The 72,089-nt window shown below is 35.0% G+C and overlaps 3 protein-coding genes across 35 annotated transcripts in view; 1 reads left to right on the top strand and 2 right to left on the bottom strand.

Annotated features, from left to right (window-relative positions):
* Positions 1–823, bottom strand: part of Cyt-b5-r_2 (cytochrome b5-related protein) — an 8,699-nt gene extending 7,876 nt beyond the window's left edge. Inside the window, exons 1-2 of one of the 2 annotated variants that reach the window (XM_029044335.2) lie at positions 673–823; positions 312–492 (exon numbers count right to left, since the gene is read on the bottom strand). In XM_029044335.2, the coding sequence (XP_028900168.1) occupies positions 312–418 (107 nt within the window). In that variant the 5' untranslated portion in view covers positions 419–492; positions 673–823. Of the gene's footprint in view, positions 1–311; positions 495–623 lie in introns of both variants that reach the window. The other variant, XM_011194198.3, reaches the window with a different exon arrangement.
* A 22,480-nt stretch (positions 824–23,303) lies between these two features.
* Cyt-b5-r_3 (cytochrome b5-related protein) lies at positions 23,304–27,109 on the top strand. The gene is made up of 5 exons (XM_011194196.3): positions 23,304–23,519; positions 25,545–25,671; positions 25,728–25,931; positions 26,003–26,385; positions 26,452–27,109. Exons 1-5 carry the CDS (start codon positions 23,437–23,439, stop codon positions 26,957–26,959), a joined length of 1,305 nt encoding a protein of 434 aa, XP_011192498.2. The 5' UTR covers positions 23,304–23,436; the 3' UTR covers positions 26,960–27,109.
* Positions 27,110–40,066: 12,957 nt separating this feature from the next.
* On the bottom strand, positions 40,067–71,804 carry LOC105218529 (myosin heavy chain, muscle). 32 transcript variants are annotated; one of them, XR_008470610.1, is made up of 19 exons: positions 69,303–69,500; positions 67,317–67,687; positions 66,318–66,461; positions 63,889–64,269; positions 63,723–63,786; positions 63,548–63,646; positions 62,864–62,967; positions 57,779–58,186; positions 55,950–56,120; positions 54,369–54,958; positions 51,519–51,636; positions 49,175–49,438; positions 46,211–46,420; positions 44,714–45,600; positions 44,003–44,081; positions 42,363–43,538; positions 41,381–42,286; positions 40,864–41,265; positions 40,067–40,427 (listed from the first exon to the last, which is right to left on the bottom strand). XR_008470610.1 is itself a non-coding variant. In XM_054228021.1 (18 exons), exons 2-18 carry the CDS (start codon positions 67,518–67,520, stop codon positions 40,344–40,346), a joined length of 5,889 nt encoding a protein of 1,962 aa, XP_054083996.1. In that variant the 5' UTR covers positions 67,521–67,687; positions 71,680–71,804; the 3' UTR covers positions 40,067–40,343. The 32 variants fall into 32 exon arrangements, 31 of the variants coding, with proteins under 31 accessions (XP_054083996.1, XP_011192491.1, XP_011192492.1 ...); XM_054228021.1 differs by lacking the exons at positions 40,864–41,265; positions 69,303–69,500 and adding an exon at positions 71,680–71,804; XM_011194189.3 differs by lacking the exons at positions 40,864–41,265; positions 44,003–44,081; positions 55,950–56,120; positions 66,318–66,461 and adding exons at positions 44,451–44,529; positions 57,209–57,379; positions 66,719–66,862 and having other exon boundaries at positions 69,303–69,501.
* Positions 71,805–72,089: the final 285 nt, after the last annotated feature.

Genomic DNA, 72,089 nt, shown 5'->3' with positions numbered 1-72,089 from the left:
AGTTGTTAGAAATTTTTGAATTTTATCGATCAAGTTACACAATAGCAAATTAAAATATAATCGACTTAATCGACTTGAGTCCATTATACCGCCTGTCGACAACGTTTTGAACCGATTGAAAAACATTCACAGTCGATGGTTGAGCGACTGATCGATACTTACAATACCACATGTAGTCGATAATCGCTTAATAGTCGATTATTTACTGCCAGTCGACACCCATAACAGGGGCGACAATATAATAAACATTAAAGATTAATCAATAGTCGGCATCTTTACAGCACCATCACTTTGATTCTCAATATACTTACCCCTCGCAAGTCTTGATTAGTTTTTCGCGATAAACTGGGTATTTTCGCAATATTCTTGATACTCTCCAATCTTCCTGCTTTATGTCAGTCATTCCGTTTTTATTCATCTTTTTATATCCGTTTATCAATCTAGTGCACTAATTCTTAACGTGTGACATTAACCAGTGAAACAGCAAATAACCTCTAGTAAAAGAAATGCAACTGTAAACTTTGTTTGATTGATCAAATAAGCTCAACTACAATGAAGCTCAACTAATACATTCGTAAATATGTAAATGGCTAAGGTCAACGGTCTAGACTCTAGAGTATTACCGATTAGCAACTCTATAATGTTATCAAAACAAAACAAACTATAATTTACTTGAGTCACGTTTGTGAGAATTAAAAACAGCGAAGCTTTAAATGCAATATCACTCCGCAAGCGTTGAGCAGGTTCTCGGTGTGGCGCACTGCGTTCTTCTTTATTGACTAAGCACCCGCAGCTGCACTCAGCGCGCTTTTATTTGTCTCAGCGCACCAATGAGGGTATACACTGTTAATACATATGTAAATTTTATATTCTCTCTTCAGTTAAATGAAATGAATACATATGTATGTATGGGCGACAATAGTATCAGCTAAGCAAATCTAAGAAGCATCAGCCAGTTACTATTGTAACTGTCATAAATTCATAAGTGTGCACATGTACATATTATATGTAACTGTTTTAATTGCGTCTTTAAATGACCACCAAATAACCTTATAATCGATGTTATTACGAATAACATGGTTAATGCACGTATATATTGAGTGGGTTAAGCTAAAAGATTTATAACAAAATGAAAACAAGTTATTATTACACACATAGGTACAAACATGTGGATATCAAAGGTCTCATCTAGTTAACAAACAACAAATTATTTTGCTAGTGTTTACGAACATAACTGTAACAGCATATTGGCGAAGTCACAATCATATATAAGTCGGATCTGTAAAGCCTAAAACTTTTTGAAGAAACTCCAATATCTAACTTTTGTTTTTGCTTAGATTATTATTCCATTAAGAAAGCTGGGCACATTTCTCTTTAGTATACAATTACACACCATGATCATGGAATCGCCCGCCTATGGGTCAAAATTATCATAGCTTATGAACTATTGGACCAATTGCAACGGAATCGGTTCACTACCACGCCTACGAAATCGCACAATTAATTTTCAAGACCCCTGGTATCCGAGAGAAATTCAAACGAGATATGTTTGCCTGTAACATTTAAGCCACAAATAAAAAGAATGTTCGCAATTTTCCTCATTTAAGTGCCTTTTAATATTTTTTGCATTGAATGCGACTGGGCATTGTCAACAGGAAAACATAAACATACATATTTATTTAATTTTTATACTCTCGCAACAAAGTTACTATTACAGTTTTGTTCACATAACGGTTGTTTGTAAGTCCTAAAACGACTAAACGAGTGAGATATAGATTTAGATATATTGATGAAACTTGTGAAGACGTATTTCTTGGCACCATAATAAGGGTAAGTTCGAAGATGGGCGTAATCGGTCCACTGCCACGCCCACAAAATGGCAATGACCGAAAACATATAAAGAGCTATAACTAAGCCATAAATTGAGCTATTGAAGTAAAATTTGGTATGAAGGATCGCACTATGAAGGGGCATATGTTTCTGTAATTTTTTGAGGAAGTGAGCGTGGTCCCGCCCCCTAGTAAATTTTTTGTACATATCTCGCAAACTACTAAAGCTATATAACAAACTCTCTACAGTCGTTTCTTTTAGGTACTACCTTATACAGTCCAAAAATGGAGGAAATCGGATTATAACCACGCCCACCTCCCATACAAAGGTTATGTTGAAAACAACTAAAAAAAATTAAAAAAAAAGTTTTTGGCTTTTATATGTACATATTTTTTTACAAAGTTTGGTTAGTTTTGTTTGCAAAGTGGAAGTGTCTTAGGAGCAAAAGGTTCAAATATTAAACAAACTGGTAAAGGTGTTCAATTCAATCAACTGGCTAGGGGTTTTAATGTTACGAAGTCTGCAATCAGCTACATAAACTCCAAGAAAGACTTGATTTTGGATGCTGTCTCCAAGACTTATGAAGAAGCGAAAGCAAAAACTATACACTCTGCTGAATATCCGGAGATGGAGAATCGACTGTATGCATGGTTCTTGGCTCAGTGCCAGCGATGGATGGTTTACGAAATTTAAACCTCGTCATTGCATTCGATACTTAAAATAAATAATGTCCATGAAAGCGGACTATTTTTCCGTTGTCTACCGGAAAAAACATATGTGGGCGCTTGTGAAAAAACTACTCCTGGGTATAAAATACAAAAAGAACGCATTACAATTTTACTAGGTGCAAACGTAGATGGATCACACAAATTAAAGACATTAGTTATAGGAAAGCCCAAACGCACAAGATGCTTTAATGAAATTTGTAATCCACTTAATTACGATTTTTCGAAGAATGCTTGGATGACGTCACGGATCTTCCACCAGTGTTTTCATCAGATATTTATTAAAGAGGTAAGGTGTACAAAATGCATATGTAATGTGTTTCAATGTTGCTAAAGCTGGACTTTCTCAGGTCATGCCTTTTTCTCAAGAAAACTCTTTGCCACCGAAACGTTTTTGCTAATTGACAACTGTTCTGCTCACGCACCAATTGAAAAGCCTCGAAATGAAATATAGTTGCGATGCTTTTTCCCCCGAATGTGACAGCAGCTTTGCCAATGGACCTAAATCCCATAAAGTTGTGTGCAGCTATTAGCTGAAGGAGGAGATTTAAGCTGTCTTTTAAAACGGCATTCAGTCCGGGATGCCATATTTTTATTGAAACAAGCATGGGATGAGTTGCCGCAAAATGTAATTCAAAAGGCTTGGTCAAAAGTACTGAACTGCTAAACACATACTTCAGACTAAAATAAACTCTCCACAAATCACAACAATTGAACAGCTAGAGTTACAAGTTGACACATTTACAAAAGAAATCCAACAAGCAGCGTGGAATAGTACTCCGGAGATGAAGCGAAAAATTATACGTTCAAATTACCCTAAAGAAATTATAATCCTCTTAAATAAGAAAAGAAAATTGTGACGGTAATGGCAACAAACACGCTCTCTACTCGACAAAACCAACCTAAATAAGGCAACAGATGAATTAAAACGAGAAATCGCTCATATTAAGAATTAGTCAATTTATAATTATTTATCTCAACTATCCGCTGAAAAAAAAGATGATTACTCACTCTGAAAATGCACCAAGTATCCTAAACGCCCAACAAGCCACGTTGCACCATTAAAAATTGCATCAAATACATGGGCTAGAAGTGATTGTGATAAAGCTAATGCGTTTGCAAAACACCTAGCTGAAACCTTTCGTCCAAATGAGAGTAGTGAAATCGCGTTCCTCGATAGTATTCAACCATATCATACAACAATACTAGCAATCACCATTTGTGAACTTAAAAGTGAGATTAAAGAGCTTAAGGATAAGAAAGCAGCTGGATTTGACCTAATTACAGCTGAAGTGTTAAAGAAATTACCATACAGAAGTTTACTGAAGCTCGCATATCTTTTCAATACTTCAATCCGTCTGACACATTTTCAAAGTCTTTGGAGAATTGCCGATTCATATAGTCTCGTCATATAGACCCATTTCACTACATTCACAAATCGCAAAACTTTTTGAAAAATTAGTTTATAAAAAATTAAAATCCATAATCGATGAAAAGCATTAATCCCATCCTCCAATTCCAACTCGGCTTTAGAAACAAGCATTCAACAATAGAATAAATTCATAGACGTTGCGCAGGCGTTCGACAAGGTATGGCACGAGTATTGTGCTCTTCTGGAATCATATATCACCTTGAGATTTTTCCGTGTAAAACAAGAGAATGAATTCTCAAAACTAAAAGAAATGAAAGCAGGAGTTCCTCAGGGAAGTATTTTAGGTCCACTTTTGTACATTCTGAATACAAGAGACTTACCATTAGCACTAAACAGCATGACTGCCACTTTTGCTGATGACACCGCAATACTATGCGTCGAAAAAACAGCTGAAAAAGCTGCGATAAACTTGCAACATGCAATCAACTCTGTAGTAACTTGGACTCAAAAATGGAGAATTAAACTAAACGGTGGCAAGTCCGTTCATGTAAATTTTACAAACAAAAGAATCACTTATCACCCTAAAAGTATTCTAGATGTCTGCATACCATATGCAAATACAGCCAAATATCTTGGCATGCCTCTCGATGCTAGACTACGCTGGAAAGAGCATGTCAAAATAAAATGGATTGAACTTAATCTCAAGTTATCAAAAATGAAGTGGCTAATTGAACGAAGGTCAAACCTGTCCATACACAACAAAGTGCTTCTCTATAAACAAATAATCAAGCCGGTATGGTCATATGGTGCGCAACTATGGGGATGTGCCATTATATATAGTATTAATAGTATTAATATTATACAACGTTCTCAAAACAAGGTGCTAAGAGGCATTGTAAATGCTCATTGGTACTGCAGAAATGCTGATATTCATCGAGACCTAAGGGTTAATACAGCCGCCGAAGAAATAACGATTCAAGCAGAAGCCCACTACAAAAGGTTTAATGAACATGTGAACGAGGAGGCGAGAAATCTCCTCTTAGATGCAAGCCTCGCTACTCGATTATGTCGAAAAAAACCACATAATTTAGTTGGAAGTTAAAATAAAAAGGAATTAATTACATACAAATAAAACTAGTTTAAAACAAGTATGGAAGGGCTAAGTTCGGGTGTAATCGAACATTTTATACTCTCGCAATTTATTTATTTAACTTTATTTATATTATATAATACACAATTTGACCCACATATTCGTCATATATATTGTATAAAGTCCATTGAAAGTTGGAAACCATAATATTAGGTTAGAAGCACCGAGGTCCTCGTGTTCGATATATGGGGCCTTAAAAACCTATGGTCCGGTTGCGGCGATTTTTAGAATGGGGCTGCCACACTACTAACATAGTATTTGTGCAAAGTTCTGCACCGATATCTTCACTAGTACTTTCTTTATATATTGTAATGTAAACGATTCAGATTGTCTTCAAAGTTCTAGTATATAGGAAGTAGGCGTGGTTGTGAAGCGATTTGGCCTATTTTCACAACATATCATTGGGATGTAAGGAAACTATTACAAACCAAGTTTCATGGAAATCGGTCGAGTAGTTCCTGAGATATGGTTTTTGACCCATAAGTGGGCGACGCCACGCCCATTTTCCATTTTGTAAAAAAATCTGAGTGCAGCTTTCATCTGCCATTTCTTATGTGAAATTTAGTGTTTCTGACGTTTTTCGTTAGTGAGATAATCCACTTTTAGTAATTTTCAACCTAACTTTTGTATGGGAGGTGAGCGTGGTTATGATCCGATTTCTTTCATTTTTGGACTATATTTGGAAGTGGCTAAAAAAAATGACTGCAGAATGTTTGGTTTATATAGCTTTATTGGTTCGCGAGATATGTATAAAAAACTTTGTAGGGGGCGGGGCCACGCCCACTTCCCCAAAAAAATTACATCCAAATATGCCCCTTCATAATGTGATCCTTCATACCAAGAAATAAGTGTGCCAAGTTTCATCAAGATATCTTAATTTTTACTCAAGTTACAGCTTGCACAGACGGACGGACGGACGGACGGACAGACAGACATTCGGATTTGAACTCCACTCTTCACCCTGATCACTTTGGTATATATAACCCTATATCTAACTCGTTTAGTTTTGGGTGTTACAAACAACCGTTATGTGAACAAAACTATAATACTCTCTTTAGCAACATTTGTTGCGAGAGTATAACTAGTTGTAGTGATTGTTATAGTTTTGAAATGTTTGTAATAAAAAAAAAAATGAAGTTCTTCAACAAGCTCAAGCTCTATTAAAAGAACTTGATCCAAACAGTTGCATGTCTGTAGAAGACATTGAAGAATGGAATGGAGACTCCAACGAGGCAGAACTTGATGAAAACGAATTTCCTCCTGATGACGAAGACATTGACCAAGAGGAAATATTCGCAATCCAGAGTGCAAACAATTTAATAACGTGATGCAAAAGGAGTGGTTCATCTAAGCACATACCTAATCCTTTAGCGATTCGTAATGATATCGTAGTTCCTTCACTTGAGAAACAAAAAAAAATCCTGCATAACTGATTACATGGAAAAACAATAAAAAGTACTGTAAATTATATTTGTGTTGCTTTATTACTGCTTATAAAAAATGCTTGTTATTAATAAGAGATAAATGCTTGTTATTAATAAGATAAAATAATTCTAAAAGAAAAAAATAGTAGATCGAGGTGTTTGAGAAAAAGTTGGTAAGTACCTCAATGCATTTAAGCGCCTTCCCTGCGTGCCTCGAAAGTGTTAGCTTTTGAGTTTATTCATTACAAACATACATACAAATCTTTCCTCTTTATAATAGTAGTATAGATTTTAAATTTTTCTCCGAACAATTTTGTAAACGCAGGTTGATTATTTTGCAAATATTTCTCTTTCATATTTTGAAAACACAAAAACAGTAGATTATTCGGAGCAGCTCATTCCAGAGTAGCAGGAATTTAACTAAATTTATATTTGCATATGTACCGCCCTCTGTGGTGAAAAACTATTTTAAATTATTATTGTTAATTGTTATCTGGTCACTCTAATCTAATCATATTACGTTTTGTCTTTAATTCGTTAATACATACGAACATAAAGGTATAATTGGGCTCTAGATTAGGCAAAACACGTTATTGCAAAGAGATCGCTTCTAACTTTCATTACCTACAGACGTGCCTAGTCCCAGCAACATACATATATTTCCAATCACAACTAAATCACTAGCCACGTAAATTCTACTTCGTTCTATTACATATATTTAATAAATAATAATTAAGTATTTTCTTCGTTTCGTTTCGTTGATTTTCGCTATTTATAGCTATCAAAATAATGCTTGGCAGCAACAGTAGATATTCTTTTAACAATCAAAAAAGACGAATAGACATCAATATCCTACGAAACGGCTGGGACACATAAATAGCACAAAGTTACAAAAATATGAAAAATGTAAACAAATGGAATGAAATTGTTGACTTGGTCAGTATTTTGGACTATATCCACTATATTTATACTCTCACAACAAAGTTGTTAAAGAGAGTATTCGTTGTGTTCACATAACGGTTGGCTGTAAGTCCTAAAACTAAACTAGTTAGATATATGGTTATATATATCAAAATGATCAGGGTGACGAGAAAAGTTCAATTCCGGATGTCTGTCTGTCCGTCCGTCTGTCCGTCCGTCTGTCCGCCCGTCCGTACAAGCTGTAACTTGAGTAAAATGGAGATATCTTGATAAAACTTGCTACACGTATTTTTTGGCATAAGAAGGTTTAGTTCGAAGATGGGCGTAATTGGACCACTGCCACGCCCACAAAATGGCAATAACCGAAAACTTATATGTAAAGAGCTATAACTAAGCCATAAATTAAGCTATGGGAGTGAAATTTGGTATGAAGGATCGCACTATGAAGGGGCATATGTGTATGTAATTTTTTTGGGGGCTGGGCGTGGACCCGCCCTTTCTAAGTTTTTTGTACATATATCGTAGAGTCGAGTCGTTTCTTTTAGGTAGTATCTTATACAAAAATGGAGGAAATCGGATTACAATCACGCCCACATCCCATACAAAAGTTATGTTGAAAACTACCAAAAATGCTTTAATTCAGTAAGGAAAACCACCAGAAACCTTAAATTTCATTATAAAGATGGTACAGAAGAGCTGCAATCAAAATGGTATACAAAACTTTAAATAGGCATGGTTCCGCGCACATATGGATCAAAAACCGTATCTCCGAAATAACTCGACCAATTTCAATGAAATTCGGTTCATAATATCTTCCTGGCTTCCCAATGATATGTTGGAAAATAGTCCAAATCGGTTCACAACTACGCCTACTTCCCATATAACAGAACTTTTATCTGAATCGTTTACTTTACAATATATAAAGTAAGCACTAGTGAAGATATCGAAACAGGGCGAAACATCGCCCTTCTAAAAATCGAAATTGGTCTATAAGTTTTTAAGACCCTATATAACGAATATAGACCTAAGTGCTTCTAATAAATTTTTTACAGAAAATATAGGTAAGTCTCTCAGATATTTTGAACAAACTCAAATTCATATGTTTCTTCCAATAATATGGCTACGTGCCAAAAATGAGTTAAATTGGGTCATAACTTCCCCTAGCTCCCAAATACCTAATATTAGGAGTTTCAAACTTTCAATGGACTATGCCATATATGTACATATATGCCCAATATGTGAGTCAAATTGTTTGTTATATTAATAAAATTAAATAAATAAATTGCGAGAGTATAAAATGTTCTGTGACACCCGAACTTAACCTTTCCTTGCCTGTTAGTTATTTGTTCACATCTTTGCTGCATACTTTCCTAATTTTTAAAGATCGCTCCTTTGTGATTGTATACCAAACGGCATCAACTCCAGCCCATAAATCATCCAAATTTTGTATGTATTTTTTTCTGCTGTTTGCATTTTGATATCATTCGATATTGCAATCAATCTATTGGATTGAGGTCTAGTTTTTACGCAGACCAATCTAATATTCTATATTCATATCCTCGCAACAAAATTGCTAAAGAGAGTATTATAGTTTTGTTCACATAACGGTTGTATGTAACACTTAAAACTAAACGAGTTACATATAGGGTTATATATACCAAAGCGATCAGGATGACGAGTAGATTTGAAATCCGGATATCTGTCCGTCCGTCCGTCTGTGCAAGCGATAAATTGAGATATTTTAATGAAACTTGGTACACATATTCCTTGGCACCATGAAACGGTTGGTATTGAAAATTGGCGAAATCGAACCACTGACACGCTCTCAAAATGGCGAAAACGAAAAACATATAAAGTGCCATAACTAAGCCATAAATAAAGCTGTTAAAGTAAACTTTGGCACTAGGGATCGCACTAGGAAGGGGCATATTTGGATGTAATGTTATTGGAGATGTGTCTCTTACGTACCCCATCACATACCATGGAAATAGTTGAAATCGCATAGTACAAGGGTTAGGTTGAAAATTACTAAAAGTGGATTATCTCACTAACGAAAAACGTCAGAAACACTAAATTTTACAGAAGAAATTGCAGAAGGAAGCTGCACTCAGATATTTTAACAAAATTGAAAATAGGCGTGGCATCGCCCACTTAAGGGTCAAAAACTATATCTCAGGAACTACTCGACCGATTTCAATGAAATTCGGTATATTATATTTTCTTGACACCTTGATGACTCGAGTCGAAAATGGATAAACTCGGTTCACAACCGCGACAACTTCCCATGTAATTCAATTTTGAACTCTATCTTATTCCTTTATTTTATAATATATTCATAAGGAACCAATGAAGATAGCGAAATAAAACTTTACAGAAATACTGTATATGACCTGTGGCGTCACTTGTGAAAATCTGAATTTGTCGAAATCGGACTATAACTTTTGAAGGCCTCGAATGTCGAATATGAATTCAGTGTCCCATGGTAATTTTTCACCGAAAATTTCGGTAATTCTCTCAGATATTTTAATTTAATTCAGAGGAAATATTTTTCTTCTAATAGTGTGTCTCTGTACCGGGTCATAACTTCCCCTAGCTCTCATATACCTAATTATAGGATTTTCAAATTGGGTCAAATTGTGTGTTATCTTAATAAAAATATATCAATAAATTGCGAGAGTACAAAATGTTCGATTGCATCCGAACTTGGCCTTTCCTTATTTTTGTTAAAATCGGGTCATAACTAGATCCCATATTCCTAATTATAGGTTTTTCTTCTTCTTTATAAATCGTTTAATATGCGATATATCTTAGCAAAATTAAGTGAGTATAGTCTTCGATATATTTTATCTTGTTGGTGAAAATGAGAAATTATAAAAACAATTAATAAAAAAAGACAAAACGCTATTATAAATAGAAATAGCCGTACCAGGGATAAAGGGATGTCCAACTTATTCCAGCGTGAGAGCGCCTCAAAATAAGCGTTTTTTATAACAATTTGCATTATTGCCAGACCAGACAAAATACAAATTTTTGGGCATTTAAATTAAAATACCCAACATTTATTACGGTTAAAAAAAATTTTATACTGAATTTTTAATATAAAAATTACATATTTAAATTTCTTTTAGCGATATTAAGGTACGTTAAAATTGCTTGTTTTCGAACTTTCAGTAATAAATAAGGAAAATTATCACTTGTCAACTGACAATTGATAATTTTTTTACAATTTTCCATGAAAAATTAATTTCCCTATGCTGCATATCATAAAAAATTTCTTTACCCTCTTTTAAATTTCGCGTTTATATTTATATTTATTGTTTTAAGCTCTTATAAGTAATCTTGCACGGCGTTCAAAAATGTCTCTGTCGTATAATTTTTTTAGCAACATTTCAATATGGCCGTTCCAGTTTCCCAATTGCGAAACGTCAAAACCTACTGATTCCAGTCAACTGTCAAAGATTGGTAGGTTTTGACGTTTGTCCGTGCGCTCTCACTTCCAATGAAAATAGAGTTGGACATCTCTTTATCTCTGGCCGTACTAAACAAGTGCGTAAGCAAATAATTATATGTACAATCAGCTGTTTTCTTCTTAAAATTACCAGCTGTGATCAAAGCTGACATACAGGTTTAATAAATACAGAATAAAAAGTTTGATTCAAAACTGCATTACCAACCATACGACAGGTTGCTAACATCCAGTAGGGAAATCGCTAAAAAAAAATGGCTGAACCTCAACATGAGATGACGCCAAGAAAGAGTCTAAGCTCGTTTAGAATAAGAATTGAATTGCAAAATGAACTGAGTGGATACTCAAAAAGAAGCGCTCTTCAAAAAAAAAAAAAAAAAACGTAAAGGTGATAGTTTCCCTACAATTAATAGCCATATGAAAAATAATAATAAAGAAAATGCGGTCATTAATGATACCAAAATTCATCGACACCACCAATTTGAAAGATTTTTACCGCTCTAATAAAAAACAAATTTTTAATAAAGCTTTTGAGTAACGGTGCCTACAAACTAAATACATTTCATACTACTGACTATCGAACAACAACAAAATTCTTGTCAAACGAAAATATACTTTGGCTTAGCTATCATAACAGGCCAATAAAAGTAACGATAAAAAAATGTATATCACTCATGTGATGCTCACCAATCCCCCCTCCCCCTAAATCGTGACCCTAGGTAACCATATTTTGTGGCATCGTTGTTTTTTTCGAAATTTACATATAAAATTCCCCGTTTAAGAGCGTCCGCTTAAGTGCCTTTCCCGCTTAAATGCCTGTAATATTTAATCCACAAATGCAAAATTGTTTGCAATTTTCCTCTTTTAAGTGCCTTTTCATATTTTTGACATTTAATGCGCTGAGAATTGTAAAAAGGAAAACTTTTACATAGTTTAGTTAAGTTTTTTTTTCATATTTATTGTTTTTACTAAGTATTTTTGATATTAATAAGAAATAAATGTGACTTTCATTCTAAAAGAAAAAATATTAGATCGAAGTATTTGAGAAAAAGCTTGGTACTTACCTCGAGGCACTTAAGCGGGATTCATTTAAGTGCCTTTCCCGCTTAAGTGTCTCAAAATCATTGCATATTAAGAAGGGGTACTTAAGCGGGGATTACTGTATTCGATGCTACCGAGGACATCAGGAAAGACCCCTCCCATTAACTTCAAAACTTACATTTGCGCAAATGGCTAAGCAAGGTCAAATACAGTTCAAAAAAGTAGTCCGTTATCCCAAATTCTGGATAAACTAAACGAACAAAAACAAGTAATGAAATACTAAGTTCGAGTGCAACCGAATATTTTATACTTTCGCAATTTATTGCTATATTTTTTTTTAAGATAACACACAATCTGACTCATATATTCGTCATAAAGTTCAATAGAAAAACGAAAATCATCATATATAGTATATATAGGCTGAGGTAATTCCTGAACCGATTTCACTCATTTTCATTATCAACATACATACATTATATCTAAGATTATACGCTCATTTAATTTGGCTAAGATATTTCGCATATTAAACGATTTATAAACTATTAAGCTCATCGTATTTTTTGAAAATCCTATAATTTGGTATATGAGAGCTAGGTGAAGTTATGACCCGATTTTAACCATTTCTGGTACAGAGACACACTATTAGAAGAAAAAGATTTCCCCTGAATTAAATTAAAATATCTGAGAGATTTACCGAAATTTTCGGTGAAAAATTACCATTAGGCACGGAGTTCTTCACGTTGGATATCAGAGGCCTTGAAAAGTTAAAGTCCGATTTCGAAAATTTTTTTCACAACTGATGCCACAGATCAACTGATATGAAATTCGTTTTGCGGATACTTATGAATGCATCCACAATTGAAAACATTATGCGATTTCAGAGGTATATTTGTAAAACAAATATTCAAACGGACCCACATATTTATGTAATATATCTATCTGCCCTTAACTAAGCTTTTTAACCCATCTCTTAAACAAGGTATTTTTCCGTCAATGTGGAAAAACTCTTTTATATTACCTTTGCATAAAAGTGGAGTTAGATCATCTGTTGAGAACTATAGGGGGATAGCTAAAATGTCAGCTATACCCAAACTTTTTGCAGCTATTGTCACTGACCAAATAACTTTCTTAATCTCTCCTTTAATTTCATTCTCTCAGCATGGATTTTGTAAAGGGAAATCTACAGTAACAAACTTGCTTGAATTTGTAAACCATGTGTCAATGGGTTTTAGGGATAACAAGAATACTGATGTTATATATACAGACTTTAGTAAAGCATTCGATAGAGTAAACCACTCAATTCTTTTGCAAAAACTGAATCTTCTTGGTTTTCAACCAAGACTTCTTGAATGGGTATCCTCATATCTTACTAACAGAAAACAACAAGTTTTATTTAATAATACATTATCCGATTCAATTAGTGTCACTTCAGGGGTTCCACAGGGTAGTCATCTCGGCCCGATTCTGTTCTTGTTGTTCATCAATGATATACCTTCAGTAATTAAGTTTTCAGAAATTTTATTATTTGCGGATGATGTAAAACTTTTTAAATCATATACTTCTCATAACGAAAGGACTGAGTTGCAACCGGATTTAAATAATTTAGTTACTTGGTGTCACAAAAATAATATGCCACTGAATCTTAAAAAATGTAAAACGATGTGCTTTTCCCGTAGAACTGTTGATCTTTCCCCCTATGTAATAAATAACTTCAGTTTAGAGCAAGTTTTTAGCTTTGTTGATTTAGGAGTTAATATGGACCCTAAACTAAATTTTAATTCTCATGTAAATTCAATTGTCTTAAAAGCTAAAGGTGCTCTTAGCTTTGTTAAACGTTGGTCTAAAGAATTTAGTGATCCGTATATTACTAAAATTCTTTTTACAACATTGGTAAGGCCTATATTGGAGTATGGTTCTGTGGTATGGAATCCTAGCTATCAATCCCATTCTGATAAGCTTGAGTCCGTTCAAAAACAATTTTTACTTTTTGCTTTAGGCCACTTACATTGGGATTCAAGATTGAATCTTCCCCCGTATACTAGTCGTTTAAAACTTATAAATCTTCCCACACTCACTAGTCGCAGAGAAATGCTAGGTATAATTTTCCTAGTAAAACTTTTGAATGGTTTAGTTTGTAGTTCATTCCTTTTGTCTGATATTAAGTTTAATGTCCCATTGCGTTCATCCAGGCAGTTTAGACCATTATTTCTAAAATCTTCTAGAACAAATTTTGAGTTAAATGAACCATTCTGCCGAATATGTCATGATTTTAATTCGCATTCCAGCACATTTGATCCATCTGACTCAATATTTATCATCAAAAAAACTATTTTGTCTTCTCTTAATAAGTAATATTCAGAAATTTTTAACTTTTTGTTTTTATAAATTTTTAATTCTCAGCTGTTGAAATGTTTGTTTCTGTAGCTGAGCAGTTTGAGAACCGGACGCTTAAAAATCTCTTGCCTTTCTAGACTCGGCAAATTCCGCTCGTATGCGGACTGCGCCCCACGCGTCGGTTGGGCGGGAGGAGGGTAATCGTTTGGGTTAATAATAATAATAATAAAAAAAAAGTCATATGCGCATTGTATATAGGCAAATATGTAAGCGTACATTTCCTAACATAGAAATTAACACACTTTTTCTCATTTAACACTGCAAACGCTCAATTCTGCTATTTTCTAGCCCTCTGATGTTAAACAGTGGTGAAACTTCCTTATAGAATTCTGTGGTGAAACTCGCTTATAGAAACGAGTACCCCTTCGAAAAGCAAACCAGTGTGGCCATTAGCCCGCCGTGAACCTTCTCTATATTATACGTTCTCTGCTGCAAGGCAATCAAAAGTGTGAGCAACTCAGCAAAAAGATGCGCTTAAAAGTATGCAAAATATGTCTATAGATACATATCCTAAATGAAAGTATACTTTTATAGAAAAGCTGTGCATACTTATATAGCGGGGAATTTAAAATGCAAGGACGCACTTAACAAAAATGTGTGATAACATAAATGTAAAATAAAAGCAGACCAACAGAAATAATATGAAATTAATTGCAAAGCTAGGCTTATAATAGGAAGAACTTTTGGTGATCATTAAAACAAGGCCTACATTAAACATTTCCGAAAAGAAACTGCAATAGAAAACTCGTTTTAATATGCTTTTCCACCTGTATATTTAGTGGTACCAAAAATATTTGAGCGACACGGTTAAAAAGCGTGGGTGCTTTGTATTATAAATATGTTTCGTTAATTATTTTTGTCAGCATATATTAAAAATTATTTTTAATTTTTTAGTTTGATGTGGTTTAAAAGCGTGTATTTTAGTTTTTTTTAAACTATATTTATGTATATTTTATAAAGTAAAGGTATAAGATGGAATTCAAAATTGAGTTATATGGGAAGTGGTCGTGGTTGTTAACCGATTTCATCCATTTTCCACACGTGTCAGGGTGTCAAGAAAATATTATATACCGAATTTCATTGAAATCGGTCGAGTAGTTCCTGAGATATGGTTATGACACTTTATGTGTTTTCGGTTTTCGCCTTTTTTTGGGAGAGGCAGTGATTCGATTTTGATAATTTTCGAAAGCAACCCTCTCTCGGCCCTAACATGTATATCAAGTATCGTCAAGATATCTAATTTTTTTTTGACTCGTCTCGTCACCCTGATCATTTTGATATATATAACCGTAATGTGAACAAAACTATAATACTCTCATAGCAGCTTTTGTTGCGAGAGTATAAAAATTATTTAAGCCCATAAATCAGCGGCTCAGCGCTCTTGAATACCATATACGATTTATTGAAGAATACTAACGCTTTGAAAATAATGCTCTGGAACGCCAATGGTCTTTCCAAAAGTAAAAATAAATTGGAAGATATTCTAAACGACAGAAATATTGATGTATGTTTGTTGTCCGAAACACATTTTTACTCCGCACCCAGCAAACTTAGCACGAGGAGGAAGCGCGGTTTTAATCAAAAGTATTATTAAACATTCCGAAGAAGCTCAGATTAAGACTGAAGAAATTCAAGTTACAGCAATTTCAGTAAAAAATGCAGTCAGTCATTATACTTAATTGCTCTATATAGTCCGCACAGGCATAATATCAAAACTGATACTTATACGAGTTTATTAAAAAAATATGACGGAAGGTACATCATGAGTGGTGACTTTAATGCAAAACACACTAATTGGGGATCTTGTTTAACTACAATCAAAGGTCGAGAACTTCTGGAAGCTATACAAGTTATTGGATGCAATGTTATTTCGACAGGGAGACCCACTCATTGGCCTGCAGATAGTACATAGTAGAAGATCTGGTATTCTTTTTGACTTTTTTGTTATCAACAAAGTATCGGAAATCAATTTATGTATTGAAGATAGCTTAGATTTATACTCTGATCACTCACCAGTGTTACTAACTCTATGTGAAAAACCAGTAATTTCGTCCGGCATGTCTTCTTTTCCTAATAAACATACAGATTGGTATAAATTTAAGACTGTACTGAATAAAGTCGAGTTTAAGCTAAAACATATAGTGACAGATGTTGACTTACAGCCGGTTTCACGAAAAATTTCATTGAAAATTAAGTTCTATTTAATTTTAATTTTAAATTTTATTTGACTTTATACTTAAGTTTTCTGGTTTTCACCATTTTTCAAAATTGACATACAAAAAATTAAAAGGCATGAATGTTAGAAAGATTAAAAGCATATTTATATAAACAAACTATTTTATTTATTTGTCACAATGGAAAAAATATTGGAAATCAATTGATAGAAAAACGTAACCATAGTTACATATGACAATATTTAAATAATATTTAAATGGCAAAGCGAGATCGTTTAAACAAAAATTAAGCCAAATGGTGCAACTGAAATAGATAATTTTTCCCTTAAATTTATTTCGTAAAACCGGCTGTTAGATTGTGAAGTTGAATCTTTCACAAAAGTAATTCAAAATGCTGCGTGGAACAGTACACGGAATATTATCCTAAAATACATCTTAGATGGTATCCTTAAAAACGCAAGCTTCGACCAAGATAGCAGCCGACCTAGTTTTATGACTCAAAACTGAGCTTAATAGATGTACTGCGGAACTAAGAACAAAAATTAACAGTTTAACAACTATTCCTTCAAAACGTATTTGTCCAAACTCACTGTTGATAAATCTACCGGTTATTCACTCTGGAAAGTTGGAAGGAATATTAATAAACAAATATCGCACCGATAAAATTAAACGAAACTGAATGGGCCAAAACGAATGCACAAAAAGCTGCAGTATTTGCAAATCATTTGAGAAACACATTTACACCTAACGATGGGCATGAGCTGAACTGTGAAAATAGCTGGTGGATCCACTCGTCAGCATTTCTCCAGTTACTAGTAAAGAAATTAAAAGTCTAATCAAGAACGCAAGGCTCAAAAAAACTCTTGGGTTTGATTTAATAACCGGAGAAATATTACGCAATCTACCAAAGAATTGTATAAAAAAATTGTAAACAGTGCATTATACTTAAGATACGTTCCATCGCTTTGGAAAGTATCTGAAGTTATTATGAAACCTAAGCCGGGTAAACAACTACATGATGTCAAATCTTATAGGCCAATATCGCTGCTGCCAGCTCTATCGAAAGTCGTTCTCATAAAGAGGCTCAAATCAATAATAGATCGAAAACACCTTATACCAGTACATCAGTTCGGCTTTCGTGATCACCATTCAACAATTGATCAAGTGCATCGAATCGTTAATTTCGATGTATCTCAGGCTTTTGGTAGAGTTTGGCATTCGGGTCTACTGCTGAAATTGAAATCCATGTTACCCAAACAATATTGCGAAATAATTGCTTCCTACCCAAAATATAGATACTTTCGGATAAAAGAAGAGGATGCATAATTAAACTTGCAACCGATGGAAGGAGGTGTTCCCAAAGAAAGCGTGTTGGGGCCAATGCTTTACTTGATTTTTACAAGTGATATCCCCACTGACTCAAGTTATGTGACAGCGACATTTGCGGATAACACAGCCCTGTTAGCAGCAGGAGAGTCAACCTCAGTATGTACCCTTCGAGTGCAAACAGCAGTCAATGCAATTACTAAATGGGCTTCCAAGTGGCACAGTAAATTAAACGATTACAAATCAATGCACGTAGACTTTACTTAAAATAACATCATACCATCCCATTTATATAAATGGTACTCCTATACTACATCACGATAATTCTAAGAGACGATAAGACTTAGCAAGGCAACTGTAGCAGCAAATGAATTCTTCTACTATTTAGCTTTTAATTATTATTTTTAACTTATTAGAGTTGAATTGTTGGTAGTATTTAATCATTGTATAGGTACAATTGTAATACAGTAGTTTTCCGAAATAACGAATATTCGTTTTAACGAAAACCGCTTATAACGAACAAGCAAATTTGTTACATTGAGTACCTTAAATAACGAACATCGGGGATTTGTAAGTACTCGGTTAAACGAACAACATGAAGACGACATATGAAGAAAGAGAAAAAAATCAAAAAACATCGAACCAGGATTAAAAATAAAATTTGAAAAAATTCAAAAGAATTGTGCAAATTGAAAAAATTTTAAATTTTATAAAAAAGCTTAACATTATTGATCAGCACCAAATAGAAGTATAAGTGTAATAATTTTTGGAAGAATTTATTAGATTAGAATTTTTTCGTTATGGTTTTTGGTTTTTTGATAAATAATTTATAAAATAATTTATTAAACTGCAATTTACGGATATTTAACTATTTTTTTATTGAAAAACATACCTCTAAGTGAGTACTCGAAAAATTCGATATAACGAACAGGCCTGACAATTAATGTGTTCGTTATTTCGGAAAACTACTGTAACAACAAGTGAGGAAGTTCTAAGTTCGGTTGTGACCGAACATTTTATATACTCGCAATTTATTTTATTAATATTATATAATACACAATTTGACCCCCACATATTCGTCATATTTATGGTATAAAGTCCATTGAAAGTTGGAAACCCTAATATTAGGTTAGAAGCACCGAGGTCCTCATGTTCGATATATGAGGCCTTGAAAACCAATGGTCCGATTTCGGCGAATTTAGAAAGGGCCTTCCACACTATAAATGCAGTATTTATGAAAAGTTCTGTTCTGATATCATCACTAGTGCTTACTTTATACATTGTAAAGTAAACGATGCAGAATTGAAGCATTTTTAGTAGTTTTCAACATAACTTTTGTATGGGAGGTGGGCGTGGTTATAATCCGATATCCTCCATTTTTTGGACTGTATAAGGTAGTACCTAAAAGAAACGACTCTAGAAAGTTTGGTTGATATAGCTCAAATAGTTGACGACATGTGTACAAAAAACTTAGTAGGGGGCGGGACCACGCCCACTTCTCCAAAAAAAATTACATCCAAATATGCCTCTTCATAGTCCCATCCTTTGTACCAAATTTTATTTTCATAGCTTTAGTTATGCACTTTATGTGTTTTCGGTTTTCGCCATTTTTTGGGTGTGGCAGTGGTCCGATTTTGCTCATTTCGTAAAGTAACCTTCCTATGATGCCAAGAAACAAGTGTGCCACTCTTCACCCTGATCACTTTGGTATGTACATATAACCCTATATCTAACTCGTTTAGTTTTGGGTGTTAAAAACAACCGTTATGTGAACAAAACTATAATACTCTTGTGCAACATGTTGCGAGAGTATAAAAATTCTGGCATCGCGGATAATAGAGGTAATCATGGTTAATCGAAGCAAACAATTTGAAAACATTGCAAACAAAAACAATAGACATTAGCCATCGCGGTTAATCGGGGTTACCGGGTCACGGATAATTGAGGCCGAAATGTACATGCAAATACTGATACCGATCCATTTTATCATTTATGTGAACAATTTGCTCAATGCCATACCAAGAAAACGCCACTTAAGCCCTCATGCTTCCACCATGGTAGTCTTCCTAGGGTTAAAGGCTTTTGTGGTTCAATTAGGGTCAAGAGCTTTAACTTGTGAACGACATACAATTTTTTTCCATTTCAACTCATTTTATCTATCTTTTTTTCGTCGCTACAAAGCACGTTCTGACAAAATCTGTTCGTTTGTTTCTGTGGGCCTTTGCAAATACCAATCAATTTTTGATGTGGTGTTTTTACAGGAGTGGTGTTTTCCTGCTTATTCATCAATACAGTTTCATTGAGTCGCTTTCCTAAAAGCTTTCTACACACATTCACATACGATTCTTCATTAATTTCGATCGTAATTTATCTTGCTGACCCAAAAGGTATCAGCTTTGATCTTCCTTACTATGATTATGTCAACACTAATATTGATTTTCTCACGGCCTAGGCCTTTATGGAATCTTATTTTTTTTCACAACATGGTCTTTTTGTCTCATTAAGAGCATTACATAAAATTTTTCGATGAAAAAAATTACTTCAAACATTTCGGGAGGAAGTTTTCCTATTTTGCAAATGTATTCCCCGCCGAATTTTTGCAAAATATCGGAGAAATGATTATTGAGAAAGGGCACATTCCTCTTGGTCTTTCCAATGGAGTGGCGGTCGTCCTCTTCCGCGGCTTCCACCAGCGGGTACTGCATCGAACACTTTCAGAGCTGGAATGTTTTCGTCCATTCGAACAACATGACCTAGCCAGCTTAGCTGCTTTCGTTGAACTATGTCAATATTGTCACATACATTCACACAAGTTGTCATCATCCACGCTTCTGCGCCTTACATCAGGACGGAAATAATGAGCGGCTCGTAGAGTTTGGTTTTGGTTCGTCGAGAGAGGACTTTGCTTTTCAATTGCCTACTCAGTCCATAGTAGCAATACTGATTCTGTGTTGGATTTGGATTTTAGTAGTTGTTTAATACGTATGAAATGAAAGTCTGATCGATGGGTTCAAAAGCTTAGCTGTACCTTACTGGAAAAAAAATTATTTTACTATTTAGTTGTGAATCTATTTGCTATTATTTACATATACATATGTATGTACATATATAATTCAGTCTTATAATAATATTTGCAATTTAATATTAAAAACTGAAAGTAATGTTGATACAAGGTTATAAATAATGTACTACCCTGACAATGACTATCTTCAATAAATATGAATAGATTTATTAAAAGCGACTTGGCATGAATTTCAATTTTATTTCAATGGAATTACGTTTGTCCCTGCAACTAACTGTTGCAAGCCTAACGTAACTGCATATACACTGCGCGTTATCAGATTAGCGCCCTAAATGAAATGTCAATTATCTCGCTTAATTTTGAAACTACAATCACAATGCTTAATTGATTAGTGTTTTTCAAACTATTGCACAATTTGTAAGAAGAATTTTTTTATCTGTGGAGGAAAAATACAAAATCGAAGCTGTTCATGAATATGGAGTGTTTTTGCATACAATTTTTTTCGAACACATTTCACATTCTGAGTGGCATTATCATATATTTACGAAAGCGTAGATGAATAAAGTTTATATTTCCATGATTGGCGCCAGGTGTGGCCTCATTAGGATCGCGTACACATTCGGGCAAAGGAGTATCTGTGTAGGGAGCCATATCATATTATGGTACCTGCGAATAGCAGTTGTTAAAGCCAAATTGGAATGCAAATAAACATAAAACATTGGCTATCTAATTTTACAACACGACAATGCCTAAATCCAGCTTGTTCGAACTGTAAAAACATGGATACAAAGCCAAACTGTCGATGTTCTGGATTGGCCGCCATCCTCCCCAGACCTAAATATTATAGATACCGTCGAGGAATGGTTGATTAGAAAGTTGTATGAGAGTGGTAAGCAATATACCACCAAAACGGAACTAATTGATGACATCAGACACATTTGGTCAAACATTACACTAGATTTTATTAAAAATGTTATTTTGACTTTTATGAAATAAACGGAAAAAATTAAGTTAGCATAGGGGGCGCTATCCTGATGACCCAATTTTCGTTTGAAAATTTTTGTAATGGTTTTTAATTTATTAAAATATAATGAATCGTATTGTGTGCTTTCCTAGCTTATTTTGAGGCAAATTCTTATTATTATTATAATTATGTTAGAAAAAAATCCTGTAGCTCTAATTCAAATACTATGGATAATATTTGGTATCAACCAAGCATGTTTGGGGGAGGCGCTATCCTGATGACGCGCAGTGTAATATACACACATTATATTAGATTTACAATTACATTTTATAAACATGTTATTTACTGAATCTGATTGCTGATTTTGCTGTTTTGTGTGTTACTTATAAATATGTAAGTAAATGTACATATTTGTACATTAACTCTACACTCTTTTCGGTAATGCATTAATTTGAAGTTTTTTTTTTCAAACTTAAAAAAAAATGACGAAAATGAAAATTAAAGTGTACTGGAATAAATTAAAAAGTCAGCTGATTTTTCCCTAAAACTTTTGTTCAGCATCTTTAAATTGAAAATATGAAACTTTTATTTATAAACAGTGTTTTCTTTCACTAATCAGCTTCCGAGCAATCGAGCAATCTTGCAAGAGTAAGAGAATCTCCCTAATATGAACTTATCTGTACACACAGGACTTTCTACAAAGAAAAATATAAAATCTATTATAGTTTGTTAAAAAAATGTAACTTAAGACCTTCTTCTTGCCTTCTATATTATGTTCTGTTATACATATATGTAAATATATGTAACTTAAAAGAAAAATAGAAAAAATAGATAGAGAAATAGTTTCTCATCATGCCATCTGTGGCTGTAGGGCGTTCCTCACTAGGTTAGACTAGTAGTATTACTACTATACGTGCGATGTGATATCAGTTAATGGTTAAATCTGCATTTCATAAAAAGGTTGACGAACACACATTTCATTTCGATAATAACTAGCATTATTTAGATTAGGTTAAAAAACTCAACAATACCAAGCAGCCGAAACTGCACGATTTAAGAATATCTGAAGCAGCTACGATCAAAATTATGCAGAAAAAGCTATTGGCATTCTTCCAAAATCATTAAAATGAATTTAATATAAATTTATACTTAGTTCTATTTATTTATTGATAAGACCGAATTTGTAAAAAAAATCGCAATTGTTTATGTACATACATTGTTGTTTGTATCTTACATATACATAAGTACAAATGTATGTATCTACGTTTGTGTAGGAAAAAAATTGTACTGATAACGGTGGCCACACGTCTCTATTAAGCTTCGCTTTTGAGAAAATAAATAAATCTACGTTTTCGTAAATAGTGTGTACATTGTATATACATACATACATGTATATTTGTGTATTTTTATTATTCAAAATATTGATAAGAAATCGCTTGTCATTTTCCCCTGGGTTTTGAGACGAAAAATAAACAATTTAAAATGCTGGACTTAAACTGAATCTTCACTCAGTTCTAATCGGACCGGTATTGCTGATCGATCGCTGTGTGCTTTTACACTATCTTTAATTAAGTACAGATCCTTGCACGTTTAGCGTTTATTAGAAAAAAGTGTATTCATACAAACAATGGTTATAGAAACGTGGAAACAGTCAGGCATTGCAACCAAATTTCCTACGTATCGAAATTCGAAACTTATCACAACTAAAGGGTGAGTAGAGTGAATATCCTTTAAAATATTTCAAAAAGCTTAAAATAGAGGCGACAATATAGAGCAGTAAAAAAATAAATAAATTCAATATGTCGCTTGATTATGTAGGAATTTTTCAAAAAATTCAATTATTCCTTCATTTAAACAGAATATTCTTTCTTATCAGTTCCGAAACTATCTATTAAATATTAATAAATTAAATAACGTAATTGGCAACATTATATACATATCAGCGATTTGAACAATGGTTGTGAGACTAATTGAAACAGTCGCAGTGTGTTCCACAACAATTCGCGATAAGTTTCTATTTTCTTATCACGCTCGTGAAATTTCATGCAATGACAAATCACTTCTAATGTAGAAAAAATCCTTATACATATGAATGTATGTAAATAGCTAAGTGTATGACGATAATCTTCAACATTTGTTTGACGAAATACGGTGAGTTTCGGTTATTTATTAAGATCATAAGCTAAATTCTTACGTAGGTCTATCCAAAGTTCAATGTGATTAATAAAATCCAGCACAGTTTTAAGCATATAATTAAAGAAAAAGATGCTAATAGGGCTTAGTATTTAATTCAGAAATGTATACAATTATAATGATTACTTTATATTAAAATAAATATATAAAGAGAACACTCATCCGCAATGGCTAACGCTGAAATCATCCATAATAAGTACACTATTCAAAAAACCTTAAAACAAACACCAATGCAGAGCAATATATCCAACTATTTAACGACGCAGTAGAAACGTACAAACCGGAATGGAAAACCATCTACACCGACGACTATAGGTAGTTGTCGGTGTTTTACCAACGTACTGTTTTATATTAGATTGGCAAATATCTCCCTTCCGTTTTTTTGCTCTTTATTCAATGCTTTATAAAAAATATTACAGTGATCAGATTTAGTTCAAATATGAGCCATTTCGTTCGATAATCTGTTTTCATCTAGACGGCAAGTTCATAATGCTCCTAGAAGTCCTCCTCCTCCGCCAATCCCGGCTTGGCTACTATTTGGTACGATTCACTGACCTTCGACTACGATCGGTTTCACTTGATATTGTCGTATGTGATCCATTTTTCGTCGCCAGTCACCATCCGCTCAAAAATGGGTCGAGTTCGTTCCGTTTCATTAATCTCTCGGAACGTTTCAATAGCGGATTTGCCATTAACGAAGGACAACTTTAAAATAACGAGAATTTCGGCGTTAGTGAACTCCATGTTTAACGTCTATAACTGTTGAACGCAATATCCAAACTAATCATGCATGGCGTCGTTTTGTAGGTTATGTCAAGAACTTTCAAAGATCTATAGTATTTCCAGAAACGAGCTCTGTAGCGCTTTATACATAGCCGAGAAGTTCAAAAGACAAAAAGGCGGAGATATTTGCCAACCTAATACTTACAGCTGAAGCGGCTGCGATATATGAAGCGGTTCTATTTGTTGCACAAACAGGAAAAAATATATCATATGTGCTGACAGAAAGTCGACAATTAACGTTATTTTGAATGCATCAAATAACACAGTGCTGATCAACAATATAAAAGAAATTTTATATCTACAAAAAAGCAAAATTAAGATCATGTAGGGGCAGACCCACTACTCTCATTCGCACCCTATACTTCTAAAGACGTTCGCAATGTGATAAAGAAAGTACTCCACGAGTCGGTTTCGAGGGATTGGTCAAATTTGCATCACCATTACAAGGAACATAATCGCTCGGGGGACAAACCACACTACCCAACTGTCTGCTCTTGCGATAACATAAATAACTTTCTTCGCCTTAGAATTGGCCACACTTTAAAAACTCATGTAACTTGATTTAATTGTAAGTTAGTATAACAACGTAATATAAGAGCCGAAGGCCTCTGTAGCCAGCGCTTTAAATTTAGTGGATTAATTATTTGTCTTATAAATATATAAATAAAAATATTAACAGTATATTTGAATATGCTATATAAAAAAAATAACTTTTTACAAAAAGTTTTATAAATGCAATTTATTTCCTCTTCTCCTCAGTTGGCTCGTAGGTAAACAAAAGGACGATGAAGCCGAAGGCTTATGGCGAATCTATGATGGCATCTATGATTTCACCGAATTTATTAATAAGCACCCGGGTGGCGAATTTTGGTTAGTTGAATCGAAGGTAAGAAAATATGACATAATTTGCTTATGTACTAACGGCATACATGGCTTTATAAGGGTACCGACATTACCGAAGCATTTGAGGCTCATCATATATCAAAAGCGCCTCATAAGTTACTTGAAAAGTATAAAGTACGTGAGGCCAAAAACCCGCGCATTTATACACTCACTTTACACGAAGATGGATTCTATAAAATATTGCGAGAACGTGTACGTGAGACACTGAAAACAATTGATACCACGCCAAAGAGGAAGAGTGATGTGAGTGATTTTGAGAAATTATGCATTTCGTAGAAGGGAAACTAATCCATAATTTCAATTTGAATTTTCAGCTGATACACTTGTCATTATTTGTGTCCATATTTATTTTCGCTGTATTAAGCGCGCGCCTAAATAGTTTACTCTTCTTAGCGCTGGCCGGCACAGCGCTATGTTGGACCACCATTGTATCGCATAATTATTTCCACAGGCGCGACAACTGGCGTATGTACACCTTCAATTTGAGCATGATGAACTTCTGTTCGTGGCGTATTTCTCATGCACTCTCCCACCACATCTACCCTAATTCATACTTCGATTTGGAATTGTCAATGTTTGAGCCGCTTGTTTGCTGGATTCCCAATCCATATATAAAGAGCAAGATGATGCGCTATCTCTCAATAGTTACAGAGCCATTGACTTATTGCATTGCTTTTCCATTACAAAAGACAACAAGGTAATATTATGATTCCAATATTGAGCATTACAAATTTCATTTGAGTTTTTCATTGATTTCATTTAGAATCGTCTACTCGCTGTTTAATAACAACATTATGTACTGGCATGATATTCTGCCACTCAGCATACCACTAGCCATCTTTCTTTTCTCTGATCTCTCACTGTTTCTATCGCTGCGTCAGTGGATATTCATCACAATGATTGCCAGTTTTGCTTTCTGTGTAATCGGTTTAAATGCTGCTCATCACGACCCAGAGATCTATCATGAGGGCGATGCAGCTCGTTTGGATCGTGATTGGGGCCTCTTCCAGGTGGATACAATTATTGATCGAGGTGATTTAAAGGGATCACAATTCTTGGTTTTAACGCATTTCGGCGATCATATTTTGCATCATTTGTTTCCAACTTTGGATCACGGCATTTTGCCTCAACTCTATCCGGTTCTATATGAAACTCTCGACCAGTTTAAGGGGAAATTACGTGAGTGCAATCATTTGGAGCACATGCTAGGGCAGCATATGCAATTGCTACGTACCAAGCCGAATACAAAGCCTCCGGGATCTCACAACTAAGATGTGATTAAAGGGAAATTTCAAATAATAGTTACAATTAAAGAGATTTAGCTGAATATAATTGTTATCAAAGGCCAGCTTTTATATGGTTAGTTTTAAGTTAATTGTCTAAGCTGAATTCAAATAAACTAATATTATTTTGTAATACGACTAAGGGAGCAAACGCTTTTCCTCATTATTTGCTAGTTTTCGATTTTTTCCCTATCACAAACTACATACATATGTATATTAGGATAGCCGAAATATTTTTGATTATGAATCATATTTCCTTTCTATGATGGTACATTAGTATAACTGTTAAATAAATATCCTTGTTGTAGTGATGTGGTTTATAATTTCCTTAATGCACACATTATGTATGCATGTATATTTTGATAACGAAAAAATTATTTGGTTTTATGTATAAAACAATAATGACAAATTGACCTCAATATATTGGTCTAACCGTCCATCATGGTAAGCAACAACTGGCGATCTAAGCACATTAATGTGAAGAACGCTATAGGCATAAGGCAGAATCCTATGATTAGCGTGCCTTACTTACCTTACCTTACTAATTTGAGTCGGTGTAGTTTTTAAACATTCTCGCAATGATTTTCTGGTACTGTCTTAAAATCGGTAATATCTACCACAAGTTACCCAAGACGACCTATATCAATTAAGAATCAGTTTCGCTCATTAAAAATAAACAAGTAAGGAAGAGCTAAGTTCGGATTTAATTGAACATTAACAGTTTACAAATATTTGTTTAATTTTATTAAGACAGTCCACTGGAATAACGAAAATCTGTATATATAGTATACTAGCAGACCCGGCCACACATTTTGTGGCTAAGGTATACATTAAATTAAGGTGGTCCAATCTTGGCTTCGGCGACGATATTGATTACTCGAGGTTGATTTATGTTACGCAGCATGATGACAACTCAAGTGCTGAACACAAATACGACGACATGACGTAGCGACGGTCGATTTATTTGTTTTAAATGATAATGAATTATATATCAAAGCTATTTTACGTTTCTGCTGGCAAAATAACGTCATACTTGTGAGAACTTTGAATAATTTTACATTTCACATGTTAGTGGCAGCTCTACAGCGGCCATTGTCGTCGGCAAAATTAGAAACATTTCTAATTCTGCGACAACGACAACTACAAGCCTGTTGTCGCGTAGTCGTGCTGTTGTCAAAAAATCTGTGCCCATAAGAACGAGTGTATTTTAATATTTGACAGATGTCGCTCGTCGCTTGTCGTCTTCTATGTGTTCAGCACATGACACTACTTTTAATTGCAAAGTGAGTGGTGATAGTACAGGCAATTTTAAATAGTTTGGGATAATTGGGGATAATACGTCATCCTGGTTTGTAACTGTGTCAACTCTCTTGGACCGAAATTCTAAATTGTCGCATTAAGATCATCGATATATTTTTTTACCACCATTATAGGTCATTCAATCAGTCATTTATGGTTATCATATTGAGGTTTCATGTCAGGAAAACTTCTCTTGTGTGACAGAAATATGTTGGAAATGCTATTAATCCATTGAGGTGTCAACTGCGACCCTACCATTTCCAACTGCTTTTACAATCGCATATTTTTACACTCATATGCATGTTAGTTGTTAATTGGCGATTTTTATGTGTCGCAACAAATTAAATGATTTTAGGCATGCGATTAACCCGTCAGTAACAGTTGATCCAGGAATAATTGGAAGAGTCTGGCGTAAACCACCCGCTAACAGAATCCTGGCTCCATCGACAATCAAGATCTTTTAAAGTCCTGTGCAGTACCTTCAGCGACTTCTTTAATAATCTTCGTTATAGCGCTTTTTTGGCTATTTTGCCGAATGGTGTTTCGTTCATTTGCAATTTAGGAGTAATTTCAAGGCCGAATGTGTCGTTTGTTTGCTTACTAACAGGTGCCAAATTGGTGGTGAAAATGAGTGAAATTGGTTTTGGAATTACATCAGCCCTCATTACTATATATGATGATTTTCTATTGGACTTTATGCCGAATATATAGGTCAAATTGTGTATTATCTTATTAAAATTACATCAATAAATTGCGAGAGTATAAAATGTTCGGTTGGACCCGAACTTAGTCTTTCCTTATTTGTTACAAATTGTTTTGAGCTATCGACACAACCTTATACAATTGAACAATAACAAAAATATTTTAACAAAGCAACAATGACAACCTTCAAAATATTATTTTTTTTGTTTTATCTTTTTATATTTTTCTTGTCAACTCGAAAAAAAATTCTCTAATTATTATCTTCCTCGCAATTTTTCCATATTTACTCACTTTCTAATCTTTTTCTGGCTTTCCACGAATATTTCAAGACTAAAATTAGCCAGATCGGTTTGGCCGTTCTCGTTTTTTTGCTGGACAAATGAACAGCAATTCATTTTTATATCAATTATTATCAAGAGAAATTTTTTTTAAATTCCGCCTTTTCAAGTCGTGGTATTTTAATTAATTTTTTTTTAGATAATAATAAGTTCTTAAAAATTGTAGTACATCACTTTGTTATATCTTCAATCGTTTTCGCAGCATTCGCGATTAAAGAAAGTTTTTTGGTATTTCTTTAAATTATCGGAGTTTTGGTAAGGAACCCTAAATATAGCCTCAGGGATGGTATAGCTTTCCAACGGTGAAAGAATTTTTCAAATCGGTTCAGTAGTTTCGGAGCCTATCCGAGACAAACAAACAAAAAATCAAACCTTTCCTCTTTATAATATTAGTATAGATGAAACCTTGGGTAATTTCTGGATCGATTTCGACTATCTTTTTGACCAAGTGGCATATCCAATACTTTACGCATTTTGCTGAGATATCTCACATTTTAACCGACACAGTCCGATGTTACACTATAAATTCAGTTTTTATGCAAAGTTCTGTCCCGATATCATCACTGGTGCTTAATTTATAGATTGCTAAGTGAACGAATCAGATGGTCTTCAAAATTGTGGTATAAGGAAAGTAGACGTGGTTGTGAATGGTTTCTGCCATTTTCAAACTATGCTATTTAGATGCCAAATTTTTTTGAAATTGGTCGAGTAAATTCTCAGATCAGTTGGACTACAGCTCTCTCGCGTGTAAGTTCGTTATCCAACCGTCTAAGCGCAAAGTTGTAATAAGTTACTACAGTTTATTTAAGTAATTAATACTCTCATCGCGCACTGGTTAAAAAACCTATTCTAATGAACGATCCACCTGACCTGGGCGGGGCTCCCCCGCTCCTCTCCCAACCACTTAAAAAAATTACGGAAATAAATTCTCCTGGACCTAAATTCTTAGTAATGAAAAGAATAAATAGTGACTTAACCTTAACGAGTGTTTCACCATTCCTTATAAAAACAAGTAAGGAAGGGCTAAGTTCGGGTGTAACCGAACATTTTATACTCTCGCAATTTATTTATTTAACTTTATTTATAATATATATTACACAATTTGACCCACATATTTGCCATATATATTGTATAAAGTCCATTGAAAGTTGGAAACCATAATATTAGGTTAGAAGCACCGAGGTCCTCGTGTTCGATATATGGGGCCTTGAAAACCTATGGTCCGATTTCGGCGATTTTTAGAATGGGGCTGCCACACTATTAATATAGTATTTGTGCAGAGTTCTGCACCGATATCTTCACTAGTACTTACTTTATATATTGTAAAGTAAACGATTCAGAGTCTTCAAAGTTCTGGTATATAGGAAGTAGGCGTGGTTGTGAAGCGATTTGGCCTATTTTCACAACATATCATTGGGATGTATGGAAACTATTACAAACCAAGTTTCATTGAAATCGGTCGAGTAGTTCCTGATATATGGGTTTTGACCCATAAGTGGGCGATGCCACGCCCATTTTCCATTTTGTAAAAAAATCTGAGTGCAGCTCCTATCTGCCATTGCTTCTGTGAAATTTAGTGTTTCTGACGTTTTTCCTTAGCGAGTTAACCCACTTTTAGTAATTTTCAACCTAACTTTTGTATGGGAGGTGGGCGTGGTTATGATCCGGGTTCTTTCATTTTTGGACTGTTTGGTTTATATAGCTTTATTGGTTTGCGAGATATATACAAAAAACTTAGTAGGGGGCGGGCCACGCCCACTTCCCCAAAACAATTACATCCAAATATGCCCCTTCCTAGTGCGATCCTTCATATATATATATATATATATATATTTGGCGTAGGAACCGCTTTAAGCGATTATAGCCGAATCCACCAGAGCGCGCCACTCATTCCTCCTTTTTGCTTTTTGGCGCCAACTGGAAACACCAAGTGAAGCCAGGTCACTTTGCGCTTGGTCTTTCCCCCGGAGTGGGGGGTCCGCGGCTCCTCCAGCGGGTACTGCATCGAATACTTTCAGAGCTGGAGTGTTTTCTTCCATCCGTACAACATGACCTAGCCAGCGTAGCCGCTGTCTTTTTATTCGCTGAACTATGTCAATGTCGTCGTATAAATCGTACAGCTCATCGTTCCATCGTCTGCGGTATTCGCCGTTGCCAATGTTTAGAGGACCATAAATCTTGCGCAAAACCTTTCTCTCGAAAACCCCAAGAGTCGCCTCATCGGATGTTGTCATCGTCCACGCTTCAGCGCCATACATCAGGACGGGAATAATGAGCAACTTATAGAGTTTGATTTTGGTTCGTCGAGAGAGGACTTTACTTTTCAATTGCCTACTCAGTCCAAAGTAGCACCTGTTGGCAAGAGTGCGATCCTTCATACCAAATTTTATTTCCATAGCTTTATTTATGGCTTAGTTATGTCACTTTATGTGTTTTCGGTTTTCGCCATTTTGTGGGCGTGGCAGTGGTCCGATTTTGCTCATTTTCGAAAGCAACCTTCCTATGGTGCCAAGAAATAAGTGTGCCAAGTTTCATCAAGATATCTTAATTTTTACTCAAGTTACAGCTTGCACAGACGGACGGACGGACGGACAGACAGACATTCGGATTTGAACTCCACTCTTCACCCTGATCACTTTGGTATATATAACCCTATATCTAACTCGTTTAGTTTTGGGTGTTACAAACAACCGTTATGTGAACAAAACTATAATACTCTCTTTAGCAACATTTGTTGCGAGAGTATAAAAAGTAATCGACGGTACATGCGGTCAAGTCGACATGTGCAAAAAACTCAGAGCTGGTGATATCCTCATTAGAACAAAAAGCCGTACACAAGCACAGAAACGTATAAAACTAAATATACAAGTACATATAATAATGCACTCAAATCTAAATTTCACCAAAGGTGTTGTCTACTGCAACGACCTCCGCGGAATACCCGAAAACGAAATCCTAGATGAACTTAAAGATCAAAGCGTGAGTGAAGTGCGAAAAATTATGCGAAAAGATAACAATAATAGCTCAACTCTCGTCGAAACCGGCCTAATAATTATTACCTTTGCAACGCTCTCACTGCCTGACTCAATTTCTATTGTTTATAAAAAAATACAAAAGGGGGGGTGTCTCATCCCAGGCTTTCGATTTTTCATTGGTACTTCGTTTTTAAACGGATGTTTGTTAGCTACCCAGAGGATACTTGGTCTAAAACCGGAAGTCGTGAGCTGCTTGTATCATGTGGAGAAGAATCGTTTCTGGCCACTCCCAAGTGAATGACAATCAAAAACTTTCCTCACTTACGTGAACTTCTACACATGATCCCATCCTTTAAGGGCATGCACCTGGAATGTCCGGACCCTTAATTGGGAAGGTGCCTCTGCCCAGCTGGTCGATGTCCTCATACGACTAAATGCTGACATCACCGCCATCCAAGAAGTGCGATGGACGGGACAAGGACGGAAGAAGGTGGGTCCTTGTGACATCTACTACAGCGGCCATATAAAGGAGCGCAAATTTGGTGTTGGATTTGTGGTGGGAGAGAGACTCCGTCGCCGAGTCCTGGCATTCACCCCGGTGGATGAACGTCTAGCCACAATCCGCATAAAAGCGAGTTTATTCAACATATCACTTATTCTTTATGCGCCCACGCCCCAACGGAAGAGAAGGACGATGTGACCAAAGATACTTTCTATCAGTGCCTAGAACGTACCTATGAGCGCTGCCCCCGCCACGATGTCAAAATCATTCCAGATTCCAGCATAAGAAAATACACCAAGCTACTTGGCTGTCTGTCTGTCTGTCGAAACACGCGTAACCAAATCGATCACGTTGTGATAGACGGAAGACATGTCTCCAGTGTTTGAGTCGTGCGTACGCTCCGAGGACCAAATATAGACTCGGACCATTATCTGGTTGCAGCGAAGATACGCACCCGCCTCTGTGCAGCAAAGAACGCCCGTCAACAAACACAAGGAAGGTTCGACGTCGAAAAGCTGCAATCGCAACAGACAGCCACGAAATACTCTACTCGACTTGCACTCCTGCTCTCTGAGAGCACTCATCAGCATCTCGGTATAAGGGAACTGTGGAACGGCATCTCAAACTCACTGCGTACCGCTGCAGCCGAAACAATTGGATTTCGGCGACGACAAAAAAAAGCTGGTACGATGAGGAATGCCGTCTCGCAGCGGAGAGAAAACAGACTGCTTACCTCGCAACTTTGCAAACAACCACAACACGTGTGGGATGGGATAGATACCGCGAACTGAAGAAGGAAGCGAGACGCATCTGCAGACAAAAAAAGAAAGAGGCCGAAATGCGGATGTTCGAAAATTTTACGAAAAAATGAAGCTACTTAACGAAGGTTTCAAGACCGGAGCATCCTCATGTAGAGACCAAGATGGTAATCTGGTAACCGATGTCCAAGGCATACTGGGATTATGGAGGGAACACTTCTCCGACCTGCTGAATGGCAGTGAAAGTACAACACCAGGAGATGGCGAACCCGATTCCCCAATCGATGACGATGGAATAGATATTCCATTACCCGACCATGAAGAAATTCGATTAGCAATTACCCGCTTAAAGAACAACAAAGCGGCAGGGGCCGATAGATTACCGGCCGAGCTATTCAAATACGGCGGCGAAGAAGTTGCATGCATCAGCTTCTTTGCAAAATATGGTCGGAAGAAAGCATGCCTGACGAATGGAATCTCAGTGTGCTCTACCCAAACCATAAAAAGGTAGATCCCACAAACTGTGCCAATTACCGTGGGATAAGCCCTATAAGGTTCTCTCGAGCGTACTGTGTGAAAGACTTAAGCCCACCGTCAACAAACTGATTGGCTTTAGACCTGGGAAATCCACCATGGACCAGATATTCACCGCGTCTTGGCTTCCACGTCACTGTTGACAGTCATAACTACGAAGTTGTAGATAATTTCGTATACCTGGGAACCAGCAACAACACCAACAATGTCAGCCTCGAAATCCAGCGTAGAATCAGTCTTGCCAACAAGTGCTACTTTGGACTGAGTAGGCAATTGAACAGTAAAGTCCTCTCTCGACTAACCAAAATCAAACTCTACAAGTCGCTTATCATTCCCGTCCTGCTTTATGGTGCAGAAGCTTGGACGATGTCAACATCAGATGAGACGACACTGGGAGTTTTCGAGAGGAAAATTTTGCGGGAGATTTATGGTCCTCAGAACATTGGCAACGGCGAGTACCGCAGACGATGGAACGGTGAGTTGTACGAGTTATACGACGACATTGACATAGTTCAGCGAATAAAAAGACAGCGGCTACGCTGGCTAGTTCATGTTTTCCGAATGGACGAAAACACTCCAGCCCTGAAAGTGTTCAATGCAGTACCCGCCGGAGGAAGCCGAGGAAGGGAAGGCCTCCACTCCGTTGGAGGGACCAGGTGGAGAGCGACCTGGTTACACTTGGAATCTCCAGCTGGCGCCGAACTGCGAAGGAAAGAGAAGAGTGGCGCGCTCTCATTGATTCGGCTATAACCAGCTAAACGGTTGAACGCCAATAACATACATACATGAAAAAATACGCATCCGACCTTATATACCCCTCCCTCTACGGTGCAAAAATTGTCACCGCTACGGACATCTCACAAAACACTGCAAAAACACAGCGCTATGCTCAAATTGCTCGCAAATATGTCGTACATAATCTGACTCGGTTGAAAAATGCAACTACCCGTCCGCCTGCCTTAACTGCAGAGAAAACAGCACCAGCAGCGCCGATCACTCACCTTACTTTAGAAGCTGCCCTATACGCAATTAATTATTAAGCAAAAAGAAATTCAGGCTATCAAAATACTGCAAAAAGTGGACTACAAAACTGCCCACACTATATACAAACAACATCATCACCAATCTATTACATTTTCAAGTACTCTACGAACACCTACAGCGTACAGCTCAAGCGACGAGCTCTTAGCATCTACTCTCACGACAACCAATAGTTCTCAAAACAAACAGCCCCACAAGAACAATTCCTCTCAACCTACTCAACGCTCTTCGACGCAACCCACATACGCTCCAACAATGGTTCGCAGTAAGATAATTACGAATCCCACAAACACAAAGCAAAGCTCCAGCCAAGGAAACAACAACACTAATGAGCCAATAAATCGCCCTTCAACATCAAATAAACAGTACCTTTTTCCTCATTTTTTCTTTGTATTATTATATTACTGCTCTTTATATTACTTATTTACTTAGTATTTAATATAATCCACTAACATGTCACTTACCATACTCCAATGGAATATAAAAGGTTACATAAACAACTACATTGACTTACAACTACTGTTAAAATCATACACTCCGAAAATAGTTTCTCTCCAAGAAACACACATACAAAACGAGCAAAATATACCGATACCTATCAACTACAATCTATATACATCTGACCTACACGAAACGCATTCGGTGGCTCCCCTCTTCTTATCCACAACTCTCTGCAACATAAACATATCAACTCTGCAATAAATAACTTCGATGTTACGAACGTAGTCATCCAATCTAAGATGAAAGTCTTAATCAACTCCACGTACATTCCATCCAATACATCATTTACTTACAATAACCTTGAAAACTTAGTTCCACAATCTAGATTACCTGTACTAATTACGGGTGACCTTAATGTACATCACACTAGTTGGGGCACCAAAAATAAATAAAATAAAAAGGGGAAAATGATATCCAAATTCATAACACAATCGCTACTAACACTCCTAAACGACGGTTCGCCTACCCACTACACCACCCACCACACATCGACCTATCAATCGCATCCCCAATCATCGCCATTCAAAGCCATTGGAAAACAGAGTCGCAGCTCTTTGGCAGTGACCATTTAACTATAATAATATCTCTCTTCCCCGACAGTAACACTGCAATAGTCCCTAACCGCCCAAAATTTCAATATAAATAAAGCAAACTGAACGCAGTTTCACCTCCTAGCAAGCCATTTCAGTAGCAATAGACCGGTTAGCTCAAATATCAACAAAGAAACCATCATCCACAGGATTTTACTCCAATCTGTCAGTGAATCCATACCCCAAACATCAAACAAAAGAAAATACTCAGTCCCGTGGTGGAATAACACACTACAAGAATTAAAAATATTGAAAAATCCCCATTGGAATAAATTAAAAAGAAACATCACGAACGACAATATAATAATGCAATATAAAAAGGCTCAAGCAAAATTTAGGCGAAACCTAAAACTAGCAAAAACTGAGTCTATTAGTCAATTCACTTCAACTATCAACCCTCACACACAACCAGGAAAAGTATGGGCAACCATTCGCTCCTTCTGCGGACTAAAACCCAGATCTTCAATTCATTGTGTCGATACGCAACTCTTAAACGGAAATACAATCACAGAAAAAACGGAAATTGCGAATATGTTTGGACTATTTTAGTCGAAAGACGCTCAAAACAGTAACTTTTCCTCAACATTTCAGCAATGTAAACAAGACACCCTCGAAGAGACCTTCACCCTAATACCAAGCAAATCTGCTTCCTTTATCGAAAAAAAATCAGCTATTTGGAGTTAGACATTGCACTAAATAGACTGAAAGGCAAAATACCCGGTCTTGACAGCACATCCTACCATATGTTACAACACCTACCCAAAACCGTAAAACACCGACTCCTTGATCTTTTCAACAATATATTCAACAAATACTTACCGCAGATATACAAAAATAGTATGGCAATCCTCTTGCTAAAACCAGATCTTGATAAAACCTTAATTAAATCGTACCGACCTATTTCTCTCAACCCATGCTGCTCAAAAGTACTAGATAAGATCATAGCCAATAGATTATGGTGGTTTGTCACCACAGACAAACTTATACATAGTCATCAGATGAGCTTCAGGAAGGGGAAATCAGTGTCTGATTCTCTAGTATATCTGGACTATCAGATCACTCAATCTCTCTCAGCCAAAAAACACATATGTATCTCTCTCTAGACTTCTCCAAAGCCTTTGACAAAGTGGGATTACACTCCATTTTGGATCAACTTAGACTCTGGAATATCGGTCCAAAAATTTTCCGATACATAAAGAATTGTATGACCAACAGAACCATCAAAATAAAAATAAATTCCCATTACTCTCAACAATATCCTCTACAGAATGGTATCCCACAGGGATTACCATTATCCGTTATACTCTTCCTCATTGCATACAATAAGCTTAGAAACATAATTTCTCATCACAAGGATTTAAACTTTCTTGCATACGCCGACGACTTCATTGTTATAAAAAAAATGAATAGATCAACACGCCGCTATATCTCAGCAACCTACATAACGACATTACCAACTGGTCCCAATATTCAGGAGCCCAGTTATCACTACAAAAATGCAAACATATCCACATAGGTAAAAAACATAACTGCCAGGTTAACACACTTTGCAACAACATCAACATAAGCTCTGTTGACAACCTAAAAATACTCGGACTTATTTTTAATAAAAGATACAAATGGAATAGTCACATCCTAGACTACCTAGTTTCCGCACTTAAAAACCGACTCGACATCATTAAATACCTCGCAAGCACCAAATACAATTGCAACACAGTGTCATTACTATTAGCAGTAAAAGCTTTGGTTATATAAAAAATCAACTACGGCATATACCTATACGCACACGCGCCAAAATCCACTATAAGAAAACTGAATTCAACCATCAACTCTAGTATACGCACTGCCCTTGGCGCTTTCAAAACAACTCCAATCATATCCCTATACTCCGAGGCCGATATCCTACCGTTGAACACCAATTTGAAATATGGGAGTTTTTCTATAGTTGCGTAAAATTGCTTTCTATATACTAGTGGAGAGGTATCGTTTTTTTAAATTAGCTAGATTTCTGTGTATTGTTGAGTAACCAGTTTCCAGTGCGGAGTTTTGGAGTTTATGTAGGGTTTAAAGTTTAATGGAATATCGAATTGTTTAGCTAAGTTTGTTATCCTATTTAGGCAGGATGGTGTTTTATTAATTTTTTTTGGGAAATTTTTGGATAAGAGCGTGGGAAGGGGGGAGAGGTCGTTGATTATGACTGATTTCATAAGTTTAGATCTTATAAAATTTACACCGATTCCCTCTCTTCTATTGACTCGATAAAAAACCTAAACAACCAAAACTTCTATTCCAACTCAATTCGTAGATATCTACTAGAGAAACCAAATAAGTTAAAATTAATTTGGATCATTCAGGATATCAGGGCACATACAGATATCCGGCAACGAATGTGCCGACATGGCAGCTAAAAATGCCATAAACGCACCACTCACAATAACACCCAACCTACTCTTCTCGGACATAAAATGTTTCTTAAAATCACACTTCCTCGAAAAATACCAAAATGATAACAACAATACCTCACAATGGTACTCAAACATATCACTAAACTCCAAGACAATCAACGACTACTTAAAAATTAATACAAACTCTCTGACTAGAAAAGACCAAACAAAAATTATAAGACTAACAGCCGGTTTCACGAAAGTTTTTAATTGAAAATTAAGTTCCATTTAATTTTAATTTTAATTTTTATTTAACTTTGCACTTAAATTTCTTGCGTTTCACCATTATTGACATTTGGCATCAAAAAAATTAAAAGGCAGGGATGTTACATATGACAGTATTTAAATAATATTTAAATGGCAAAGCGTGACCATTTAAATAAAAATTAAGTCAAATGGTGGAACTGAAATTAATTATTTTTCACTTAAATTTGTTTCGTGAAACCGGCTGTAAGACTAGGACACAATAATCTCACACATAAACACTTGATTGACAAAAACCTATCCAATATCTGCAACTTTTGCAATAGTCAAACAATTAGTACCCAACACATCCTTGATTCATGCACATTCTTCAACACCTACCGACTGTCACTTCCAGACTCAACACCCTCAGACCTACTCAAAATCCCTTCAACTAATAACTTAATAACACTAGTAAATTATTTAAAGTTTCTGTGATATGGTTTTTGACACATTACATTTTTATGTGTTTAGTTTAGTTAATCTATGTATACCACGTCTTTGAATCCGGCGGCAGACACGTTTCCGACCGATAGCACAGGTTTCGCCTCTAATAAGTGTAATATTTCGACTGTTCCTTGGTCTCTGGGGTGGATCGATGTTTCTTAAATAATCATAAAACGAAGCGGAATTTTCTTCGGATTATGTTTAAGCGTCTACGAGAATATACTATGTGTCTTGCGATAGTCACGTTATCGCGTGGTGAAGCTAACTTATCAGACCACCTTTGTAACACAAGAGAAATAAAGGAAATATGTATTTTATTTTTTTTATTGATTTACATTTATTTTGTCCCTTTTTTGTATACTTTATCTTTAAATTTAATATAACTTTCGAATTATTAAAAAAATTAACAATAAACATAAGCTCTGCCAGTATGAGAGTGTGTGTATGTTCATTAGCTCGTCTGTAAGTGCGTTCCTCTGCTGTGTTCTATTCTTCATACTAGTTCAATTTTCACTCGTGTCTTAGTTGTACGGGTTCGTACAATTCTTATAAATTGCATGTAAGAATATTCGTTGATGTTGTAAACCAAGTCGTTATTTGTATAAAAGCATAAATTATATACAATAGGGCTGGACTGACCTTAGTACAACGCAGATATATTCCGAATCGCAATTGATGCACGTTCATACTTTAACTAACAACAGCAATGTCGTCATAGCTGTGAGCTTATGCTAATGTTGGTTTTTTTATGTGCTTATGTTTTTTGTTGTTTTACATTTCTTTGTTGTTTGTTTTTGGTATTTTTATTTATTTTTTAAGAGATGTTTTTGCCTAAGTGCATTTTCCTCCCGTCGTTCGAATTATACATGTTTTTTGTTTTATTTAAATTAATTAAACAAAAAATATTGTAAATAGTTTAAATTAAATTAAACATAACAAATAATTATGAAATATTATTTTAAAATAATGTTTTTATAAACGAAGTATAGAAATGGCATTTAGAATTCGTTTTCCGGTGCAAGGTCGAATCTTGGTGGGAAAGCCAATCCGTCGAGTTGTGGCCGTACGGACATCGCTCGGGGCTGCAGAAAGAGAGAAATAAAAATGTAAAAGAATGTAAAAATATGCAAAAATAAAATCATATAAAATAAATGGGACAACATTTTAAATATGCGGGTTTATTGGGGTCTATGTATCTACATATGTATGTGCTTGTATATGAAATTGTCGCGACCATGGAAATGCACAAGCATACCTTGTGTGACCAACAACGTTTTCTGAAAAAAATTCGAAAATCCTTCAGATTTCTTCGATTAATTTTCCTTTTAATTGATATTGTGGTTTCGATAAAGAACAAATATTTTGATGAAGGATCGTCAAACGTTTGGTGGGCGCAATGAGTGAGTACGTGTAGTATGATAAAGACTGTGCTCTGTGACTAATGCTCTGAAGAGCACGGTTTTCTTTTCTGACGGGAACAAGTAAAGGACGCATAACGAATATCATTCATTGACTTACAAATGTAATGAGAAGTAGTTATTGGTCCAGCGTATTCTGGCGGCCACCTTTTGACGATGTCGGCTACAGTTTACACATACATATTTAATAATATAAAAGTAGATTTATTCAATTTTTTTTTGTTATTTAAATAAATTTAAATATTATTTCAATTTTTAATTCTTTGTTTTTATCGATGTTACCATGACTAATTCAACTAAAATTTTCTATAATGCTCTTTTCATGATGAAAAATAAATTGAATGTTAGATGGCGTAATTAGTTTTTAATTTCATAAATTATTTTAGATTTTCAGTTTTTGGCTGCTTATGAACTATAATTCTCTTTGCATTTGCTTCTCATGTGTTGTGTTTGATCACATCACCATTTTATCGCTGGATCATTGGCTATACCGAATTCAATTCTAATTGAACGCATGAAATCGAGAGGCGGAATTGTAATAAATAAATAAACAGTAAATCAATAGTCGTCAATCGAAAATGTATTAGAAAAATATGAAATTAACAAAAAATACTTACCGCTGGGCTGGCACCACGTCCAACTGAACCGGCACGTCCCTTAGCGCGGAATTTGCTGATAGCCTGTTCGGCCAAGTCAGCACGTTCCTCAGCTTCTTCGAGTTCTTGCTGTGCCTTGCGGAATTTGGCCAAGTTAAGGGCAGCAATTTCTTCGGCTTCCTCGATTTGCCTCTTGTAGGTCTTGATCTTCTGTTGCAGTTTATCGACCAAGTCTTGCATACGTTCGTGATTCTTGCGATCTTCTTCAGATTGGAAGCTCAATTCCTTGATACGACGCTCAGATTTGCGGAGATTCTTTTGGGCATCAGCATGTCTCCTCTGTTCACCATCCAATTCGTTCTCCAATTCGCGGACACGTTGTTCCAATTTTTGGATAGCTTTCTTGCCACCCTTGAGTGCGTTAGCTTCAGCCTCATCCAAACGGACTTGCAATTCCTTGATTTGTTGTTCCAAGGCCTTGCGCAGTTTCTCTTGGGTCTGTGCGTGATCTTGTTCAGCGCGGAGTTCATCAGCAAGGCGGGCAGCATCAACCATAGCCTTCTTGGCCTTTTCTTCGGAGTTCTTGGCTTCATTCAGCAATTCATCTAAATCGGAGTGGAGTGTTTGCAGTTCAGATTCCAACTTCCTCTTGGCCGCTGAAATAGAAGCATTCTGTGCGGAAACTTCGTTGAGTTGTTCGTGAGCATCGGCCAATTCTTGTTCGGCTTGACGACGGCCACGATCGGCTTGCTCAAGCAAAGTGCGGGATTCTTCGAGTTCGTTTTGGAGGGCGTTGGCGCGGCGTTCGGAGATACCCAATTGTTCGCGGGCATCATCACGGGCTCTCTGTTCTTCTTCAAGGGCGGTTTGGATATCCTTAAGCTGTTGTTGGTAACGTTTGATGTTCTTCTGGGCCTCGGCGTTAGCCTAAATTAGTATAAATAAACATATTATTTAATAGAAAATTATTTATGTATAATATATGTATTTGTATATACTATACCTTGTTGGCATGATCCAGGGCAATTTCCAGCTCGTTGATATCGGCTTCCAACTTCTTCTTCATGCGTAGCGCCTCAGCCTTACCCTTGGCTTCGGCTTCAAGAGAAGCTTGCATGGAATCGAGAGCGCGTTGGTGATTCTTGCGGGTATTTTCGAATTCTTCTTCCTTCTCCTGGATGCGTCGGTCGATTTCTTGACGTACTTGAGACAATTCCAATTGTGCGCGCAATACCTTGTTCTCTTCTTGTTCCAGGGCGGCTTCAGCTTCCTCGAGTGCAGCTTGGAGTTCATCCTTTTCAGCTTCCAAACGTTTGCGTGCCTTTTCGATTTCGTGAATGTTGCGACCACCTTCACCGATTTGGTCTAGCAGATCCTTAACTTCATCAGCGAGATTCTTGTTCTCACGGCGTACGGCTTCCAATTGTTCTTGACCTTCTTCGTAGGCACCCTTGAGACGGAACAATTCGGTGGAATAGTTGCGGCATTCCTTTTGTGAGGCATCCAATTCAGCAGCCAAGTCATCAACCTTAAGTTTCCATTCTCCAATGATCTTGTCGAAGGCCTTCTGTTTCTTTTCAGCAGCATTGGCAATAGCATTGGCACGGTCGACTTCCAATTGCAAATCTTCTACTTCAGTAGCCAAGCGTTGCTTAGTCTTCTCAAGACCAATGCATTTCTGGTTAAGAGATTCAATGGTTTCCTCAGCTTCAGCCAAGCGAGCTTGCAATTTCCTCTTGGCTTCTTCCAATTCTTCAGAGCGAGCAACACCATCGGATTCGTACTTGCTGCGCCATACTTGAGCCTCAGCGTTGGCCTTGCTGAGTTGACGTTGCAAATCAGCCTTGCCTTCAGCTTCCTCTTCTACCTGCTCGCGCAGATTGTCCAGGTCGTGTTCCAAGTTGCGGAACTTGCCCAAGAGGGTGGCACGTTCGCGAGATTCTTCATCAGCCAAACGCTTAGTATCTTCCAATTGGGTGGTGAGGGAGATCTTGATCTTAGACAATTGCGACACCTGCGATTCAGCTTCCTCCAATTGACGCAACAGATCGGAGTTTTCGATCGACAGCTTCTTCTTGGAGGCATCGAAGTCGTTGAGGGTGCGATTGGTTTCGTCCAATTTGCCTTGAACTTCATTCAAGGTGTGTTGCAATTGCTTGGCAATCTTTTCTTGTGCAGCCTAAGTTTCAAAGAAAAAATATATTATATTCAATTCGATGAATGGAAGTCGAAAATATTTGCTATATACAAAAATGTTGGATTTTTGTGTGAACTGTACAGTTAGTAGCGGTGCATTTATTACAAAGAATGGTTTGGTTACAGTAATAGGAATTTAAGGATTAAGGCGATTTCTACAAAAAAAAATTATTGCAATGCTCATTTAACGATCTCACTGTTTTTGAAGCATAATCGTCAATACAGCTCTTTTATATTTGAAATTTGCTATTAATGGTGCACAGCGGAGAGAGTATGGATATATAAATTAATCCTTACTCGCTCGTGTGTCCGTTCTTTAATTGCTAGAATATATTTAATTTAAGAAAAAAGCAGAGAATATATAATCGATAATTTCAGCGTAATTACAGCAGCAGCAATGAATACAACAAAATCTTTCAATGACTAGAATATCTTTAGTTTGTATACCTTCTCGTTGGCGAGGTGGTCAACACCAGCGCGGAGGTCGTTCAATTGACCATAGTATTCGTTCTTCTCCTTTTCAGCCCTAGATTATGTGAATAATAGAGTAGAGTTGGATATGGTTAGCATTGTGTTAAATTATGCATGGATATTCGAATTAAAGAGATACATAAAGTGCCAAGAGAGTATTTTGCTTTAATAGAAGATCATTCGCGATACTAACAACAGTAAATGTGCTGCAGAAGACCTTTAGTTTGGATTGACTGTATTTTAAACCTACTACAAAATACGGTAGAAATATTTATTAAATACTCGAATATTACAAATGTTAGATTGCTTGTGAGTGTCTCAGTCTTATATGTGTGTAATAATTGTTGAGGACAATTGTAGGAATAGTGCAGTCTTTGGTGAATAGTGGCCAATTGTGGCTTGAAGTTGTTTTACGACATATTACCTTATCGCGTGACAGTTGATCGCAAGCGGAACGAGTTTGATTCAACTCATTGTGACATGTCTGGCGATCGTGTTCAGCCCTGTATTCATTATAGAAAACATTTTCAATATTAATAAAAGTTACAGAATTTCACTAACACGTATATATCAATCCAATAGAATATTTGCACGGACGTTCAACCTTTATGTGTGCACAAAATACCAAGTTGCATAAAATCCCTAAAAATGTATCTCGAAACGTAATGCATATTAAAAAATACTTACTTAGCCTTCAGTTTGTTAAGTTGATCAACTTGTTCGGCCATTTCAGCGACAGCATCATTGTGCTTCTTGCGCAAGTTGGCCAAGGTGGATTCGTGCTGAATGTTGGCTTCTTCCAAGTCACGACGCAATTTGCTGAGTTCGGCTTCACGTTTCTTGTTGAGTTCAATTTGGGCAGAGGTAGCACCACCGGCTTCTTCCAGGCGCTCACCCAATTCCTCCAATTCGCGAGCCAAATCAGCGCGTTGCTTCTCAGCCTTAGCGCGGGCTTGACGTTCAGCTTCAACTTCTTCTTCCAATTCTTCAATGCGGGCTTGCAATTCCTTGATTTGACGTTGGTGTTTGCCAACACCCACCTGTTCATCTTCCAATTTGGCGGTGATCGAAGACAATTCTTTGTCCTTGCGTTGGATGGTCTGTTCCAATTCCTTCTTGTTACGTTCCAAATCGGATACGGCTTCCTGGGTAAGTTTCAAATCACCCTCAACCTTGCGTTTTGCCTTTTCAACATCTCCACGCAATTTCTTCTCACGCTCCAATGAATCTTCTAATTCATCAAGAGTTTGCTCCAACTTAGCCTTAACCTTGTTCAAGTGGTTAATTTTGTCTTCAGCGGCTTGGAGTTCCTCACCAGTCTTCTGGTTGGTCTCACCTTGCATCTTCTTCTCCTTGTTCAACTTGTTGATGAGTTCATCTTGGTGGGCGATCTCATCATTCAAATTGCGGATTTGGTGATCCTTGGTAGCCTTATCTTGTTCAGCCTTCTGTACGCTCAATTCGAGATCTTCAATGTCCTTCTTCAGGCCAGAGATTTCTTGATCAGCCTTCTTCTTCTGTTGGAACAATTGGTTACGGGCATCTTCCTCTTGGCTCAAACGATCTTGGATATCCTATTGAATTAAAAAGTAAAATATGAAATTTGCTATGGTTATACTTTGATTGGCAACCCTTGCTGGCCCATTAATTTCACCTAATTACAACCACAATGTAAGCAACTATTTTTAGCGAAAAGCATAAATGAATCATTTCATCGCCCTCCATTACAAATTTCAATTGCTTCTAAAATTAGAGCGAATACTCTAGAACATATTGCTACTCACACATTTATTTCTTGCATCAAACTGAGAATGATCTGCTGTGGCATGTGCAGATCAGCCATTGGCATGGCAAATGGGTGATTAATTTGAAATAGTTGTTTGCTATTGGTTTGTAATTTACTTGATTTCTCTAATTAAGGTGTTATATTAAAAATAGAAATCATATGCATATTTCGGAGCTAACCGGAAGTTAACCTGACCTTAAAGATTAGACTATGGAAATTCTTTTGTTTACACTTTTTATCTTTGTAAGCAAGGGCTTTCTAACAATTTCCAAAAAAAAGTTTCTTTTAATATTGACTTTTCGATGAAGTCATTGATCTATTGACTTCAAATTAAATTTTGAAAGACGCAATGGTTTGTAATTGGGTTCTGAAATAAAAATTGATTTTATTTTACTTACGCGCAGTTGGTTCTCGAGATCGTTCTTTTGGGCAGTCAACTTAGCGTTTCTCTCCTGGAAATCTTGCAATTGACCCTTCTCACCGGACAAGGAGTCCAAAAGGGCAGTCTTTTCAGCCAACAGCTTAGCGTTGAGGGCTTCCAATTCCTTGCGAACTTTCACTTCAGCGGCGTGCAATTCCTCAGCCTTTTTGGCCTTCTCTTCTAGACGCTGTAATTCGAATGAATCAAAAGGAATTGAGGATATTTTAATGTTGGTCGTTAAAGTTCCATTATCTTGGATTGCAGAAGAAGACGGTGAAGTGATGGCGTTGACGGCGGCATCTTCGATTGGTGCAGAGATGGAGGCACTTTCGGGCGTAGCCTCAGGCACTGCCTCAGTAGGCTGACAATTTAAATCGGCTGCTACACCATTTTCTATAGGAGCTGATTCGGGCTTTGCTGATTCTGGTTCACCGGTATTGGCAGGGGTAGCGGCTGCCTTTTTTGATTTCTTTACCTTTTTTTCATCAGCCATATTATGTGTAGGCCCTTAAAATCGAGTTTCTACAATGCAGCTACAAAAGTTGCTTGTCGAAAAATAATTGATTTGCAATTGCACAATCGTAACAACTTTAAACAAATTAAATATCAGTTATTTCGCTTGAGCTACCAGCTGTTATAGCTTTCATGTGATAATGGAGTAGCGTAGCTTTCTACTGTGCTTTCGTTCGTCTCAAAAGAGTCGTTTACGGTGTAATTATTATACAATATTTGTATTAATTTCTATTAATTCGTATTTAAATACCACTTGATTTAAGTAAATATTCCAAACTACAAAAACGCTTTGGATTCGATATGATTTCGTTGTGATCAGCGAGTGAACTGAACTATGCGACGACGCGAGTTTAGACAACTAGGTCCGACTAGCTACTGGCCAACAGCTGGAATGATGATGAGTGCAGCACCAATGAGCAATGCAGCGTGGCTCACATAAGAAACTATTTCAATTCAATTATAATTTCAACTACCTACGAGTACATTCCTAAAAAATACATATGCACGCAAATATGCGCAAACATGTTTAGCATTTATTCATGCTAAATGATTTTGTGTAATAGTGTGCATGTGGTAAATAAATTTAGCAACGCCCAAAATATGATCGAATCGAAGATTCTGCGAACTGAATGTCTTCTACACGCTTATAAATCTCATATTTATGCACGCTAACGGTAACATTAACATGGATGTAAATAAACAAACATCCGCAAGGCAAGGGTGCTGGTATTCATAATTTTTTATTTGATTTCAACTAAGACTCACACCAGTGGGGCACAGTGGGATTAATACATACATAGGCTGCCATCAATGCTATGGCACAGGTGTTGTGCCACAAATACCGCGAGCCACTCATATCGAGATATATGTATGTATGTAAGTAGATGTGTTGTTCGATTATTATTTATTATTGTTGCTGCATCATAGGCGAGATGGCAAACAACTCCTCAGTTAGCCATTTGCTTGTTGGCTTATGTCAATATACACAAGTTGACCACAATTTTTTGATGAGAATTCAATTAGAACACCTATTAATAAACCTTGTGAAATAAAAATTAATTGCCTTTTTTATGTGATATTTGATTTTCACGAAGACTACGAAAGTGTGTGTTACATTAATCATGCTAATGATGAGTTGTGTGGTATTAGCGCTACAGCTGCCACAACTGTTGATTGAGTTGAGCGCTTAGATGGTGCAACCATTTAAGCACATAAACTCATCAACTATATACATTTCATAACCATACTAATACAGTTGCAATATGCCAATATACGCGTAAGCATGTGTTAACGGAAACACTATTCCAAGCATATGAAAGAAATATTAAAAGATCGGCGTTCGAAATATATTCAGGGACGCTTACTAATAAGTAGAGGACATCGAAATTGTTTTGTATTTGTGCACACATCCAATCCTTACTCATTTTCTATATAACATTAATTTTCTTAGCGGCCACATGTGCAATGAAGACAGCAAAAATATGAAAATTAAGCAGATTTAATGGCAGTGGAGCAATTTGTTGAAGTAAAGGAGAAAACAATACTAAGGAGTGGTCAGAATACAGATATTTATAGGTGTTCGTATGTATGAGTAAACAAAAATGGACACTAGCTGGTTCATATATGTGAATTTGAATTACTTTTGTTTCAACTCGCAAACACTGGTTGTTGATCGATATATTTTAGTGTTTAGTACACGTTGGAAAATACAAAGGCGTGAAATTATATTATGTACATGGATCGGTAAATATATATGTATATGTTTCATAAATCGATACAGGTAGCAAAGTATTTTCAAGTCTTCAACAGGCAATGAGGTTCGCAGGGGCGTATGAGTAACGCTAATTATATATATATTTACATACATGAATGCATGGTTGGCATGTGGTAGAAATTCACGACTGTTTATGCGAACTCTGATTGCTATATTTGCCATGTCCAACGTATGATATGAGTATATGCCTACATCAAATTATAAAGCTAAACACTATTTGGCATATAGATACATGGGCGTTAAATATATAAGAGCACACTTGCCAACATTGTCAGACCAGGCGTTGTGCAAATGAAGAAATTAGAAATATCAGAGGAAGACGACGAGTAATTAGCTGCCAATTTTCTTTTTTATTTGCCACTTTTTTCGCAACACTGCTAAGTGCCGCACACATGAATTGCTGCCATAGACCAGAGACTGAGTGATCAGTTTCGACAGGTGCAATGCAATATGTGTTTTTCATATTTATAGACCGACGCCACACAAAAAAAGGTTTATGAATATGTGCAGCAATTAACAGTGAATTCAACGCCATCATCATCACCTTGTTCTTCTGCTGCTCCGTCAGCCAGCTTCGATCGATAACATCGATAACTGTCTTTGTATAGACATATATGTATATAAAGGGAGGAAGTTATGTTAATCATTACTTACAGCAATCTCATCCTCAACGCGTGTAACGTTGAGTAGGGGCTTGATCTTCTGCCACAATTTGTACCATGGCCAGGTGCGGAGTTGCAAGTATTTGCGCAAGTTGCGTTGCACAACTTTAAGGGCCAAACGTTGCTCTTGCAATTTTTTGAAGTTCCTACGGGCCAAGTAACCACGAGCCCAACCTTGCATCCAGGACATGATTTTGCCGAGACGTTCATCACGGAACTCTTCCATCTGACCCAGGACGCCAGCGCGGAAGAACACCTATTGTTTTCAATAATTTTTTTGATTTAAGCGGGAAGATGAAAATGTGATTAGTTTAATTGTATTATTTGTGTACCATTTTATGCCACATACAAATGCTGCGTTTGACTTGCGCTGAACTGAAAGAGTACTTTTGGAAGCCATACGAACTTTAGTATTCAGTTCATAGCAGCAAGTGTTCAATTTATTTAGTTTAAATTAGATAGTTCTTACAATTATTCCATGCTTGGCTCCTTCAGTTCAACGCCTTTCTACAATTTTTAAAAAGCGTTTACACATAAACATATAGATAAGTATGAACATAATAATATTGGATATTAAGTAATTGTGGACGTAAGAGTGAACAAAGCATGGGTATGAAAACAGAACAACGAGCGGTTTTCGAACTAAAAGCGCGAGTTTTAAAGCATTAGAATAATGGAAATTATATGCAGAATAAGGACTAGGAATGTATTTACATACATTTGGTATGTATGTATATATTGACATGTATGTATGTGGTGACGAAGACAAAAACGAGGTGTAAAAATATGAATGTGGTGAAATTGTGTTCAAACCACTTTTGGGCTAGCATACAGAAATAATGACAATTTCTGAACGCTTCCAAAAACGATTAACAGTTAATAATGAAACTAGTTAGTTTGTGTAAAATTGTTTGTTTCACAAAAATGTTAGTGGTTTGATGAGTTTACTGGCCAAGTGTAATGATAATGACAAATACAACGTATTTTTTTATTTTATATTTTTTTCTGGTTTTTTTAATAGTACTGTTAATGTTTAGTTTCGTTTGCTTTTGGACAATTATTTCGATAATTTTGTACATTTTGACAAGAGACAAGACAAGATTTATTTAGATGCTTTATTACTGCATTATTTGTTGTAGTTGCATTAGTTTTTCAAAAGGTACCTTGGTGTTACCCAGGCGATATTGATCTTCTGGCAAGTCAATGAATTTAATAATGATATCAGTGGCCTTCTTTTCTTTCTCTACGCCAACCAAAAGTTTCGGGCACATGATCTTGTAGCTATACGTGCATATGTAGGTACGATGTATATATGTATGGATGTGTGAACGTGCAATTTTGTGGTGTATCGATAAATTGATGTCGCGATGGTTGTTTGGTTTGAACGGTGGTGGCATTGTGGTTTGGATATTGTTGTTTTGGTTTTTTGTTGATGATTTTGTTGGTGTGAAAATATGGGAATTTCATTAAAATATTAATCACTTAATAACTGCTACATTTATTCCAAAAATAATTTTGATTTGTGTAATTATATTGACATTTACTCAAGTTAGGATGTGCTCCAAAGGAATACCGTAAAAGATATTTGTTTTCTCTATTGCCGAAACAACATATTTTTATTTTTGTGTGAAGTAATTTCGAAAAATAAAGTTAATTTATTAGTATCCCAGAAAACATTTAAATAAAATTCAAAGACGAATTCGGAATCGGATTATCACTAGCGTTTCATGAGGTCGTTGATTTTGTGGACAATGGATGGGTGGCCTCATGTAGAATAATGGCTGATAGATTGACTACATATATAGTAAGAGGGTGCATGTGATGTACTATATATGCATACTATATGTGTGTGTGTTTGAGAGCTATGCAATGACTATTGAATTTTTTCTGCATGCTATAGAGCGCGATGTACATGCTTATTTCTGGCATATTTCTACTAGCACTAAAATAATAGAAATAATAACAATGGCAATGGAAACATGCTGTACTCTTGCAGTGGTGTGTGGTGGGTATTTTTGGGTGTGTGTGAGTGATTTGAGACATGCTTCATGTGTATGGGTATGCTGTGAGGGCTTTCATAAGCTCCACACGCATATAATTGAATGTATACGTATGTGTACTAACGTCTGCAATTAGACCAAATATTTGGGGTAAATGCAGCGTATGTAATGTGGAAAAGTTTGAAAATGTGTTGATATGTATGCTTTGAATTTGCAAAATACTACACCGATAATACAGGTATTTGCTAATGTAATTATATATGTATGTATACTTATGCGGAATTGTGTGGCATTTTGTTTTTGTTTTTTTATTTTGTACAAAAATTGGATTCGTGCCTTAGTGTTACCCAGACGGTATTGATCATCACCCAATTCAGTAGATTCGATCAGAATCTTACTGGCTTTTTTGGGATCTTCCAAGTCTTTGATGCCTCTTGGGTTCAGGATTTGGTAGCTGTTGATGTGTATATGTGTGTAGTTGTAGTGGATGTTGGAAAATGTTATTGTTTTTATTTTAGATTCATTGATATGTCAGGATAAAAAAAATTGTGTATATAACTCAAAATATTTTAGTAAAAAATAATAAAACAATATACATATAAAAGGTACATGTATAAGCTATAAGTATGTAAAACAAAAAAATATGTGTGAACAAATATAAAAGGTCGCAGTAGGATTATAAATTTTCGATCGGTATATATTCGCTATACAGTATTGGGTATAATAATAGGTAAACACATAAATGCAAATGCAAACATGAATGCAAACAATTGCCATGATGATTTGACTGATATGAGGGAATCCCAAACTTTAATAACAATAATTGTGGGACGAATTTATTCAACATTCTCTGGAATATGTGGGAATTTTTGTTGGATCACATTGCAACAAGGCAAATGTGAATAATTGATTTTGTTGTATTGCATGCTTTCTATTTGTTTCTTTTAGATATGCTGGTATATTGCATTGCAAACAACTTAAGTGACAAACTATTAACTGAGAAACGCAATTGGACACATATGCTGTTTAAATGTGTAACATTCTCGTAAAAAAATTAAGAACCATGCCTTTGTGTGACCAAGACGATATAGATCTGGATCAAGTGCTGTGGATTCAATAAGTATTTTAGAACATTTTTTCGGATCTTCCATTCCGCTAATGTCCTTGGGATTCAAAATTTGATATCTGCGTTTTGGGAAATGTGTTGAAACAATAAGAAAATTTAAAAGTATAGTTCAAATAGTTTTTGTTTGTTTTATGGTGTTGTTCTTTGTAAGAGAGAGAGAGAGAGAGAGTAAGTATTACTGTTGTTTTGTAATTCATTGTGTGTCATGTCAGTGGTATATTGCTGTGAAGCACGTATATGTAAGTGTACATATACATATGTAAATTTTGATAGAATTTTGTGTTGCAGTGCATGCCAATTAAAATCCAATCAATTAAAGTAAAGAAAATTTAGGCGTTTTTTATGCATAATATTGTATTGTATCTACAAGGAACGTCATTGCGTGAAACACAAATACAAAGACGTTTTACTTCAATTAGTCGAAGCTTATTGCGTCATTCCGAATTTCTTATGCTAGTAACAGCAATTCTATTATAATATATTTATATGTATATTTAAATTGTTCGGTTCATGCCTTTGTGTGACCCAGTCGGTAAAGATCTTCGTTCAATCCCGTGCTCTCAATGAGAATCTTTGAGGCCTTTTTATCTTCAGACACCTCCTTAATACCACGTGGATTAAGGATTTGGTACCTGTGAAAGTAGTATTTTTTAATTTAAGTAGCGTTCTAAAATAAATGCCTACTGTCCAAACGTTGTTACAGTCATAAACGCAAATATTGAACGCGAAAGTCCAATATCTAGTTCAAATTGTTCGACAATCTTTTGGTTCCCGAATATGTTATTAATATCAACGCAATATATAATGTGTTGTAATAGTTTCAAATGTTTTCAGATAGTGTTCAAGTTTACTCAGGACCGAATTTCAGGGAAAATCAATGCCAAAAAACGTAAGAAATACGTCATGCCGGTGGGGCTTTACAATAATATAATAATAATAATAATAATACTTAGAAGGGGTCATACAATTTGTGAATTATGATTACAAAACATAGGACTTTGCTTGTTCTTTTAACAAGTACTTATAAAAATAGGTTGGGGAAATTCGTTCAAACGACTACATTGCAAGTCTTTCTATAATGATTCGGTTTTTTATTTGTATACATATATATATTTATAAATAACAATGTACATATGCGTACGATGTAATGAGCTGTCTAGGGCTAGCCATCTTTTAAATATCAACGTACATAAGTATAACATTACTATGATACTAACAAGTATATTAGAAGAGGTAATCTAAGAAATTAAAAATGGGACTGGATATACGTACGGGTTGCATTGGGCCAATGAAACATTTAACTACATACATATATTTAATGTAAATTGTATAGGTTATGACGGGTGATACTACAAATACTTGTGAAATAATAATACTGATATAGCTCGATGCTATAAAATATGGAATACTGATTTTTGGTAAGAATAATATATTTGTACGAGCACACATTAAACGTTTCGTGCAATACTGATGGGCGGGTGTATGTTTCATTTATAGAGACGAAGAGTAAGAGAGAGAGATAGAGACGCAACGCAAATGGGACTGTAATACAAAAAAGTATGTGTACAAAGGGAAACAAATCTGGTGTATTAAAATCTACATTAGGGCGCACGAGAAACAATTTTTAATGCTTAAAGGGGATATTTAGATGAAAACAGTTAATTTAAATTAGCTGCCTGCCTTTGTATGACCAATACGGTACATGTCGGGATCCAATCCTACAGATTCCAAACACTTAGCGGCTGCGTTCTTGGGTTGTTTCTCAGCGGCCATGATGGCTGGAGCCAAGATCATGTAACTATTTGCAATGGTTATTGTATTTGAATGCAAAGAAAATGCGTACAAAAATAGAAAATGTTCAATCAAAATGGGTAAATATTGAGTTCTAATTAATTTCAATTATTTTGTTAAAGGTGTGTATTTCAGTCTCTTCCATGTATATCTTCTAGTATATGCTGATATAAAGCACACCTCCTTAAAATGTACCATAGTATATCAATAAAATGTTGTTTGTGTAAAATGTCAATATCATATTTAACAGTAAAAGTAGAAATACTTACCGCATCTTGAAATCAGAGTACACCATTCTGTTGGGGAAACCTTTACGGCAAATACGGATACCTTCAAGTACACCGTTACATGTCAGCTGGTGCATAACCAAGTGAGCATCTACAAGACCAGGTTGTTTCATTTCATTGGGAATGATACAACGCACGAAGTGAGGTTGTGTTGAACGCAAAGTGGTCATCAAGCTGTTCAATTGTTCCCTGTAGGCCGAAGATACAGTAGCGAAGCCACCACCCTTCTTACCACGACCGCCCTTGGCTTGTTCCGCACCACCAGATTGACCTGGATGATCAGCGAAGATTTCGACCAACAGCTTATTCTGAGATTTCTTGAATTGATCGACAACAGTGTCGTTCAATGGATCCTTGTTCTTCTCCAACCAACCGGTGATGTTATAGGCGACAACACCAGCATAATGGCCAATAGCAAAGTGAGCAGCTTGTTGACCGGGCTTTGGTGGTTTGGGCTTCTGGAATGGTGCCGATTTGCCCAAGTGAGTGTTAACCAATTTGTCGGCGAATGTTTGATCTGTAGCCTTGGGGAACATAGATTCTTCTTCAAGGATGGACAAGATACCCATAGGCTATTTCAGTGTCGAAAACAAAGTAAAAAGATGGCGGAAAACATTTGATTAGAATAAATTATGGAAAATGAAAAGACAAGATACAATATTTTGCAACATTTACAAAATAAGCGTGCGATTTTTACACTACAATTACGGTGGAAACTACCAGCTACATATAGTGCAGTAAACAAATTTCAGATTTTACATATAAATATAACATATCTACAGCGAATGCAATGCTTACCTGGGCTTTATAGCTTCAACATCAAAATTATTTCTATTATACATACATATATGTATATCTTTCTTTTAGTACTTTTTACTAATTTTACTACTAGTTTCTCCGACTACTACTATAGCTACTATAAACAAGCACTTAATTAAAAAAGCTTAGCTATATACATTTTCATCGTTTTTTTTTAATATTTATACCTAATACTTTTGGTATTATTTGAATGTGCAAATGAAGGAATACTTCACTACTCTACTATTTAAGGCTTAAAATTTACATAGCAAACTCTTTCGAGATCCCACTAATACGTTTTGATTAATATTGTGAAAATGTGTTCTACATAAATATAGGTAAGGGATAAAAAATGAAGGAATACTAGTGGGTAAAGTGGTATGGTTTGTAAAGCAGGATATATTATGCATTTTTTAGAAAAACTCCTTTGGCACTACATTAATCGGTAGATAAAACATTTGTCTAATGAATGATTTCGCAATTTTGCATACTGCGACACGAAGTTGAAATATTGTTATTATTAGCTTTCTGCACTTCGACTTTTTCTTGGGTAAGCCATTATTTTTATAATTATATAATGATTCGAGTTTGCATAATCCATAGCAGTGTTGTAGAATGGCTATAGGTTCACTATTTCTTTGAGATTAGCTTGCCGAAGCGTTTAATTTCCTATTATTTGGACTAATTGTTGTTTTACTATGCGAAGCCGGCAGCGAAGCACATATTGCGCGAGACATTCTTTTACAAAATTTCCAGTAGAAATACCTTCTCAATCAATTCAATACACATCTGCAAATCCATGCCGAAATCGATGAAAGTCCATTCAATGCCTTCACGTTGGTATTCTTCTTGCTCCAAAACGAACATGTGATGGTTGAAGAATTGTTGCAGTTTTTCGTTAGTGAAATTGATACACAATTGTTCGAAACCGTTGTACTATATATGGAACACAACAACAAGATGTGGTAAATGTTATGGTTAAAGGATATAAGGTTTAATGCTCAAATGTTAGTTACTTAAGGTTTACGGTATGGTATTTATGTATGTAGGTAGAGTGCAGGTGTAAGGTGGTTGGGTACTTCATCATTGCACACAAGTCGAAAAAGTGGTGGGGAGAGTAGGAGGCACGTGCAATACAGACATAGTTCAAACAGTGGCTTTGTAATATTGGATGCTTTATGATTACTTGGTTGCTGGTGATCGAATGCTCATTTCAGCGTTATTTACCTCAAGTTATATATTACTCCCAAATACCTTAAATACTTATTTGTTTAGATACCACATATTGAATTTTATAATATTCTCTCTCAAATAGAAATTATGTACTTTCATTTAATGTTCCATTTCTATTCTTCTTAATTCACGCGTAAAACCAACCTTTTCAATCATCTCAATACATGCCAGCAAATCCATGCCGAAATCGATGAACGCCCAATCAATGCCCTCTTTCTTGTATTCTTCTTGTTCCAAAACGAACATGTGATGGTTGAAGAATTGTTGTAATTTCTCATTGGTGAAATTGATACACAATTGCTCGAAACCATTGTACTAATGGACGTGCCGGTCATAGTTGTTGGTGGTTCATGGTAATATTTTACAAGACAATTATACATTGATGTTGGGAATAGATATGCATAAAATAAATAATTAAATATATCAATAAACAATGGGAAATATCTAATTGTGCGAATAATCTTCAATTCCCGAAGATAATAACTATTATGTAATGAATTCAGGTAAATTGTGCAAATTTCCATGTACAGAGTGTTTTAACTGGGAGACAATTGTAAGGTACAGAAAAGTTAATTTTATGATTGTTTTGAACTTCTACATCACACACTTGCATAATGCATACCAGTACCTGTTTCATTGGAGAATGGATTTGCCTTTAATAAACAATAAAACATTCGACTACAATTCAGACAGCTTATTGATAAGAACATAACAAAGTGACCAGCTTGCAACGGTCACACATGTAACATATGTGCATACAAAAGTCTTCATCATTGTTTGGGAATAAGCACCTTTTCAATGAGATCGATACAAGCTAGCAAATCCATACCGAAATCGATAAAGTCCCAATTGATACCCTCGCGTTTGTATTCTTCTTGTTCCAAGACAAACATGTGATGGTTGAAAAATTGTTGCAATTTCTCATTGGTAAAGTTGATACACAATTGTTCGAAACCATTGTACTATATTGAAGTAATACAATGGATAAAAGTTGAGCTTTGCTTTCATTCAAAAACAAGATTATTGTGAACGGGTAAAGACAGAGTGCGGAATAATGTGTGAGTGCGCTATACAAGGTACTAATGTATGAGTGCAAATTGGGCGATAAAGACCTTGTGTATTTGAAGTAATTTTGTCTTCATTCTGTAGTCATTTTTTTTGTCATACCGTCCAGAAGTGAGGTTAGTGAACGAAAGGCATTGTTGCTGTAACCAATTAAGCTTTTTGAAAAGCATATTCGGCAACAAGCAATAAACTAATGTGCAAGATTCATGAGAGATTTTCAGGTATATACCTCACATGGATCGTACAGAATAGTTGTGCCTCTTGTAAATGTGTTCGGCGGACCGTGTCATACTTACGTCGAAAATTTCAAAACCAGCAATATCCAGTACACCAATGAAGTGTTGACGTTTTTGTTGGGTGTCCAGAGTTTCGTTACACTTCTTGACCAGCCACTTGAAGAGACGATCGAACACACCCTTGCAGAGAGCACCAATGGAGTTGGTGACCTGTTGCACGTTACGACCTTGGGTAACAAATTCGTTACCGACCTTAATACGGGGCTTCAACAAGTTCTTGTACAGCTCAGCGGTGTCACAACCGAACAATTTGGCAACACGGCCACCTTCTTCCTCACCATCTTGTTCAGCCTGTTCTTCGCGACCACGTTGCTTGAACTTCATGCCACCCATGTGCATGACAGCGGCGGTGATCTTGTAGACATCCTGTTTCTCTTGAGCGGTGAAACCCAAGATATCGAAGGCTTGCTAAATGTCGCATTAAGATAAGGAAAATTTACAAAATTAGTTTCTGCTTTTCGTTATAAATTTGAATGTGTGTTATTTATTTAGTTGTTTTTGCAAGTTTAAGGTTGTTGTAAGCGAAATTTTATAATCTTTTATTTGGCATTTTTGTACAGCGTATAGAGTGTGTAAATGGTTTATATTTTGTACAAGGTGTTTGAAAACCATCGATATTAAAAAAACACGAACAACATGCAAAGAACAAAACTTATTAACTAAAATATTTTAACTTCAACATAATTATCTAGACATTTTACATGCTCGAAATATTTGTTCTTCAATGCAATATTACTCTACGCCTTGAAATTATTGTTAAATAGTATATATGTAGGTGAAAATGCGCTTTTCTCACAAATCAAATCGTTTTTATCGACTTATTTAATTTAAATATTAAACCCGAATAAAATACATTTTATTATTAAAAATAATGATTTTATAATTAATATCTAATCTTTCGCAAATGAGTAATATGAAGTAGTAAACCATTATTTCTGAGTAAAATCGAATTGAAGAAACATTGGTGAAAGCCACTGGGATATAGACGTAAATAGATTCCGGAATTTTTGGTAAGCGTAGAATGTTTGAACTATAAATTTCAACAAATATACTACTATAGGATTGGGATGGGTAACAAACATGCATGAATGTGAATCAAAAGCATACTTATTTCGGTTTATAATTTCGTTCACTATACGTGTTTCAAGGCTTATGTCGTTCGGGCATGCTAATACAAATTTTCGCATTCTCAAATAACTAAAATCTATGAGTAGGCATCCTTGCAACATTGGAAAATACAATCTAAAAATATATATAAGAATTTGAATAATGTGGAACATCACAACTTTGAATTCGATCGTTCCACTTTATTGGGGTATACATACAACGCACAACGTTCAGCAAATACAAGTGGATGCAAAATTCCATTTTCCTATTCGAACTACACAACACACCAGTCATAACATACTATGTAGGTGCTTTTCGCAGTTATGCTGACTTGTGTGCTGGCATTTTCATATCCTTATGGGATACATTTTATTTAATTTTGTGTGTGTTCAAAGACATTCCAAAAAAGTTTAGAGATGCAATAAAAAACATAAAAGTACAGTAAAGAATGAAAATCAACGTATAAACGAGCGATCGAACGTAAAACATAAGGTGTTGAGTGGAGCAGTTGTAAGGAGTTTGGCCAAGTTCAGATACGCATGTCAAAGTGAAAAGTAACTAAAGGTACAATAGGTATTGTGGGTGCAAGTGTAAATACTAGATGGTGGGTGGTGGGGGTAGTGTTGGCTGTTGTACTTATAAGTACGGCATAATTATGGCAAAGTCGCCACGTCATACACATGTATATAAATGATGTTGGTGGCATGCGTATGTAACTATGTTTGGTGGATTTGGCGTCTTGCGTAAGTAACCAACTAACTACAATAGTTGGTTCTCGTTTTTCGTTGTTGTGTTGTAAACTTACATCGGCCAGCTGGAATTCCTCACCGTCATCCATGTTGGGTACAGTGACTTTACCCTGAGACACGTTATAGTAATCGTAAATATTATCAGATAAGAAGCAAACGTCTGCACAAGAGGCGAGAGAAAAAAGTTGTTTGTGGTATTTTTTGGATTATTAATTTTGCACATGATAATTACAAAAAATGTGTAAAACGGCAATGAGGGATTCGAACAGTCTAAAAGTTCAAGTATGTAGTGTGTGGTGGGAACTATGATGTAGGCTATACTGAAATGGGAAAGGTTGTAGGATTTTTCTTTTGGTTTATTTTCTTTAAATAATGTGTGTTTGGAATGTGAATGCCTAAAAAACGTGTGAGTTTAATAAATATTAAATATCGATTTATATTGACGACGGTTTTATTTGAATTATTTTGAACATGATTCTCCAACTGCAAAAATTTAACCAAATAAAATACTTTCTAAAATAGGAAAACAGTTTGGAAATGCCATTTTAGAAAACATTTTATATAGTTTCCATTTTTGCTAACGGTCTGTGTTCAATGTATATTCCTAGTAATGGACCATGTTGATATATCGTATATGTCTCTACCGCTTTGGTAGTTATTTATAGGCGCTTAAAAATCAAAGTAAAAAGTTTTTGTGCCGGCATCAAAACCAAGAATTTGAATTTAACTATTGTAACGGTGTTTAAAAAGAATATTATTTATTGCCAGTCAATTGACTTATGCGTTCCGTTTTTGATATGCCCTTGCGTTGTACCCGTCGCAATGCGTTGAAAGTAATACATAATTGTTATTATATCAAGCACAATCCAATAGTATATGTAAATACAATGCTGCTTCTGCAAGATTTATTGTATATTATTTGGACGATTAAATGGGGACATATACTACTAAAGAACTAGAAGGTTATTGGGTATTTAAAACTACTAAACTATTACTCTAAAAATAGTAATACTACTTGGAGAGAGATATAGTAATTATTTCTGCAAGAGATAGAAATTCCGGAATAACATATGAAAATTAAATTTATTTACAAAGAAATTGACATAGAATAACTGGTAAATAAATATTTGTGGTACTTGAGAGAGAGCAGGAAAATATGAGATCCGTGTAGGTTCAACAAATATGTAACTGTAAAATATCTTTATAATGAATATTAATACAAATCTCGTTTACTTCTGTACAGCGGAGAGAGAGAGAGAGAGAGAGAGAATAAGTGGTAATAATAAAGAGATACAAAACTTTTGAATATATATATATATATATATAATTATATATAAAAGATGTTGGAAAGATAAGATAAAATATACAGAAAGATATGTTGATAGAACGTAATAGAGCTTTAAACAATTCTAGTGTGTGATTTTGTTACATTTTGCCAAAATGGGAACGGGTTATGAATTAAAGGCTCACACCAACTTACGTCAGTCAATTCAAATTCTTCGCCATCGTTGACACCGGCTATCCTGGTTTTACCCTGACATATTCCCGGATAATCACCAATATGATTCGACAAATATGCCATCTCTAGCATTTGTTTACATACCGTTATTTGGTTGCATAAAAAGTAACGACACAAAATACGATATATAAAATAGTGGCTAAATACTATGACTAACTCAATGGAAATGTGGTAAGGAAAAGGAAAGTGCGTGACTGATTTGAGTGCTGTTCAGGTAGAATTATGCTGCGTAGGGGAACGAAGTGTAATTTTTCTGAATTTCAGTCTACTATACGTGTGAACTTAAGCTACTTGTTAAGTTTATGGTTGACTGCGAATCGTATGCTTTGTGTTTTAGCTTGTACTAACAAAAATATTTAATTGACACTTTTATGCCAAAAGAGTTGTTTATCAATTATTTAGAGAAATACAAGGAGCCAGTAACTAAACACTGTCGAAAATAATCGAAAATATCTATGCAGTTTGGTCACTATTTAAGCTCTTACAAATACATATAAAATATTTTATATTTTATTACAATTACTATTGCAGGATTTAACTATTAAACGCTATATTAAGGCGAGAATTTGTAAGTGAAAGGGAGTGACAACATTAACATCAAATTGTGAAAACAACATCGTGTATTAAAAGGCAACTATAACTTCAGTATGCTAAGTGTTGGCGTTGGAAAGCGTTAACATACAAGTTAACTTTTGAGATAACTTAATCGTGAGTGAGTGAGTTCTCACGCTTAACATTAGTTAAACAATATTATTTATTATAATTGAATAGCAATGAAATTTGGTGGTAGTTAATTAGTCAGCTGTTAAGTTTCTGACTTCTTTACAGTATTTATTTTTTTATGTAGTATAGCATCAAGTATTAGACGTGTTGTAGATATTCTCATAAATTAAGACTGAATCACATTATTACTCTCTTTAAATTTATTAATCTAGTACTGGACAGTCAGTATTTTGGTTAAATTATTACTTTCATATTAAAATTGATTATTTTGTAAATATGTTGCCAGTTTGTTAAGTCACATTTAGATATTTGATATATTTATCTCATCACTGTATCTTACGTCAACAATTTGATACTCTTCACCATCGTCAACGCTGGGTATGGTTGTTTTTCCTTGCGATACAATACGGTAATCGTAAATATTGTTCGATAGCATACAATACTCTGTTGTTGTAATGGTGTTTACACGATTACACGATTGGTTGATGTGTTTATGTTGGTGTAAAAATATGAATTAAGAAGATACGGAAGGCGCATGCATTTTTTTTTTTCAAAAGGAATAAAATGAAAAGAATTGTTTATGAAAAATGTCATATCGTGTATATAGGTATGTTGGTAATCAACGTCGATCGGGCCAGATAAGTAAGAAAATCATATATAGAGAATTAGATTGAGTGGATTTTAAGGGGTACTGTGAGGCGGCAACATATGGGGGTACAATATATGTAGCATTTGTACAATAGTGCGTTAAGTAATATAACTACTGGCTTCTACTACGTAAGGCAGCGTAAAACTTACGTACGACATGAATAGATATAACAATATATAAATATACGACTATGTTGAATGCTATGGTTAATTAGTAAATTTAAAGTTATATATGTAATATATATATAGTGTTAATGGTAGTATAAAATCAAATAATTTGGGTAGTAATTAACAAGAGTATAGAAACATTTTTTATAAAGAAAAGTATTGGGAAATTACATCGGTCAATTGGAATTCTTCATTATCATCGATACTGGCGACTGTGACCTTGCCCTGAGAGACAATGTGGTAATCGTAGATGTTATTGGTCAACAGACAATAGTCTGAGTTTTCGAATGATATCGAATTTGGGTTTGTATTTTTGGTTTTTGGTAAAAAAAAGGAAAGGTAAAAATTTTAATATTTTGCTAGTATGTAAAATGTATGTTTGTAAATAATATATTTGTGTTTGGATGGTATATAAATGTAAATATAATTAATGTTGTTATCATATATTATTGTCTTCAGTGAGTGAGTGAGTAGGGATTCGGAAGGAGGGAAAATATGAATATAAGAACTAATATACGAGGTTGAATGTAGAATATTAAAAAAAAGTTTCGTATAATAACTAATTTAAATATGTTACTACAATATATTATATTATACAGATATATAAATATCTATATATATATTTATGAATATATAGAGATATACATATCTGAAATATTTAGGTGAAGTAACTTTTAGAATATAATTTAAATAATTTTTAAATTACTTTTGAACTCTAGTACTTTTGCAACTTTTTTTATGAAAAACGATTTACGGTTAATCATAAAGGCTTCTTATGATGGTTATGTTTTTGGATATTCCTGCTATACATTATCACTATTGGTGTAGACAAAATTGAAAATATGATTGCTTTACCTTTAACACCGGCAACGGAGCCAGACATGATCTGGTAGAAGATATGGTATGAACGTTCCAAAGATTGCTGGGAGATGACACGAGCCTTCTCCAACAGATCTGTTAAAAACGAGAAATAGAAGAAATTAATTATTTCCCTGAAACACAGAACAGCGTGCACAAATGCCGAACTTACAAGTCTCAATATCAGCACCAGCCAGTTTACCGCTTGGGCCGAAGTGAATACGGATGAATTTACCCTAAGCATCGGCCAAGAAAGAAAAGAAGGCGAAAGAAGAAATGTTATTAGAGTCACACATTTTGCTTTGTTGTACTTATTATACTCAATGTGCAATACTTACAAAACGAGAAGAGTTATCGTTACGCACGGTCTTGGCGTTACCGAAAGCTTCAAGTACAGGGTTAGTTTGTACGACCTGATCTTCCAGGGAACCCTTGTTCTTTTGCGATTCATCCTTCTTGGTTGAGGCGCCGACAGTGGCGAAGTACGCAATTACCTTCTTCGTGTTCTCAGTCTTACCAGCACCAGACTCACCAGTAATCAACATAGATTGATTGACGTGGTTGGTCAACATGTCAACGTAGGCACCGTCAGAAATGGCGAAAATATGTGGTGGCACTTCATTACGGCGCTTGCCACGGTACATCTTAGCGCAACGGTTGGTATATACGGGGTAACGCTTGTAAGGATTGATGGCAACGCAGAAAAGACCGGAGTAGGTCTGCACGTTGGAAAAATGAAAGGTCAATAGAGAAGAACTGCGTTAATTTACTTATTCAGTTTCTTTGTAATAAATATAATAAAACTAAGTAAAATACGAAATTTACTAACAAAGTGGAGCATTCATTATGATATTATATGAAATTTACGTTTTTGGCATTTGAGCCTTAAAATAAATGCCATGAAATGATGAACAATAATATATGACACTGCGTGTGCTTTCTTTGTAGATCTCAAATATTGAGGTCCTCCATAGAATAACAAAAACAACGTAATATACTATTGCTCGTGATATTCGAGGATTTTAGTATGAAAATGTACACAATTTATATATATAAATAATTAAAACAGTTATTTCTTAAAATGTTTCGCATTCAGTTTGTGCTGTGATTAAATGTCAACGCATTCGAGTGTTTTGATGTATTGGAATGATTTCTTGAATTATGTTTGTTCGATTATTTTTTATTATGTTTTGTCCTCTTAGTTTAATTTGGTAAATGTAATTTTGCTCAGCTCAACGTGTATGATATTTGCATTGTGTTGACAGATGATGTTTTATGTACGGTTTTTATAATACTTATTGATTAACAATCCATTCTCATAACAAAATATACTTTAATTCATGCCGTTGCCGTTATCTCTGCGCTTGCCAGGAAACTTTAACGTACTCCTTTCGACGCAAAAATATGATGTGTTTGGTGGTTGGTGGATTTTGTGTTCTTGTGTATTATGTAGTGGTTGTGGGAATGTAATATGTTCCATAATTTGATGAGTGGTATGATTTTCTGATTGTACTTGGTTCTATGGGAAATGGATGTGTTTGTGGAAGTATGTATGGGTATATGTGCATTTTGAAGATCCAGATTCCTTTCACTGGTTGTACTGGTGTATGTTTTGTCGTGCTTATGGCTTTTATGGCGTTCCTTGATAAACTGCTAAACAAAATTGCCAATATTGGCATTTATGTTTGGTTTTGGATTAGTAGTGGCGATGTTAGCGCATACGAAAAGTGTTGATGCCAATGGAATGAAGGTTAATAGATTAGATTTGAAACATCAATTCATCAACTAATAGATAATTTTTTTTTTAATCTGCGGGAATTCAAAATTTATAAATTAATTGTTTACATTGATCTTTAAATTCGTTATAATTTATATTTTATTCATTTAGGGTCCATAAAATTTTCTGAAGAAGTCAGATATTTGTTTAAAACCAAATGTAAAATAAATAATGCGCAGAGGGCTAATATTTTCTTTGGATATTCTTAAAAACGAAACTGTATACAATATTGTTGCATTTGTATTATTTTAGAAATTGTCAGTTCCGTACGCATTCAAAAAATATAAAACACATTCGATGAGCCTTATTAAATGGCATTTCCAATTTCCTATTAATAATGGCAGTCAAACAAATTTTATATTTATGAAATGAGACGTTTATGACAATAATGTTGATATCTTGCAATATACAATTTCTTTCCTTTCACTTTCCAAATATATATAAATGTATAGTTCTATATTTACTTTAATTAAAATATTAAAATAAATTCACTATAATTGTCGCATTTTTTTAGAAAACAATACAAATATTTTTTGACTACTCAAGTAACATATTTCATATTTTGTTTAAAAGCTTTACAGTCAACTCAATTTTAATTAAGGTATAACATTTTTGTTAACTCCTTTAAACAAAATATATGTATAACGGTACTTGCTTGCTAAAGCTGTTAGCATCAAAATCAAATTTGCATTAGTTGACACGAATAGCGTTCTGAAAAATTTCTAATATAATTTTAGTCAGCTGCATGAAAGCTAACTTCTCTTATTCTTTTTCAAAAATTATATGATTTGTGTTATTAAGTTTTGAATAAATGACATGAAGATTTATGTGTGTGATGAGGTTGTGTGACATTTTCACTATAGGTATTGACAATTCTCTTTTCATACAATAACAAATACAATGACAAAAATACAATACAAAAGTAACATTCAAAGCAAACATTGCAGTGTTTAATGGGAACCCCATTCAATTGGTCCCAACCATACTTACGTAGATAAGTTTGTTGTAGTACCGCTGTCTCAAGTTATGGAGTACAGAGGCGTCGTTCAAATATGTCAAGTTGGACATATCCTCGGCCTTTTCGTATTTCGGAGGATTGACTTGTTGGAGCTGATCTTTCTTAAAGTCTTTGGTCTTTTGTTTGGTGCGTTACATTTCAAGCGTTTTTTATTCGTATTTAAATTTTTATATTTTTTTAATTTTTATTTTGTATGTTATAAACCCGATTTTATTTGTTTATAAATGATTTGTATATTATATTTACATTTTCGCAGTAATATTGTTAGGTTTGTTTTCATTTGATTTATGGGTAAGTAGATATTTTACAATTGAAGTTCAGAGAGAGAGAAAAGAAAAAAGCTTGATTAGTGCAACGTTTTAGTGAAACTTACGTAAATCAGTTTAGCGTAGTAACGTTGTCGCAAATTGTGCAAGACACAAGGTGTATTGAGCACAGTCATATCGGCCATATCTTCGATTTTTTCGAATTTCGGAGGATTCGTTTTTTCGACCTTATCGGCTTTAAAATCCTTGGTCTAAATTATATATAATACCACACAATAGAAATGGAGATATAAATAGCTTGAAATTATTCAAAAGTGGGTACATTATGATAAAAAATCAAATTAAATATTAACTACCACTTAGTTCTAAGCAAATTAAAAAAGAGTTAGGTAAGTGTGTCGAATTTGACATTATAAACTATCCCTATATAAATAAAATGATCTGCTTTCATTTAGTTAAGTGCAACTTCTGCTGCTAGAAGATATAATATAAATAAAAAAATTTTAATTTGACTAGATATTTTTCAAACGTAAAAATCGCGCTGATAAACTTTCCAAACTGTTTTCTAAAAATGTTAAAAATAATAATACTATTTCAAATATAATCCTTTGTTTTGCTTGCAACAACGCTTTACTACTATCCATATTGTGTTGTTTTTGTGTTTCTACATCATCTGCATATGCAAATGGTTAACGCTTGTTTTACCTCGCCGCCGGGCAGGCCTACGGAGACGATGTCACCCTTGGTGGCCTTAATTTCACCAAGAAGATAACCCTCTTTCTCATCGGGCACCCAGCAATTCTTCTTGGAGTCATAGGGTTTCGATTGATCGATTCGTCTTTGTTCCAAAGACACGAACAGGTATGGGGTTGGATCATCATCCTCTTGGCTAGCAACTGGTTTCGGCATCTTGGTTAAAGATTCGCTTTTTTCTTAACAGAAAACGTTAATTAAAATTATATTATTGTAACTCGAGTGAGAGTCGGGGCTTGAGTGCAAAAGTCGAAGTTTTTGCCAAGTTGTCCTTCTTTTCAAATAATTGAAGTGTTTCGCGTCGTCTCAGCCCAAATGCTTCCCTAAAATAGAAAAAGTAAATAATAATTAAATATTTATGTCAATTTTCGTTACGTACTGCACTACAATTTAGAATATGATTGTCAAAATATTGTATCGGATTTGCAAATTTTGTAAAAAGAATTAAAATTTTAATATTAAAATTAAATAAATTAAAAATTAAAAATTTGTTTACTATTCTAGCAATCATATCTGTATTTCTATATATATTTGGATATTTTGGTTTGGCTGTGTATAAAGTAATGTAATTAGCTTCATTTAAAAAGTAAATAAGCCAAAGTGAAAAAAACAACATCTTTTCATATGCATATAAATGAGAATCAACCATGCAAGTATAGACGAGCGAGAGAAAAAATATTATGTAATAAAATAATTTCTAATAGCCAGAAAATTATAATTATTATAATTGCAATCCCAATTATATCAAATTAGGTTACTCATAACGTGCTATATTACAAATCACTATACTAAATTTATTTGTTATAAACGCTTTTAAATATCTGCTTCTCCTGATATTCTGAATTGTAATCGGATAGTTTCATGCTTGATTTTCTGGTAATATTGCTCTAGTATTTCTCCTCACTAGTCCTCAGCACTATTCACAAAAGGCTTAAATGCGAGTGTGTGTTATGTGTGTATTTACTGTGCGTTCCGTGACCTAATACAGGTAACACGGCGAAATATGGCGGCTGTTGGCTTTCACATACCGCACATAAGGAAAATTTCAATAATAGCTAAGACATGCACCAATTAATGGCGTCGTAAAGCTCCACCGACAGTGATTGTTTGTTCGTGGTGGTTGTAGCTTTGGCAACTGGGCTAGTGGCTGAGTTTGTATGGGCGGCATGTGTGGGTTGGTGTGTCTAAAAATAACACTCGGAGATGCTGCAACCTCGCAGCCACACATAGCTATATCTATGTCATATATATGTATATATATATAGTTGTATATAGGTAGGTATGTAAACATATTCACCACGAAAACAATTCTATAAATACATTATTTAAATATTTTATTTTATCTGTGCTTATACATATATGACCATCAATATATTTAAAAACTGCTTCATTATATTTGTTGTTACATACATACATATAAGTATGTGTACGCATTATGTGCTGTGGTTCAACTGTTACGTAAACTTTTCGAAAATTCGCAATACTTCCGTATAGAGAAACGCGTTTATTTTTAAATTCAATAATACGGGAACAAGGGAAAAATTCATACAAATGTGTGTAATTTAAAATTTGCTCGATTTTTCTCAAATACATTCAATTCTAATATATATTTTCTATGTGTATGCACATAAGAACGTGTATATCACTATACACCATTACATAATACAATATATATATGTATGTATATTCGATATTTTTTAAAGTATCATACAAAACCTCTGCGGCGGCACATAAATAATCGCTAATGCAATACATTTTAATCCTTTTCAGGCAATGTCGATTTTTTAGCGTAATATTTCTTGTTTTTTTTTGTTTTTATTTCACACCACATATCCACTGCTTTTGCTCAAACCAACTTTTTTCAATAAAAACACTAATATTTTGTATCCCCTTTTTATCCAAATTAGTCCTCAGCACATATCTGAATTGTACACTTACTTCACGCTTTGACAACAGCTATTTAAGTATACAATTTCACTTTCAATGAATATTGATTTTAATTTGAAATATTCGTATTAAAAAAATAATAATTCAACGCAACCGTTCATTTAAGAAAATCGCATAAGAAATCTGAAATTGAATTAAATGAAACACTTGCTAATAGCATCCGCGCCAAAGGAGGTGATCTAAAACGTCCGAGTTGCAAGATCGCAATGAATTGGAAAACGCGAAAAATGTTCGCATCGAAATCTTTGAAAAATAAAAGTGTGTACTAAATACATATACACAAATACAAATGTATACACTAAGTCAATAGAAGCTTCTGTACAAAAACTACTTAGCTAAAATAAAATTCTGTAGTCGTCTGCGTATTTCAAAATAATCGGCATTATTTCGAAAATTCGAAATCATCTTGCATATGTTTCAAGATACATACACATGTACAACGTTGGCTGCCCGAACGATGCCGTGTGAAAGCTCTTCGGCAGATGCGACTCGCTGGTCGCTGGTCGAAATTACATTGGTGCCCAGTGTACGCCATACACATAGGTGGAATGGATATGCAAGTGTGTAGAAATATTTCTATTTCTATCGTGCTCTTTCACCTTGCGTTTCGTATTAGTATTTCAGATCATATCTGTTTCGTTTGGATATGTATATATACATGCGTTTATATAGATTTTCTTTCAAATATTTTTTTAAAAACACTTTTTTACTTGTGCTTCTTTAACAGGTAGAAAATCATGAATCACATGTACATTTGATTACATTTTACTCCAGATAATTTGTCTTAGAGTATCGCCCCAAAATGTATCTGAACTATTTCGTAAAATTGAGTTTTCAGACTTGCTATTGGTTGTTGCCATTGGGTATTTGATTGCAAACACACACATGAGTGTGTTCTATTTTTGTCAAAAAAAAAAAAAAAAATAGTCTATTTGTATATGTTCTCAATGCTTTTCCAACTTTAACGTAAAGTTAGACGAACTATTTGATCACTTATACATATTCACTGGCGTATACATATGTATGTTCAGCGAGTATATAACGTTTGAGGTACATTAGGCGGAAATTGTCTCGTACATTTTAGCCAAAAAATAGTTTTAATATTTAACATTTATATTTATTACGATTATATTACATACGTATAGTTAAAATTATAATTTATTTGATTATGTTAATATTTATTTAAATTTGTACAATTTTATTTTTATGAGAAAGTTGGCTTTTCTTTGCTACCCACCAGGCTGAAGCAATTTGAAATTTAAAAAAATGTATTCACCTCTATACAAAAAGTTATGCTTGCATTTAATTAATCTACATAAATTCTTAATTGATTCCCTCTTATCTAAAGCAAACACAAACATTCTCTTTGCACATACATTCATATTTTATGATTGTGTAATCGGAAAAAATATGTATTTGAAATTTGAAAGGTGTGTAAATGTTTTCGTTTATATTTTAACTGCTATACATGAATTTTTATTTAGAGTTACACAAAAAAACTCAAAGTTAATTAGCTGATTATCTAATCAAAATATTTAATTATTTTTGTAACTTTTTTGATAAAACGTTACGTGAGAAATTTAAAATTCTATAATTCAGTAATTTATTAGTATTTTGTAATTTTTCAAGGGTTTTCAGCTATATATTATAATTCAACATCTATTTTGAATAGTCTGATTCCTTATCCCTAAACTCAAGTCAACTAAAGAAAACTATTGTTTTAATTATTATATGGCTCGGTATGGTGGTACACTGCCTTTTTCAACATTGAACTTTTCACGCACAATCATTAAAATGTGTAAAAGGCAGTATAAGTTCGAAAGTCACTAAAGTGATTTTATATATTTTATGTAGGCCAGAAAATCTACAAAAGGATTTTGAATCTACGTTATATCGTATATACGTATATTCCACGTTAATATTTTGTTGCCACGTAATAAGTAATGCATTGATTATGGCCCTATATTTTCAAGTAACGGTTTGCGTATTTAAAAATCCACAAGTGTCTATTAAGTAATCCTTTTATCCTGTATTTATACACACTTTTTTTTTTACTTTTCGAGGTTTTGTATGGTTTTCCACTATATATTTAGAAACAATTTGAAAAGTCACTTAAGCTTTTATCACTAAACAATATTTGGAAATTAAATAAACCAGGAGAATTGGCAGGATTTTAATTTTTTCTTCTAATGCTGCTACTACTTCTCGCTCGCTTGTAGGCACATTAATTCTCTTTCTTGCTTGCTCTCGCTCTCACATCAATGGCATTCAAGCCGTTGTGAAATCACAAAAAAATCGAAAAATCGTTTTTATCCACATTCAAAATACACAACCAAGAAATAATCCAACATTAAGGTGTTGCACTTACGCGTTCGAAAGCCGTTCTGACCCACACAGCCGGTACTGTTCCTTTTTATATGAGGCAATTTGATACCATATACTCGCCGATGCGCCGATATTTGCCGGACCGCTTACGCCAAAGCGCTAAAAGCACACAAAATACCATTACTGCCGCCTCTTCGCCGCTCGATCTCTTACACCCCCTATTCGAAAGTTCCACCCACCCACACATTGACAACTCAATGCGATTATGTATGCTTCGCAATGCATTTGTGTATGTGTTCATACAATGTACAGCGCATGGCTTGTCCTGATGGATCTTCGCTCCCTTTTTCGGTGCACGCTCATGTCCGCGATCGATCGGTATGCACGAAGCATTTGCGTAGTGTTTGAGGTGTTTTTGTGTGCGTTGTCATGACACGACATGGTCGTTTTTAG

The sequence above is a fragment of the Zeugodacus cucurbitae genome, chromosome 3 (assembly GCF_028554725.1).
Source record: "Zeugodacus cucurbitae isolate PBARC_wt_2022May chromosome 3, idZeuCucr1.2, whole genome shotgun sequence".
In the NCBI taxonomy this organism is placed as follows: domain Eukaryota; kingdom Metazoa; phylum Arthropoda; class Insecta; order Diptera; family Tephritidae; genus Zeugodacus; species Zeugodacus cucurbitae.
Note: the sequence above shows the minus strand (reverse complement) of the source record. Positions and strands in the feature narration are given on the sequence as shown.

What these genes read in the sequence shown, in the direction of transcription:
- Cyt-b5-r_3 (XM_011194196.3), top strand. Translation starts at nt 23,437, where the DNA reads ATGGTTATAGAAACGTGGAAACAGTCAGGCATTGCAACCAAATTTCCT. An exon ending in CGCCAAAGAGGAAGAGTGAT is followed by an intron (nt 25,932 to 26,002) that starts GTGAGTGATTTT and finishes TTGAATTTTCAG; the next exon opens with CTGATACACTTGTCATTATT. An exon ending in CCATTACAAAAGACAACAAG is followed by an intron (nt 26,386 to 26,451) that starts GTAATATTATGA and finishes GATTTCATTTAG; the next exon opens with AATCGTCTACTCGCTGTTTA.
- LOC105218529 (XM_054228021.1), bottom strand. Translation starts at nt 67,520, where the DNA reads ATGCCGAAACCAGTTGCTAGCCAAGAGGATGATGATCCAACCCCATAC. An exon ending in CTCCGTTGCCGGTGTTAAAG is followed by an intron (nt 62,968 to 63,547) that starts GTAAAGCAATCA and finishes TCGAAAACTCAG; the next exon opens with ACTATTGTCTGTTGACCAAT. An exon ending in CCCTGGATCATGCCAACAAG is followed by an intron (nt 42,287 to 42,362) that starts GTATAGTATATA and finishes ATACTAATTTAG; the next exon opens with GCTAACGCCGAGGCCCAGAA.